At 44.5% G+C, this 62,450-nt stretch overlaps 1 protein-coding gene across 2 annotated transcripts; it reads left to right on the top strand.

Annotated features, from left to right (window-relative positions):
• Positions 1-24,407: 24,407 nt before the first annotated feature.
• Positions 24,408-27,654, top strand: LOC119294957 (cathepsin B-like protease 2). Of its 2 annotated transcripts, XM_037573272.1 has the most exons (11): positions 24,408-24,556; positions 25,075-25,119; positions 25,217-25,297; positions 25,390-25,546; positions 25,672-25,676; positions 25,774-25,848; positions 25,951-26,076; positions 26,429-26,647; positions 27,015-27,128; positions 27,214-27,249; positions 27,340-27,654. In XM_037573272.1, the coding sequence occupies exons 1-11, from the start codon at positions 24,494-24,496 to the stop codon at positions 27,448-27,450; spliced, it is 1,032 nt and encodes a 343-aa protein (XP_037429169.1). In that variant the 5' UTR covers positions 24,408-24,493; the 3' UTR covers positions 27,451-27,654. The 2 variants fall into 2 exon arrangements, with proteins under 2 accessions (XP_037429169.1, XP_037429168.1); XM_037573271.1 differs by lacking the exon at positions 24,408-24,556 and having other exon boundaries at positions 24,994-25,119.
• The last annotated feature ends 34,796 nt before the right edge of the window (positions 27,655-62,450 follow it).

The raw sequence follows: 62,450 nt of genomic DNA, 5'->3' as shown, positions 1-62,450 counted from the left end.
GGGCCAGTGCTCGTCGTGAGTGTTGGTCCAACCTGTCAACCGCCGGTGGCCACCAGGGACAACTCTAGGCTGGCCTACCAGAAGTTTGGACAATTCGGTGTGCCCTGAGAACGAGATATGTGCAGCTCCTATCAGGATTTGTTGGCACATTCGGGCGGCTTTGCTGGTCTTGTTTTACCATTGTCGAAATGTCTTGTAAACCAGGATTCCGAGTCTGATCGGGTCTTCCTGGGAGAAGGAATATCCTTCGTTGACCGCGAGAGCTTATCATGGGCTAAGTTGGGACACCCCTGCAGGGTATAAACTTTCGAAAGACGTGCCTGCGGTTATAGGTAGATGGGAATTTGTTAATGTCCGGTTGTAGATAACTTGACACCAGATACGAATTAAAACGCATCAACTGCGTGTGTAGCCGTGATGGTCTCTTTTGGGCGGAGTCCGGGAAGTGAACACGGTTTTTGGGTTATGTTTGACGTAAGTAGGAGTTCAGGATCACTTCTTGATCATTGCTAGCTTCACGACCGTTCCTGTTGCTTATCTTCTCGCTCTCATTTGCGTATGTTAGCCACCATATATGCTTAGTCGCTGCTGCTACCTCACCACTTTACCCCCTTCCTTTCCCTTTAAGCTTTGCTAGTCTTGATACCCATGGCAATGGGATTGCTGAGTCCTCGTGGCTCACAGATTACTACAACAACAGTTAAAGGTACAGGTTATGCGATGATCATGACGTGAGAGCGAGGTTTGCTTGTTTTGGAGTTCTTCTTCTGCTTCTTCTTTGATCAGGGATAGGTTCCAGGTCGGCAGCCTGAGCTAGCAGGGTGGATGTCGTTTGAGTTTCTGTTTATGTTTCATCCGTAGTCGGATGTTGATCTTATGTAAGATGATGTTGTATTCGTGTGGCATTGTATGCCTTTTGTATGTATCCCCGTCTATTATGTAATGTTGATGTAATGGTATCCACCTTGCAAAAGCGTTTCAATATGCGGTTCTATCCTTGGTGGGACCTTCGAGTCTCTTTAGGATAGTATCGCATATTGGGCGTGACAAGTTGGTAATCAGAGCCTCGACCGACCATAGGAGCCCCCTTGATTGTTGGCCATTGTTGAGTCTAGAAGAAAACTATTTTGTGTCTTAGGATTATATATATCGGAGAGTAGGATTCTTTTTACTCCTCAGTCCCTTTGTCGCTCTGGTGAGGTCTCCTGACGTAGATGTTTTGTCTTTCCTCTCCTCAAATTTCACTAAATTTTTTTTAGGATCACGCGGGTATCTTGGAATCGTTCCGGTGGTTTTGTGACGAGAACATTGTTCTTGGTGCCTCCTGTCTTTTATGTGGCAGTGACCCGGGGAGTTGAGCTCCGAGGTGTTATCGTCACAATTTTATCGTTGCAGTTCTGGAATACCTGAGTTTTGCCGACATCAAAAATCTCTTTTAGGCAGTTGTTGGTGAGATAACCTCGACGCCACCCAGTATTGGGCGGGAGTTCGGGAGTATTGCCATAGCTCGTATAACGGATGCTTTTCGAAGGTTGAGGTACACGATTTCCGAAGGTTTCTTGGTTATGTGTTGACGGATGGATACAGCTTGGATGTAGGAATTGTTAGTTTTGGGTGAGATATATTGCTTCCCCTGTATCCCCAACACCAGATTGCATAACCAGAAAGTTTCGGGAGTTTATAGGTGGAAATTCAAGTAGCTCCTAGAATATCTTTTCGACAGATGCATGATATGGGATTGGGTAAATCTCTATCATATGTATTTGTTCTGGCTTATTCTGCAAGCCAAATCCTTTGTTTTATTTTTATTTGTGGTATTCGAGTTGCTTCGAAGTCAAATGTTGAATCCATACCTTTCCTACATGGTGTTCTCATATTTCTGTGGGAGTGCTAATCCTTCTTGATCATTGAGGTTGTCATGTTAATTCTTTTTCAACCTGCGTGCTTACCTTCAAGTGGATCTGATCATTTCAACATTGCCAAGATCAATTCTAGATTTTCTCAGTGTTGTTTGTTTCAACCGTCCCAAGTTGCCTTTGTTTTCCCGCCCTCCCACCCCTTTTTCTTCAAGGACTCATATATTTTAATCAAGTATCCATTTATTCATGTGAAGTCTCTTCACTCTTTTCAATCAATGTTCTTACCCGGTGATTTCCCACGAAGATGCTCAACAGTTTCAAGTTCATCATCCTTCATTGTTGTTTCTTATCCAGTGGATCCAATTCAAGCTTTTGATATTCATCATATTCCTTTCCTCGTTTCTAATGCTTTCTCATGCCTATGCACCTCTTAATCATTCACTTCTTCCTATTCATTTGTCATGGAGTGCTGAAGATATTTCACAAGATTTGTGTTAACATTCTTAATCCGTTCAAGCTATTTCGAGATTGTTATCTCATTCAAGCCATTTAATTTAACCGGTGCAACCTCTCTTTAAAATTGTTCAACGGTGTTTTCTTTTGAGTGGGCCCTAACCCACAGGTCTTTTCCCAGGATCTTACCTGACTCTTCTAATTTATCCGGAGCGATTTTCAAAAGTCTTTCGAAGTTTGACGTAAGAATGAATTTTCATCAGTCATATCCCTTCTCCAAGATCGTTTTCAAAATATTTTGATCGTTGCTTCATCATTTCTATTCTTCTTTGATCCTAAGTGCCTTAACAGTTTTGGTGGTTCTCGTCGTCATTCTCAATATTTGAAGACCAAAGAAGAGTTTTCCTCCAAATCTTATCCGTTCTCTCAAAGATTCATGATTCTAGCTTGATGACATCCTCTCATAATTATTTTCGATAGTGAGAATTCTTTTCACCCATCCGGATCTATTCAAGAGTCTTTTCAGTTTGATTCTCCGGAGCACATCAACTCAGAATCATTCATTCCAGCCTTCAGCTCTCGTTATCCAAATCTTACCGGTGCATCGTTCAAATACCCTCTAGTCAGTTCATGATCTCTTCGTTCTCGTGTATCTAAATCGCTTCAAGTATCTTCATTCATTTTCCAATTCTTTCCGGTGAATTGTGCCCTTGCTACTCTCTTTTCCAATTTTTACGGTGGTTCGTTCAAGATTTCTCTTCCTTCGTTATCGTATCAATTCATTCGTTCTTTCGTTGTTTCAATCCCACTGGTGGTTCCATCAATATCTTCTCAAGTTTGCACTATATCTATCTTAATCATTTTTACGAGAATAAGTAGTATGCCAAATCCATTGCTTGTCATTAGTTTAATTCGATGAAGGATAAGCATACAATAAATCTTATTCTTATTTCCTCAAGGTGATTCAATTATTTTCTTCCGGAGATTGTTCATGATAAAGTAATTCTCGGTTTTAGTGTTTCATCTTTTTCTTTTCCGGAGTTCCAAGTTTTCCGCTTTATCTCGTCGCGAAGCTCCATCTAAATCATCGCAAGGCTTCACCTTGTGTTTTCAACTTCTCTTTCTTTCTATCATCCTTTCATTACCGGAGTTCTTCATGGAGGCTAAACATGGTGGTTCGTCAAGGACTCTTTTCATTCTTCAATAATTCTTCAAGATTTCTCTCGAAGCTATGATCCGCCAAGCTACACTCTAAAATAAACATGGTGCTCAACACATGTTTTGTTTTGAGGAGCTCAAGTATTCTTCATCTTGCATTCCAAAGTGCAATTCTTTCTGCCTTATCTTTTGAGGTGGTGTTATGTTACTCTTGACAATTTCCCTTCATGCTTCATGATTCACAAGTTGTCAAGAATGAGGTATTTTAAACCCATCATTTTCTTCCTTGGAGTTATCTTGGAAAAGATTTCACCTAAAGCCTTCCCTAAGGAATGTTGCTAATTATGGTGCTTATTAATGATCCAAGTTTCTCCTTCTCTTCTCGGTGAAAGAGTTTTCATCTCCGTGTTGCTCTCAAGCAATCAATTGTTTTCCATAGTGGCATGTATTCACCTCTAAGTTTTGAGTTGTTTCCATAAGCCCACAACAAGCTTATTCTTACCATTGTTATTTTTCAATCAACTCCGTTCAATCCTACTTTGTAAGGATGCTCTTTCAAATTCATTTATGGTAGGAGATGTTGGTTTCATTCTACGTTCTGTTCATTCCAACTATCTAACTATCATGCATTGTTTCCGGAGGCCTTGTGTTGTTGCTCTCTTCGCTCATCATCTCGAATTGTGAGGATCATGTTCTTTTCATGCTTATCCATTTAACCGACAATCTGTGTTATCTCTTCAAGTTCTTTTCATCTTATCAAGTCTTGCATCTCTTTTCAACCGGAGTGCTGCCCTAATTCTTTATTCTTATTCCTTCTCTATCTAGTTTTAACCGGAGTGGTTTCAATATCTATCTTATCACTAAACCTCTTGGTTCTCGTTGTATCCCTTGTCACTCTTCTCTAACGGAGCATTTTCAACTTTGCTCATCTTCGTTGTTTTCTTTCTTTCATTTTGCTGAACATCTCAAGGTTTGTGGTTTCACTCGTTTGTCAAAGAAGCAACTTAGTTTTACCTCTTCTCTTCCTCTTTCTTTTCCCTCCGGTGCCATCCTAGATCTCGGGACGAGATCCTCTTGTAGTGTGGAGTGTTGTAATGCCCCGGATACAACTTTCCATATTCGTAACTCCAACTCTTGCCTTTTCCGGCTATGTGATTTATTATTTCCTCCGTGGTTGGGTTTTTGTCTGTTGTTTTGCATTTTGTTCTTGTTATGCATCTCGTCTCATGTCATCATTCGCATTGCATCGGCATCGTTTTCATAAAACTTGCATCCGTTCGTAGTTGCTGATTCTCTCTTTGTCTCTATTGACCAATTTTCAGACCGCTTGTCTTCGTTGACCGTTCTGAGACCAACCACCCCCTTGCTCGCGATCGCCTTGTTTCTCTGCACAGCGCACAGACCCCTCGCGCGCGTCCGAAACCATCTTCCAAACCCGACCCGCACGGTCATGACCGTTGGATCCGGATCATCCCCTAACATCTACAAAACACCCCCGTTTTCTTAATTGGACTCCCTAACCTGTTTATTTTCCTGACCGTCTGATTTTAATCGGAGGGACGGATTAACCCCTGCCCTAACCCCTACCCTATTTCCCTACCTATATAAATTGTCCAACCCTAATTTTTAGGAGATCTGTCCCATCCTCCTCGTCACCGCCGCCACTCCACCTCCCACCTCGGGATCCCCTCCCGATCCAAATTCAATCCGACCACCTCCCTTGATTTTCGCTGTTGCCCAATCCACAGCCTCCACTTCCCTTCCCGAGCTTCCCTCGATCCAACTCCTCCTCACCTGCTGCCTCCACCCGTAGGCCTTCTACCACCACGCCCCATCTCCTGCTCGTTCGAGCCCCTGTCCAGGTTCTCCCGCAACGACCCAGCGCCGGCCTCCTGCGCTCAGCCTCCTCCTCGCCCATGCTTCCCCGTCGAAGGTTCCCAGCCAGCAGCGACAGTCACTAGGAACCGCCCGTTCCTCCCTCTTCCTTCGTTTTCCCCTTGGATCTCGCTCTCTCTCAGAATCTCTCATCTCTCTCGTTTTCTCTTCGCAGGAAAGAAACCATGGCCGCCCGTCATGGAGCTGCGCCGCCCTGGTACCTGCCACCTCGGGTTCCCTCTGCTTCGTCGCCGCCCAGGACCCTCACGCTCGAGGCTGTCCTCCTCGTCCCCGCGCCTCTGCTTCGCCAGAGACTGGCCTAGTCGCCGCCCAAGTCCACCGGGGCTTTAGCCATGCCCGTGCCCTCCTCCACGCGCTGCCCCGTCGGACCTCTCCTTCAGCCGAGCTCCTCTCCCTTGTGCGCCCGTCATCTTCGCTTCGGCTCTGACTCCCTCCACCTCGATCCGATCGCTGCCGTTGCGCCAAGCTCCGCCGGCAAGCCCTGCCTCCGCTGCTTGCTTCTTCGACCCAGCCGCCAAGTCCGGCCGTTGGCGTCGCCCCCTGCATCCTCTGCTTCGAGCAGGAGGACGAGCGCGCCACCCCTGCTGTGTTAACCGCGCCCTGCCTCGCCTCGATGTGCCTGCATGGCCCGCAGCCAGCGCCAGGCCCAGCCGAAGCCAAGCCTCTGCCTCCCCTTTCAACCGGCCTCCTCCTCCACTAACGGGCTGAAGCCCATGGGTGAGCGCCCAGAGCCCTCCTCTTTGTTAGCCCAGCAGTTCAACCAGATTCGGCCCTTGTCTGTTTTTTTTTCAGATCTGTGATTTTAGCATTATCAAGTGAATTACTGTTTTCAGAAAAGTCCCTAGAGTTCATGCATTTAATAACTCACAAGCGGTGCATCAGATTTAAATAAACTATATATGTAAAATGCTTAGAATTTTGCGTAGATTAATACTTTGCAACTTTCACTCATGTTAAAATTGTTTAAATGTGTTGTTTGAATTAATTTGCATAAATGCCATGTTAAAATGTTTTATTTCATAACTAAATAACCGTAGCTCGGTTTTAAATAAACTTTATATGTAAATGGGGTAGAAAAATGACTAGTTTAACATGGTGCACTCATCCTGCATGTTTAAGAACTCTAAAATATGGTTTAGGACAGAACAGTACCAAATTCATAAATTGCACATGAGGATTTTCCGGAATTGTTGTTTGTTGTTCCGGCCTCATTTAAACTTGTCTAGATAGGTAGTTTTTCATATGCTTCACCCCTTGCCATCTTTAACAACATTTAATATTGTTTGGTAGCTTATACGAGATTAAACTAACTATGTCAATGTGGTGTTTTGTCAATATGCAACTCGTTGCATATTGAGCTCCACTTAAATTGTAGTGTTGTTTGTTGCACTTTGCCATGCCATGCCTCATTAAATCGGTCATGCATCATACTTGTTTGTGCATCATGCCATGTTTATGCTTGTGCATTTACCATGTTGTTTGTTTTTTCCGGTGTTGCTTCTTAGTTCCGGTAATGTTGCGATTGTGAGGATTCGTTCGACTACTCCCGTTCGTCTTCTTCATGGACTCGTTCTTCTTGCTAGCGGGATTTCAGGCAAGATGACCGCTACCCTGGATCTCACTACTATCATTGCTATGCTAGTTGCTTCGTTCTATCGCTATGCTGCGCGTCCTATCACTTGTTCTTCAAGCCTTCCCAAATTGCCATGAACCTCTAACTTTTGACACCCTTACTAGCAAACCATTGTTTGGCTATGTTACCGCTTTGCTCAGCCCCTCTTATAGCGTTGTTAGTTGCAGGTGAAGTTAAAGATTGCTCCATGGTGGACATGATTATGTTGGGATATCACAATATCTCTTATTTAATTAATGCATTTATATACTTGGTAAAGGGTGGAAGACTCGGCCTTATGCCTGGTGTTTTGTTCCACTCTTGCCGCCCTAGTTTCCGTCATACCGGTGTTATGTTCCCAGATTTTGCATTCCTTACGCGGTTGGGTGATTTATGGGACCCCCTTGACAGTTCGCTTTGAATAAAACTCCTCCAGCAAGGCCCAACCTTGGTTTTACCATTTGCCTCACCTAGCGCTTTTTTCCCTTGGGTTTCCGGAGCCCGAGGGTCATCTTTATTTTATCCCCCCCCCCGGGCCAGTGCTCGTCGTGAGTGTCGGTCCAACCTGTCAACCGCCGGTGGCCACCAGGGGCAACTCTGTGCTGGCCTACCGGAAGTTTGGACAATCCGGTGTGCCCTGAGAACGAGATATGTGCAGCTCCTATCAGGATTTGTAGGCACATTCGGGCGGCTTTGCTGGTCTTGTTTTACCATTGTCGAAATGTCTTTTAAACCAGGATTCCGAGTCTGATCGGGTCTTCCTGGGAGAAGGAATATCCTTCGTTGACCGCGAGAGCTTATCATGGGCTAAGTTGTGACACCCCTGCAGGGTATAAACTTTCGAAAGCCGTGCCTACGGTTATAGGGCAGATTGGAATTTGTTAATGTTTGGTTGTAGATAAATTGGCACCAGATACGAATTAAACGCATCAACCGTGTGTGTAGTCGTGATGGTCTCTTTTCGGTGGAGTCCGGGAAGTGAACACGGTTTTTGGGTTATGTTTGACATAAGTAGGAGTTCATGATCACTTCTTGATCATTGCTAGCTTCACGACCGTTCCTGTTGCTTCTCTTCTCGCTCTCATTTGCGTATGTTAGCCACCATATATGCTTAGTCGCTGCTGCTACCTCACCACTTTACCCCTTCCTTTCCCTTTAAGCTTTGCTAGTCTTGATACCCATGGTAATGGGATTGCTGAGTCCTCATGGCTCACAGATTACTACAACAACAGTTGCAGGTACAGTTTATGCGATGATCATGACGTGAGAGCGAGGTTTGCTTGTTTTGGAGTTCTTCTTCTGCTTCTTCTTCGATCAGGGATAGGTTCCAGGTCGGCAGCCTAGGCTAGCAGGGTGGATGTCGTTTGAGTTTCTATTTATGTTTCATCCGTAGTCGGATGTTGATCTTATGTAAGATGATGTTGTATTCGTGTGGCATTGTATGCCTTTTGTATGTATCCCCATCTATTATGTAATGTTGATGTAATGATATCCACCTTGCAAAAGCGTTTCAATATGTGGTTCTATCCTTGGTGGGACCTTCGAGACTCTTTAGGATAGTATCGCATATTGGGCGTGACAATTTTTTTGGGTAGAAGATGAAGTGTGTGGATGCTGGCATAAGTGGAGGGGGCCCACCAGGGGCCTATGAGATAGGGAGCGCACCCTACAGGGGGGCGCCCTACACTGTCGTGGCCTAGTGCTTGCCCCTCCTACAGTGATTTCAGTGCCTAAAATCCTCAAATATTCCAAAAAAAATAATACTAAATTTGCAGGGCATTTGGAGCACTTTTATTTTCGGACTTTTTTTAATGCACGGATAATTCAGAAAATAGACAGATAATACTTTTTTTGCTTTATTTAATCTAAATAACAAAAAGTAAAAAGAGGGTACAGAAGGTTGTGCCTTCTAGTTTCATCCATCTCGTGATCATCAAAGTGAACCCACTAACAAGGTTGATCAAGTCTTGTTAACAAACTCATTCCGAATAACACGGAACCAGAGAAATTTCGAATAACACTAAGTTACCTCAACGGGGATATGAAAATCCCAAACAATAAGAATATCATACTTTTTCTTGACACTAGGGAGAGGAAATTCAAAACCTCCAAAAATAATAGTTGGAACTTTTTCAATAGAATTGATGCTATGAACTTGAGATTGTTTCCTCGGAAAGTGTACCGTATGCTCATTACCATTAACATGAAAAGTGGCATTGCCTTTGTTGCAATCAATAACAGCCCTTGCAGTATTAAGAAAAGGTCTACCAAGGATAATAGTCATACTATCGTCCTCGGGAATATCAAGAATAACAAAGTCCGTTAAGATAGTGACATTTGCAACCACAACAGGCACATCCTCACGAATACCGATAGGTATAGCAGTTGATTTATCAGCCATTTGCAAAGATATTTCAGTAGGTGTCAACTTATTCAATTCAAGTCTACGATATAAAGAGAGAGGCATAACACTAACACCGGCTCCAAGATCACATAAAGCAGTTCTAACATAATTTCTTTTAATGGAGCATGGTATAGTTGGTACACCCGGACCTCCAAGTTTCTTTGGTATTCCACCCTTAAAAGTGTAATTAGCAAGCATGGTGGAAATTTCAGCTTCCGGTATCTTTGTTTTGTTTGTAATGATATCCTTCATATACTTAGCATAAGGATTTACTTTGAGCATATCAGTTAAGCGCATACGTAAGAAAATAGGTCTAATCATTTCAGCAAAGCGCTCAAAATCCTCATCATCCTTTGACTTGGATGGTTTAGGAGGAAAGGGCATGGGTTTCTGAACCCATGGTTCTCTTTCTTTACCGTGCTTCCTAGCAACAAAATCTCTCTTATCATAACGTTGATTCTTTGATTGTGGGTTATCAAGATCAACAGCAGGTTCAATCTCTACATCATTGTTTTTGCTAGGTTGAGCATCAACATGAACATTATCATTAACATTATCACTAGGTTCATGTTCATCACCTGATTGAGTTTCAGCATCAGAAATAGAAATATCATTGGGATTCTCAGGTGTGTCTACAGTGGGTTCACTAGAAGCATGCAAAGTCCTACCGTTTTTCTTTTTCTTCTTTTTAGAAGAACTATTTGCCTCTAAATTATTTCTCTGAGAATCTTACTCGGTTCTCTTAGGGTGGCCTTCAGGATACAAAGGTTCCTGAGTCATTCTACCAGTTCTAGTAGCCACTCTAACAGCAAAGTCATTTTTATTGTTTAATTCCTCAAGCAAATCATTTTGAGCTTTAAGTACTTGCTCAGCTTGAGTAGCAACCATATAAGCATATTTGCTAACACGGTGAAGTTCATCTTTAACTCTAGCCAAATTATCACTTACACGTCCTATCTCGAAAGCATTATTCTTTAACTCTCTACCAACATAAGCATTAAAACTTTCTTCTCTAGCCATAAAGTCATCAAATTCATCTAAGCATGGGCTATGAAATTTAGTAGAGGGTATTTCAACTTTATCATATCTATAGAGAGAATTTACCTTTACTACCTGTGTCGGGTTATCAAGACAATATGGTTCTTCAACAGGTGGTATATTAAGACCATGTATTTCTTCAATAGGAGGTAAATTATTAACATCTTTAGCTTTAATACCTTTTTCTTTCATTGATTTCTTTGCCTCTTGCATATCTTCAGGACTGAGAAATAAAACACCTCTCTTCTTCGGAGTGGGTTTAGGAATAGGCTCAGGAGTTGGCTCAATTGGTTCAGGAATTGCTTCAGGAATTGGCTCAGGAAGAGTCCAATTATTTTCATTGGTCAACATATTATTCAATAATATTTCAGCTTAGTCGACTATTCTTTCCCTGAAAACACAACCAACACAACTATCCAAGTGGTCCTTGGAAGCATCGGTTAGTCCATTATAAAAGATATCAAGTATTTCATTTTTCTTAAGAGGATGGTCAGGAAAAGCATTAAGTAACTGGAGAAGCCTCCCCCAAGCTTGTGGGACACTCTCTTCTTTGATTTGCACAAAATTATATATTTCCCGCAAGGCAGCTTGTTTCTTATGAGCAGGGAAATATTTAGCAGAGAAGTAATAAATCATATCCTGGGGACTACGCACACAACCAGGAGCAAGAGAATTATACCAAGTCTTAGCATCACCCTTTAATAAGAGCGGAAATATCTTAAGGATATAAAAATAGCGAGATCTTTCATCATTAGTAAACAGGGTAGCTATATCATTCAACTTGGTAAGATGTGCCACAACAGTTTCAGATTCAAGGCCATAAAAAGGATCAGATTCAACTAAAGTAATAATTTCAGGATCTACAGAGAATTCATAGTCCTTATCAGTAACACAGATAGGTGAAGTAGCAAAAGCAGGGTCAGGTTTCATTCTAGCATTAAGAGACTGCTGCTTCCATTTAGCTAATAATTTCTTAAGATCAGATCTATCATTGCAAGCAAAGATTTCCCTAGCAGCTTCTTCATTCATAACATAACCCTTAGGAACAACAGACAATACATAATCATTGGGAAAACCTTCATCATCACTATCATCAATAATAGCATCTTCAATATTTTCATTCCCCTAACTCTAGCAAGTTGTTCATCAAGAAATTCACCTAATGGCAAATATCATGCATAGAAGTAGTTTCATCATGCATAGCAGAAGTGGCATCATCAATAACATGCGACATATCAGAATTCATAGCAGTAGCAGGTTTAGGTGTCGCAAGCCTACTAATAACGGAAGGAGAGTCTAGTGCAGAGCTAGATGGCAGTTCCTTACCTCCCCTCGTAGTTGAGGTCAAATTCTTGGTTTTGGCGTCTTTCAAGTTCTTCATAGTGATAAAAAAAAATCCCAAGTGACTCAGAGAATAGAGCTATGCTCCCCGGCAATGGTGCCAGAAATTAGTCTTGATAACCCACAAGTGTAGGGGATCGCAACAGCTTTCGAGGGTGAAGTACAACCCAAATTTATTGATTCGACACAAGGGGAGCCAAAGAATATTCTTGAGTATTAGCAGTTGAGTTGTCAATTCAACCACACCTAGATAACTTAGTATTTGCAGCAAGGTATTTAGTAGCAAAGTAGTATGATAATAATGGTAACAGTAGCAAAAGTAAAAATAAATGTTTTTGGGTTTTTGTAGTACTTGTAACAGCAGCAACGGAAAAGTAAATAAGCGAATAACAATATATGAAAAATCTCGTAGGCAATGGATCAGTGATGGATAATTATGCCGGATGCGATTCCTCATGTCATAGCTATAACATAGGGTGACACAGAACTAGCTCCAGTTCATCAATGTAATGTAGGCATGTATTCCGTAAATAGTCATACGTGCTTATGGAAAAGAACTTGCATGACATCTTTTATCCTACCCTCCCGTGGCAGCGGGGTCCTAGCGGAAACTAAGGGATATTAAGGCCTCCTTTTAATAGAGAACCGGACCAAAGCATTAACACATAGTGAATACATGAACTCCTCAAACTACGGTCATCACCGAGAAGTATCCCGATTATTGTCACTTCGGGGTTGTTAGATCATAACACATAATAGGTGACTATAGACTTGCAAGATAGGATCAAGAACACACATATATTCATGAAAACATAATAGGTTCAGATCTGAAATCATGGCACTCGGGCCCTAGTGACAAGCATTAAGCATAGCAAAGTCATAGCAACATCAATCTCAGAACATAGTGGATACTAGGGATCAAACCCTAACAAAACTAACTTGATTACATGGTAAATCTCATCCAACCCATCACCGTCCAGCAAGCCTACGATGGAATTACTCACACACGGCGGTGAGCATCATGAAATTGGTGATGGAGGATGGTTGATGATGACGACAGCGACGAATCCCCCTCTCTGGAGCCCTGAGTGGACTCCAGATCAGCCCTCCTGAGAGAGATTAGGGCTTGGCGGCGGCTCCGTGTCGTAAAACATGATGAAAATTTCTCCCTGATTTTTTTTCTCCGCGAGATGGAATATATGGAGTTGGAGTTGAGGTCGGTGGAGCTCCAGGGGGCCCACGAGATAGGGGGGCGCGCCCTACAGGGGGGGCGCGCCCCCCTGTATCGTGGACAGGCCCTTGGCCCCCTGGTGTATTTATTTAGCCTAGACATTCTTATTAATTCCAAAAAGTGCCTCCGTGGATTTTTAGGACATTCCGAGAACTTTTCTCTTCTACACATAAAACAACATCATGGCAGTTCTGCTGAAAACAGCGTCAGTCTGGGTTAGTTTCATTCAAATCATGCAAGTTAGAGTCCAAAACAAGGGCAAAAGTGTTTGGAAAAGTAGATACGTTGGAGACGTATCAATGGCTTGTGCTCATGTATTGCGTGAGGGTTGAAAAGCTGAAGCGCGTTAAAAAGTATGAACCAATTGCTCGGCTTGTCATCGGGGTTGTGCATGATGGGAGCATTTTGTGTGACAAAAATGAAGCATGGCCAAACTATATGATTTTGTAGGGATAAGCTTTCTTTGGCCTTGTTGTTTTGAAAAGACATGATTGCTTTATTAGTACGCTTGAAGTATTATCGTCTTTATGTCAAATGATAGACTATTGCTTTGAATCACTCATGTCTTAATATTCATGCCATGATTAGACATATGATCAAGATTATGCTAGGTAGCATTCCACACCAAAAATTATCCTTTTTATCATTTACCTACTCGAGGACGAGCAGGAATTAAGCTTGGGGATGCTGATATGTCTCTGTCGTATCTATATTTTTTATTGTTCCATGCCAATATTATTCAACTTTCATATACTTTTGGCAACTTTTTATACTATTTTTGGGACTAACATATTGATCCAGTGCCCAGTGTCAGTCCCTGTTTGTTGCATGTTTTATGTTTCGCAGAAACCCAATATCAAACGGAATCTAAACGGGATAAAAACGGACGGAGAATTATTTTGGAATATTTGGTATTTTCCGGAGGAAGAATCAACGTGAAACGGTGCCCGAGGTGGCCACGAGACAGGGGGCGCGCCCTCCCCCCTAGGAGCGCTTGACACTCTCGTGGGCCACCCGTAAGGCGGTTGATGCTCTTCTTTTGCCGCAAGAAAGCTAATTTTATGAGAAAAATCTGGGCGAAAGATTCACCCCAATCGGAGTTACGGATCTCCAGATATAAAAGAAACGGTGAAGGGGCAAAATCTGAGAACGCAGAAACAGAGAGAGACAGAGAGACAGATCCAATCTCGGAGGGGCTCTCGCCCCTCCCACGCCATGGGAGCCAAGGACCAAAGGGGAAACCCTTCTCCCATTTAGGGAGAAGGTCAAGGAAGAAGAAGAACAAGGGGGTCTCTCTCCCCCTTGCTTCCGGTGGCGCCGGAACGCCACCGGGGGCCATCATCATCATCGCGATCTTCACCAACAACTTCACCGCCTTCATCACCAACTCTTCCCCCCCCCCCTCTATGCAGCGGTTTAACCCCTCTCTTACCTGCTGTAATCTCTACTTAAACATGGTTCTCAACACTATATATTATTTCCCAATGATGTATGGCTATCTTATGATGTTTGAGTAGATCCGTTTTGTCCTATGGGTTAATTGATGATCGTGATTTGTTTGAGTTGCATGTTTTATTATTGGTGCTGTCCTATGGTGCTCTCCGTGTCGCGCAAGCGTGAGGGATTCCCGCTGTAGGGTTTGCAATATGTTTATGATTTGCTTATGGTGGGTGGCGTGAGTGAACAGAAGCACATACCCGAGTAAGTAGGTTGTTTGCATATGGGATAAAGGGGACTTGATGCTTTAATGCTATGGTTGGGTTTTACCTTAATGATCTTTAGTAGTTGCGGATGCTTGCTAGAGTTCCAATCATAAGTGCATATGATCCAAGAAGAGAAAGTATGTTAGCTTATGCCTCTCCCTCAAATAAAATTACAATAGTGATTACCGGTCTAGTTATCGATTGCCTTGGAAAAATAACTTTCTCGTAACAAAAAGCTCTCTACTAACAAAAAGCCCCTAGTTTATATTTGTGTGCTCTTTATTATCTTGCAAAGTTATCCAACAACACCTACAAAGTACGTCTAGTTTCATACTTATTCTAGGTAAAGCGAACGTCAAGCGTGCGTAGAGTTGTATCAGTGGTCAATAGAACTTGAGGGAATATTTATTCTACCTTTAGCTCCTCGTTGGGTTCGACACTCTTACTTATCGAAAACTGTTCCGATCCCTTACACTTGTGGGTTATCAGCCGGCTCGGAGCGCAAGAGCATGTGCTTGAGGAGGGTGCCATTTCGGCACCCGTTGACAAATTACTAGATCACTTGAACCTCGTGGACGCCCTCGCAGCTGCTCCGGAGCTCGGTCCAGCATGCGAGGTACTTGCGGATGGTCTCCGTCGGCCCCTGCACGCACATGGCGAGCTGACCGGGGCGACCGGGTCGCTTGTAGGTTCCCGTGAAGTTGCAGACGAAGGCCTTCTCGAAATCGACCCACATGTTGATGCTGCCCACCGGCAAACTGTTCAACCAGGTGCGGGCCGACCCTTGGAGCATGAGCGATGCGTAGCGTACAGCGAGTTGGTGGTTGCCGCCGGTGATGCTGATGGCGGTGGTGTAGTCGGTGAGCCAGTCCTCAGGCTTCACGTTCCGTTGTACTTTGGGGTGTCGCGGGGGAGCATGAACCCTTTCGAAAAGGGCTCCTCTCGGATGCGTGGGCCGAAGCACGCCAGCCCTATAGCGCCGCTCTCCTCCACCTCCAGGGAGAAGGCGAGCCAGTCGAGGTTGTGGCGAGCATCTGTATCGTCGATGGCGCGTGCGCCGAGTCGGCTGCCGACTGGGCCACAGGGGGGCGGGTCGGTTGGAGCTGGACGTCGACCAGGCTGGTCGGGTCCGCGTCGGTTTTCCAGGGTCGGCTCATCGCCTAAGCCGCCGATGGCCGTCGGGGCCGGGTCGCGTCGGGTCCGGGTGCGGCCGGAATGCGCCTCGCCGGGTGGTGAGGACGCCGTGTGCTGATGATCACCGGGTCCGGCAACGTGGGTGGAGCTGGATCCGGATGGCTTCGCGAGCTGGTTGAGGCGGTCTTGCTGCGTGTTGGGCGCGTCGAGGAGGTCGTTCATCCGCTTGATGCGCTCCTTCAACTCCTCGCCTGTGAGCTGGTCCAGGCCGATCGCAGCCACCTGGGCAGCGTGCATGTTCTTCGCGGGAGTCTCATAAACGGTTGGGATGGCACCGAGGGCGCGGCGGATCGCGCCGCCCCGGGCTCGCACGTCGACGACCCGGCTCGGCTTGGCCGCGGAAGGCGTGATGCCGTAAGCGGCGTTGCGCTCCAGCTGAGCGCAATCCAGGTGACGCTGCATGGCGGCGAGCATCTCGGTCAGGTCCAGCAGGTGCTGGCGTCTCTCCTCAAGCTGGGCCCGGGGACGTCGAGGCTCTGCATCACAGTGCGCAACGGGTTGGACGAGGCAGCCCGCTCTGCTGCGGCCTTGGCTTCGGCGGCCTTCCTCGTCGCGCTCGACGAGTAGGAGGCGTCGGTACCGGTGACAAAGACCTCCACGTGGACATCCATTGCCCCTCCAGGAATGCTGCCGCCGAGGGAGAGGGGAGAGTCAGAGAAGTTAAGTACCTCGCTGGGGTACTCATCGGCCATAGGCGCATCGGAGATGCATAGTGCGGCGAAGGAGGCGGCGAGCGCGTCGATGACGTCGTCCGCCAGCGTGACGGGCTCGTCGAGTCGGAGAAGAGCCCCGTCTGAAGCATGCTTCCGGCCAGGACCTCGAGCTACCCCAAGGTGGGCGCCAACTATCATGGTGGGAACACGGCAGATGCCATGGGATGGCTAAAGAGAGGAGGATGCTCGAGGGCATTGGTGGGCTCCAGAGGCAAGGTTGGCATGAGCGAGCACGGGACGCAAGACATATCCATGTTCGGGGCTTTCCGGAGAGATAATACCCCTAGTCCTGCCGAGTGTGGTTGATATGCAACAGTACAGAGTTGCTCCTGGAGCTGTGTGGAGGAAGAAGGGATACTGGCCAAGGTTTAGGCTGCTCCTTCTCCCTGGGTGTGTTCTACTAATCAGTTGGCTATTTCCCTATGCGCTTACTGCCTGCCCGTGTGCGTGAGGGCTCCTGGGGGTTTTATAGGCCAAGCCCCCAGGGGTACAATGGTAATGCTACAAGGCCGTAGGGCCGGGTCGTCAGCGTCTGGGGACCCGAGGCCACCGGGTGCTTGCGGTTCACCGGGTTCCCCTAGGTGTGGGCCCCGCGTGCCTAAGGGAACTGTTCGTCGTTTTATCAATCGTCAGGGAGTGGCCGAGTCGAGTCGGGTACAGTGGCGCTCCATCAGGTCGCCGCTTGCTGGCGTCAGTGATGACGAAGGGGGCATTGTTGCCACGCCGTCCCTGGTCAGCGGGTAGGTGAGGGGCACTATTGCCACGCTCCGGCTGACTAGAGGCATGGGCGGGGCACTGTTGCCTCGGTCATAGGTGGATGAAGACTCGTCCCATTGTACGGCCTGGATGGGACAGGAGCTGACCTGTGGCTAGGTTGAGGAACACGCCAGGGGTGGAGCTGGCTTGTTGGGGAAGTCTTGGTGTGCCGGGTTCGGCTGCCTTGTGGTGGTTGTCGAGGCTGAGTCGAGGAGCTTGGCCGAGTCGAGGGGCTTGGTCGGGTTGTGCGACCCGGCCAAGCGCGGGCCGGCTGGAGGGGCGATGCTGGCCCCGTTGTTTTTGAAAAGGATCCAGGTTCCGTTGCCTGCCCGGGGTTCATCCCCCCGACAATATATGAGAGGAAGGAGAGGGGCAACACACAACACGATTCCCTAGCCGTGGGCGGCGCCCCTCTCCCTCTAGTTCATCATCGGTCATATTTTTGTAGTGCTTGGCGAAGCCCTACGGAGATAGTTGCATCACCATCATCACCACGCCGTCGTGCTGCCGGAACTCATCCACTACTTCGTCGTCTTGCTGGATCAAGAAGGCGAGGACGTCACCGAGTTGAACATGTGCTGAACGCGGAGGTGACGTACATTCAGTACTTAATAGGTTGGATCATGAAGAAGTTTGACTACATCAACCACGTTACTAAATGCTTCCGCTTACGATCTACAAGGGTATGCAGATGTTCTCCCCCTCTCATAGCTATGCATCTCCATGGAGAGATCTTGCGTATGCGTAGATTTTTTTTTTCATGCAAAGTTCCCCAACATGTCATTCACGAGAAAGTGGCTGGTATTTGGGATGCCCGGTCCTATGATCAAAATCAAAATATAATAATAAAATAAAACCCCCCTAAATTGTTGTTGGTATGGAGGGCACCCGAGGATTCGGCTAGCCATGGCTTGTGTTTGTTGGTGGAGGGGGAGTAAAAAATTACCTTTCTATTTGGGAACCTCCTATAATTTGTCTAGCATGGAAGAAGTTGAAAACTCTTGGTTGCTACGTTGACAATGGAAGCATACATCCCAAAATATTATTCATCCCTGTTTATAAAACTTTGAGCTCTAGCACCTCTGCAAATCCATGCTTCCCTCTGCGAAGGGGCTATCATCTTTTACTTTTATTTTTGTTGAGTCAATTTCTTATAACCTATTCTTTAGTTGGGAAACATCATGTGGTGGGAAAGATCTAAGCATATATAGCCATTCAAATATATCTCATCATGAATTATTATTGTTGGCAATTATCTATATGATAAGTGAGTTGGGAGGCGGAGCATTAAGCCCCTATCATTCTCTGTGTTCGATGGATGATATTTGTTCTAAAAATATGCTTTGAGTGGTAGCAATCATGGAAGACTATATGATAGTTGAGTATGTGGAATTAGCTAAATCAAAGCTCTTACATAGACCCTTCCTGAAAATAAGATGAATTGCAATTGTTTGATGACTGAGAACACAGTTTGTTAGTTTTCATGAAAGTTTATGGTCTATGCTTTAACATGTGAATAGCTTGCTACTTGATCATGAGAAGTTTTATGAGATGAGCTACTGTTTATGATATATAATGATGCTAGAAAAAGTGATTGAAATTATCATTGATCAAACTTGTGCACTTGCTAGCATTCAACTTCATAAATTATTTCTTTTATCATTTACCTACTCGAGGATGAGCAAGAATTAAGCTTGGGGATGCTGATACGTCTCCAACGTATCTATAATTTATGAACTATTCATGCCATGTTTACAACAATTTTATATGGTTTTGGTATGATTTGATTAGAACTAACCCGGATTAACGCTGTTTTCAGCACAACTACTGTGGTATCGTTTTTTGTGCAGAAATAAAAGTTCTTGGAATGGGCTGAAAATTTATGGTGATTTTTATGGACCAAAAGAGACCTCCGAAGCACCAGAGCTAGGCTAGGAAGTGACCGAGGAGGCCACAAGCCTAAGGGCACGCCCACGCCCCTAGGGCGCCCCGGCTTGTGGGCCCCTCGGGCACCCCCTGACGTGAGACCGACGCCAAAAGTTCTCATAAATACCAAAACCCCCCAAAAGAACCCTAGACGAGAAGTTCCGCCACCACAAGCCTATGTAGCCACAAAAAACCAATCGAGACCCCGTTCCGGCACCTTACCGGAGGGGGAAATCATCACCGGAGGCCATTTTCATCATCCTGGCGGTCTTCATGACGAGGAGGGAGTAGTTCACCCTCGTGGCTGAGGGTATGTAACAGTAGCTATGTGTTTGATCTCTCTCTCTCTCTCTCACTCGTGTTCTTGATTTGGCACGATCTTTATGTACCGTGAGCTTTGTTACTATAGTTGGATCATATGATGTTTCTCCCCCTCTATCTCGTTGTGATGAATTGAGTTTTACCTTTGAGGTTTCACTATTATCGGATTGGATACTTTTATGGATTTGAGAACACTTGATGTACTTCTTGCGTGGGATACCCGTGGTGACAATGGGGTGTTCTATTGATTCACTTGATGTATGTTTTGGTACTCAAGTCGTGAATCCCCGAGGTGACATTGGGGTAATCTATGCATAGGGGTTGATGCACGTTTTCGTCCTTGTTTCTTCGGTAGAAATCTTGAGGCACTCTTTGAAGTTCTTTGTGTTGGATCGAATATTATGAATTTGAAGTTGTTTGATGCATATCGTATAATTGACCCACAGATACTTGTGGTGACATTGGAGTATGTGTAGGTGACATTAGGGTTGATTGATGTGCATAATATGGTGTTATTTTACTACGAATTCTAGGGCTGTTTGTGACACTTATAGGAATATCTCAATGGATTTATCGGAAATAATAACTTTGAGGTGGTTTCGTACCCTACAAGAAATTTCATCTTATTTTCTCTATGATAGGAGTGACTCTTTGTCGCACGTTGAGGGATTGCCATATGATTTAATTATGTTATCATTGTTGAGAGACTTTGCACTAGTGAAAGTATGAACCCTAGGCCTTATTTTCAAGCATTGCAATACTGTTTTTGCTCACTTTTGTCACTTGCTACCTTGCTGTTTTTATATTTTCAGATTACAAAAACCTATATCTACTATCCATATTACATTTGTATCACCATATCTTCGCCGAACTAGTGCACCTATACAATTTACCATTGTATTGGGTGTGTTGAGGAAACAAGAGACTCTTTGTTATTTGGTTGCAGGGTTGTTCGAGAGAGACCATCTTCATCCTACGCCTCCCACGGATTGATAAACCTTAGTTCATCCACTTGAGGGAAATTTTTTACTGTCCTACAAAACTCTGCGCTTGGAGGCCCAACACGAGTCTACAAGAACAAGTTGAGTAGTAGACATCAACAAACATAGGCTACTATGTCACAGGGATGCCGGAACGGTTCAACGAGAAAGAAGAACAAAACCGGTAACGAGGACAACGATATAATGAGCATGTGTATGACTCAAGAGGATACCGATACATCTCACTTTAGGCTTTATAAAGTATCACGAAGCAAAGGGAATAGCACATGATAACTAAATGTTCACTTGAATGTCATTCATGTACTCATAGGATCGATATGGACGTCCACAATTCTGCTATCAGTCATTGAACAGAGAGTTTTGTTCATGTCTATGTTTTTCTGAACCTACAAAGTCACAATCTTAAGATAATCATGATCTACTGAGTGTTAGTAAGACGAGAGTGATGAGGATTTATTTGTGAAATAGTTTTGTCAATATTCGAAATAGTTTCAAGAGGAACCAGAAGCATTTCGGGGTCACCGAAAGGGTTTCAGAGTTTATCGGGCAATACCAGGTATTACCGATAAATGATATATAGGTGGAAAATGTTTCCAGAGATGTTAAATCAATAATAAAAGGCTCTAGTATTTGTTGGAAGACTTTTATAATTAATTAAATATCAACGGGTCTTAAAAGGCCAAGAGGTGGAAGGCAACTTGGGCCACAAGGGCCCAAAAGGGTTGTGCCCCCCGTTTCCTATAGGGGAGGCTGAATTGGACTAGGGGGAGGACTCATCCTACCTCTCTTGGATGGCGCAAGGGGGGAACCCTTTCCCCCTTGTGTGGTGCCCCTCCTCTCCCCTCCAACCTATATACACTAGAGGCTTTTGCACCTTTGAGATACACAAGTTTTGGAGCCTCCTCTGGTTCTATAGCTCTAGTTCTAGTTGGTCCTAGTTGACCAATCAGAGCTTGGCCTAGATCCTATAATCCTCATAATTAGAAGCCCAGTCTGGTTCTAATGTCCTCCCTCTAATTCTTCGGCGACAATTAGCTCTAGACAGCGAATCACTGCTGGATCGTGAAGACCGTGCGCTTGCAACTCATAAAGAGGTCATGTTTTAGTCTTTCGTTTAAGGGACTGTTCATGAGCGGTTGATGGGATCGTTCATCTACGGTTCGAGGGACTCGATCTACACCGACCTGTCTTCTTCCGCTGCAACTCGGAGTCAGTAACGATCAAATCCAAACCGTAATGCATCTTCATATTGTTCCTGGGTGATCGTAGGGTGATTTTTTGTTTGTTTTCTTCTACGTTCCCCAACAATATCACCATTTCCAACAAGCCTGCTAGCAACTGAAGTTGACATCACACTTGCAACAATAAACACATGCAAACGCCTTTGATACAACCATTGCCCTGATACCAATTGTGGAGACAATAGCCATAATAAGCTAGAGCCCACCAAACATACAACATTAGTGGCAACAATTATACATGTCACATGTGAGCCTAAATTAATGGGGTAGCGGAAGCATACAATGTGAAAATATACCAAACTCTAAGTTTAATCCTTGTAGACATTCCATCAAACACCTTTTGTGTATACACTAACAAGAAAACATAACTTGACATCTACACACATGACAACCACCAAGCATTTTGTTGCATTATACTTGCAAGAACATAGACCACAAGATCAATTCCCCGGGATTGTCAACATATCAAATAACACTAGCATTCTCCTATGCAAGACATCAACATACACCATGACACAAGTAGCAAGCAAGGTGACCAGATAATGGAAAGCATAGCAAAATAATACAAATAGAAGGGGTTGGCACCAAGATCTACATGGAAACCTTTATGGAAAAACCCCGAGAGGCAGCACGAGCAATCATTTACCATGGAGAAGAAAAATATAAGATGGGAGCCAACAAATAAAGGAGGAACCCCAAATAGCCTCTCAGAAATGAGCACAAAGCACTCACTTATGGATAGATCTGGTGAGGAAACACATAACTCTCACTCTATCAAACTCTCCCCAAGCCACTCAAGTGGGAAAGAAGGGAGAGGAAATCCCAATCTCGCGCACGATGGACTAACAACCTCAATCCTCATGTGAAAGTATCCAAATTCCCCAAGTCATTACCACATAAATTGGCCTTCGTTTGGCAACATGGTTGCACCAAATTCCAAATAACTCCAAAACTAGATTTTTTTTCCAAGGAAAATTGGGTTAAATTAGAGCCATATATCACACTTCGACTGCTGTTTGGCGCCAAGCCTATAACCATTAGCGATTAAAGTTAATAGCAGAATTAAGGGGCAAGAGTGTGGTTGGATTGGAATGGATGGCTATTATTGACAACTAGAACACATATACATTGGGAAGACGAGTGTAGAGGAGCCGAGCCCGTGTTGTGCATATGTCTATGTGTGTTGTGTGTGCGTTTGAGCATGTGTGTGTATGCACATGTGTGCATGTGCCCATATGCACGGCAATGTAAGATTTATTAAACACACATTTTTACCGTATTGTTTAGGCTTGCTAGAAACTATATATCTAAGAGAGAAGAAGGGATTACCATGCTTACCGGGTTTTTTTGTCTTTTAAAACTCGTGTCTCGTTGCTCTTTGTTGCGAAGATGAGAGGATAGAAGCAGGGGAGGAAAATTTCATACTCAAGAAAAAATTATTGGGATTGTACTTTGACACTGCAGCTCCCAGGGTGCAACCACCCAACATCACTGGCATGGGGATGATGCCAGAGATGTCAAATCCATCGACATGAGGCGCTTGAGAATGATATTCTTTGCTACTCTTTGCCATAGATATGAGACTCGGCGAAACCTCATGTACGAGAATCCGACTCTATTAAACAAGTATACTTCTTATTATATCCGCAATTCAGATTGTATCATTTTGAATTCTTGCGTATTCTTTAATTGCATGCGTGGATTGATCTTCATGATTAAGCTGACTGTGTTTCCAACACCGTCAGTGACCATACCGGAGGGAGTAATTATCAAAATATGCAACTCTCTGTCCACATTGGATATCTTCTATTAATTGCCACCCTCCTCCCACCCAAAAATAATAATCTTTAAATGTTTCCAGGGCCTCTTGGCAAGTTGGCATATCCGGCCTTAAACCGTGAGGTCGGGGTAGTTGAAAGATTGTAGAGTGGCGGGTTGTAACATTCAAAAACAATAAATAACCTCATATATCTACATAGTCATATTTGATATCCTCTAACAAATGCCCGTTTCAAAAAATAAATATGCAGGCAACCCATCAATGGAGCACAAAATCTCCAAAAAGATTCTCGCAAGAAGAAACATTGAAGCAATGGCAACCCATGGACGAATCAAGACGATATGCAACCCTCTATTTGCATTCGATATCTTCTACTAATACTTGCATATCCTATGAAAAAATGCACCCCTCACAAAAAATCCGCAAACCGCCGCGCTTATAAATGTCTTGCGTTACAATAATGGAGTAGGAGTACAAATTTTTCCGCAAAAGGATTCTCGCAAGGAGAAACATTGAAGCAACGGCAACGCATGGGCGAGCGAAGCCGATATGGATACATACGTTTGAATTAAAAACGGGTTGTTGATTCTGGCGTGGCAGCACGCGCGCCGTTGCGTGACGCTACGCTGCGCAGCGGGATTGGCCAGGAACGGAAAGCGAGCGCGCGCGTCACTCCCAAGACTGGGAAAAAAATCGGCGGTCTCCATCGTACCGCGCTCAGACAGTCGTAGCGTCTGCGTCTACCCCCTCGGAACCAATTATAAAAGGGCGGCGTGGGGTAGGAGGAGAAGCAAGGCAATCAGTAGCAGGCTTGCAGCTACCCTCCTCTGCTTCCTCCCTCCCCCCGTCGCCGATCGAGGACGAAGATGGGGAGCCTACTCCCGCTGGCGCTGCTCGTCGTCCTCTCCGCCGCCGCGGCCGCCCCCCAGGTTCGGCTCTTCTCGTCCGAACTCCGATGGAGTCGAGATCCCATCGCCACCTCTGCTCTTTGCTCACAGTTCACAGCTGCTTTGAGAAGTCAAACCAAAAAAAATCTCGCGTATCCGAATTTGGTAGTTGGTACCAGTAGCAGCTTCCGTTATCTTTAGAAATAATCCAATTTGGCAAGCTGCGGAGATTGATTAGTAGTACTGTAGTTCTGCGAATCCCGGAAGTACTGTAACCCGTCCTCGGCGAAGCGCGAATCCACCCCCGACCAAGGGGTTGCGACAGAGCCGCGACCCGCGGCGGAGGGGCCTCCGGCGACGTGCTGGAGCTCGATGAGGAGCCAGCGGAGGGGCCTTCCTCTGATGCTAAACTTGATGCCGTAACACTGAAAATCGAACAGCTCTGAACCAAAGTTCGATCCCTTTCTTTCTATGGGGGGCAAGAATCAATACTGATGCTATGCAATTGGCTGAATCACATCTATGTCTGTTTAACATGTGTTTGTGCAACGTACTTGCAGCTCTTCGGTGCAGCAAGGAGAGACCATTCCCTAGGAATCATCCAGGTTGCTTTTTTATCCCCATCAGACTGACATCATCTTCTATTGTTTGTACTACTTTGGATTACAGAGTACTAATCATCATTGTATTGTACTGTTGCAGAAAGATATCATACAAACGGTCAACAACCACCCCAACGCCGGATGGACGGCTGGACACAACCCCTACCTCGCGAATTACACTGTACATATAACACCCTCCTAATCTTGTTGTCATAGAAGAACCATTTTGTTCTCCTCTGTTTGCTGATCTCAAAATCATCCTCTTCCGTGCAGATTGAGCAATTTAAGCATATGCTGGGAGTGAAGCCAACGCCTCCAGGTTTACGGGCTGCTGTTCGCACCAAAACTCATTCAAGATCGGAGCAGCTCCCAAAGGTGTTCGACGCCAGGTCGAAATGGTCCGGTTGCAGCACAATTGGGAAAATACTTGGTAAGTTTCAACTAGATAACTCAATGATCATCAACCGGTTCTACGTTGTTTTAATTGCACTGACCAACTTCATTTGCTCTTTGTTTTCCTCCAATACCTTGGAAAACGCTGATTTTCATGAGCAGATCAAGTAAGTCTATGCACACTACCTTAGATTGTTAGCTGCACGAGTGCTTACTGAACAACTGAAGATGCTCAAGCTAGTCTGTATTGGTTACCAATGGCAGGGTCACTGTGGTTCCTGCTGGGCTTTTGGTGCCGTGGAGTGCCTGCAAGATCGTTTCTGCATCCATCACAACATGGTGAGTGCATATGCACGATCTGTCTACTATCTGGTCTATTTTTTAAACAGGAATGTTTGGTCCTTTCTTACATAAGCAGCCTGCTGTTTCTATTCCTTGCAGAACATTACACTTTCTGCCAATGACCTAGTGGCTTGCTGTGGGTTTATGTGTGGCGATGGTTGTGATGGAGGATATCCTATCAGTGCGTGGCAATACTTCGTCCAGAATGGTGTTGTTACTGACGAGGTATAGCTAACTCCCTACTTACTACCACTTCAATATCATGATCCTCCCAGAGCAATCCTATTATTATTATTATTATCATTTTGATTTGATAATATTATTATGAATCACTTCTCTGTATTCTAACTGCAACAATGGGTATTACTGAATCTGTCATATACAAATATAATGTAAATTGACTGCTACATTAACTATTAATAATAATGCACTCTATAAATGAAATTGATTGGTTTGTTAATACATTTTTTAACAGCTCAGGTAGTGCTTGTATCATTTGGCTCTCCCCTAATTTTTCTTGTAAAAAAACCTCAAGCTCAGCATACCACTAACCCTTGTAAATATTACTATCTTGCAGTGCGATCCATACTTTGATCAGGTTGGCTGCAAGCATCCTGGATGTGAACCTGCTTATCCTACACCTGTGTGTGAAAAGAAATGCAAGGTGCAGAACCAAGTTTGGGAGGAAAAGAAACATTTCAGCATCAATGCATACCAAGTAAACTCTGATCCACATGACATCATGGCAGAGGTCTACAATAATGGCCCTGTAGAAGTTGCTTTCACAGTTTATGAGGTAACTTTGATTCGCCTTTCATGTTTGACGTGTGTTTTCCCAAGGCTGTCAAAATGTTGGTGGAGTATGGACCAAAATTTCTGCTAATTACTTCTAAATGACAAAGATAACATCAACAATATTTTGAAAAGCTGTAAAACGGAATAAAACCATAGAAAGAACATGACAGTAGAAGAAAGAGAAACAAAACATACATGCTCTAGTTAGCATACTGTAGTACGAAATACTGTTATTATCTTTCGAGCTCTGAATTTGCTCAACAGCTCATATGCTTTGTGATTATATATAAGACTAAGATTCTACCATCAAAGGTGAATGGAAATATTTGTTACTCGCTGTGCTGATTTCACTCTGCAATTTCCTCCAGGACTTCGCACACTACAAGTCAGGAGTGTACAAGCACATCACCGGTGGAGTCATGGGAGGTCACGCCGTCAAGTTGATTGGTTGGGGAACTAGTGATGCTGGCGAGGATTACTGGGTATCTTGTTAATTCTCTATATTGCACTATTTATTAACCAAGTGATCAAGTCCTGACATGTTTTATTTTGTCTTCTGATTTTCAGCTTCTTGCAAATCAGTGGAACAGAGGCTGGGGCGATGTGAGTGACAAATACCCTGTATTGTTGACTTGCAAGAGTGAATGCATTCGTTGGGCTAATTAATAAGTTTTGGTTTGTGATGCATTGTAGGACGGGTACTTCAAGATCATAAGGGGCAAGAATGAATGTGGCATCGAAGAAGATGTTACTGCCGGTATGCCCTCGACAAAGAACATCGCCGGTAGCGCCTTCGCAATTTAAAGTTTGAGCTGCCCCTTCTCCTCTGATGCTGTTGGAATTAGCTATTTGCCTTTCAAGTTTAAGCGGGCAGATTAGCATTGATGGTACCAGGAATCTGTATTCTGTGCACTAGCTATTAATGTGTCCGTTAATGGTAATAAAACAATTATTATCAAGGCATCTATGAGTGACAAACAATTATCCATTTCAATTGGCAAAAATGAAGCTGAGCTGTGTTCATTCACGAAATACGACGCGTGCAGAGTTCTCATGCTTGAGGGAGGTGAGAAAAACAACCCCTCATATGCGGAGCTCAACACCCCCTCCGCTCCCACGTGGGACTAAATATTGCGCCTATGTCATGCAATACTAATGGACCTTTGAGATTTTCAGAATTTAAATGTTTAATGTGCCGAGAGCCCCATAAACTTCAACAGAACCCTATGCATTGACATAGGGGGTGTGAACTACACTAGCAACATGAACCATGACAACAATACCATTAGCAATATGTTAGAGCATCTTCAATAGCATACCAATATGTTAAAATTGCATTAGGTATAGGAGAATTTTGCTCATCTTTGATAGCTTACATGAAACTACTTATACCATCTTCTAATTGCCTATATCTCTCAATTGTGCACATTTCAAGCAAATAAAGGAATTCATCATGATATAATTCCAAGAAATATGAAAACGTTGCTCACATACTCCATACATTTCAAAGTCACAAATTTTGGGATTCAAGTTTATCCAAAAGATAGGTCTCTCACAAGACAAGATCCAACAAAACCAACAAGCATAGTTCATACATCATGCACTCCCACCGCTACTCATGGCACCTGAGCTTCCACCATGGTCACCATGCTCACCACCATGCCCACCACGGTCACCACCATGGCAACCAAAACCACCCATGAATCCCATGTATGTGCCCTTGGATGTCAAAACTTGATCACACATAAACTCGAAATAGGCTCTTCCCTTAGGATTGAGGCCTTCTAGATTCATGAATGTAAGCTTTTTCTCTTGCTTATCATGCTTGTTCATCAACATCTTCTCCTCAATGGCAGTTCAGAATTCCACCATGCCCACCCTTCACTTCTGGAAGGCAATCTAGCGTTCATCTAATTCTTTGAGATCAGTCCATCTTTTCACCTTCTCTCTTGTCCTCTATACAACAACCTTTCATGTGGTTACCATTGTTGAGGGACGTTTCACCGATCCTAACAGAGGCTGGCACAAGGGGAGTACGTGGAATTTGTAGTCGATGGGATGTCGTGCCAGGAGACCAGGGGGTCCTAGACACAAACCACAAGCACATGCAATTTTACCCAGGTTCGGGCTCCCGATGTGGGTAAAATTCCTACTTCCTGCCTTGATCTTTTGTTATATACATGTGAGGAGTACCGAATATTACAATGTAGGGGGAGGATCTCGACGAGATATGATGGTGGAGATTCGTGTGTTAAGCGCCAAATCCCTGTAGGTGGTCTAATCTAAAAGATGGTGTGGGAGAAGGAACCCCTAGAGGGTGCCCCCGGTGCCCCTTCTATACCACAACTTATGGAAGGCTTTCATGTCGCTGCGCAGGGCATGCAGGGTTTGGAGTCGGTCATGGTGTCATTTCTTAACACGTTTAGGGTCTTTCCATATTCGTAGAGTGTTTCCTATTACCGATATGTAGTGTGGCAGTAAGCCTCCTCCTGACACAGTGGTAAACTTCTAGTTTCTCCGAGGTGTCTAGGATTTTGGGGCCCCGTCTTGGGTGAAGAGAGGTAAGCTGAGAAGTGATTTGACTTATCATCAACAACCATGATCTCAAGTGTGGCCAAGTATGCACTATCTTCCCTTTTCTTCAACCTCTTTTCTTCACTCTTCCTCCCCAGTGGCCTCTTTTTGATGGTGCATCCATTCTAGGAGTGGGACTCCTCTTTACCAACCATCATCATTGGACTTACTATCTTCGGAATCATCCATGATATTGGGAGAGTTGTAGTTAATTGGAGCCTTGCCTTTCTTATTGGGCACCTCATTGATCTTTATTTCCACTTGTCATCGTACTGAAGCAACACCCAATAATGCATCAAGACAAAGAACTTTGCTCTCAGCTCGCTCCCTTTCTTCATGTTCAAGTTCTTGTAAAATAGTTGAGCAATGATATCCTACTTAATGCAAAGAGTTGAGCAAATAATTGAGTAAGCAAACAATTCATCACATTATCACTATTAGCGGTCCCATTAGGGTAAAGAAGCTTCACTTGCTCCACACACGCCCGAAAGTGCAATCATGCCCTTGATTCTATTTTGATGTTGATGAAAATATACATATAGGGGATTGATCATGTTTGTTAAGTATATCATAGGTTTTAGTCCTCGTGGAAACATGTGTGTGTGTGTGTGTGTGTGTGTGTGTGTGTGGATCATGGACCCACTCGATGTGAAAGTGCTCAAGAACGAAGAAACAAAGATATGAAGCATATGCTTTTTGATTTGTTCTTGAGTATAGAGATCCCACACTATTAAGAGGGACCACCGGGGTACGTGATAGATTTTCTCAAGATCACATCTCCTTGCAAATATTCTCCACTCACATCATCGCCATCATAACATACATTGCTCTCATCATACTCATGTGATCCAAATTTGCACCTACAAAAAGCCCTAGGATAAATGTTTGTATCATACACCATAGGGTTTCGTGTAGGAATGAAGTATGTCGACCAGGGGGTGAATGGGAGATTTAAATTTTATTTTGGAAAACTTCAAATCTCTCAGAACACAGCAGTGGAAAAGAACTAAACTTATGCGAGACTACGATAGAAAACTACCGAAGCAAATTAAGTACAAGTACCTAAGAGAAATCACATGACTGAAACTTAACCGGGGATAAACGGCCGAGGGTAATCAGGATTAAGATGAAACCAGTGATGCTCGATGGCGACAAGGGATTTGGTAGACCAGTTCACTCTTCTACAAAAGATATATGTCTCCTTGGAGGGACTTGTGATTTAACACAGAAGATAAACTTTCTTCGTCCTGTTCTCGTCGATAACAAGTTTGTCAACTTGTGTCGATCTCCATAACCTTCACAGACTTTGTCTTCGCGAACCACAATTACTCTTGGTTACTGAAGAACTTGACACCTGATATGTCTCCGTCGTATCTGTATCTATAATTTTCATATACTTTTGTCAACATTTTATATTATTTATGGGACTAACATATTGATCTAGTGCGCAGTGTCAGTTCCTACTTGTTGCATGTTTTTTGTTTCACAAAATATCCATATCAAACAAAGTCCAATGCAGTAAAAAAAGATTTTTTTTGAAATATATGTGATTTTAGGGAAGAAGAATCAGCACGAGAAGTGGTCCACAGGCCCCACAAGCTCATACGGCGTGCCCCTAGGGCTTGTGGCCACATGGTAAGGCGGTTGGTGCCTTCTTTCGCAGCAAGAAATATAATATCTTGAAGAATATTTGAAAGTGCAACTATCCCTGGGTGGTTTTGGTAATTCCTAACAACATATAGCTCATTAAGCTAATGCTATTTCAAGATAAATATTTTAGGAAAGCTCAATGATTGGCATGGCATGGATGAGAAAAGTGGACCCCTCAAAATACTAAGGACAAAAGGATTGGCTCAAGCTCAAAGCACAAGACTCTACATTTTCCATTTTAGTGGTCCAAGATCACATTGAGTCTATGGGAAAAGCCAATACTATCAAGGAGGGATGAGGTGTTGCTTAATGAGGTTCTTGCTCAAAATGCTTAGTGATATGCTCCAAAGCCCTCAACTACTTTCTCACATCCACATATGACCCAAACCAAAATTCAAACTCGGCCCCACCAATTATTTATATCCGGCGCCACCGAGTTCAGATGTCATAGCCACTGCCACAAACCCTAGTCTTTTCGGTCTCACCGATAGGGATCTCGGTCTCACCGAGATGGGATTGTAATCTCTCTGTTTCCCTTTGTAACGTTTTGGTCCAACCGAGATGAGCGATCGGTCCCACCGAGATTGCAATGCAAACTCTCTGTTTCCCTTCGTAACATTTCAGTCTAACCGAGAGCGAATCGGTCCTACCAAGTTTGCCTGACCAACTCTCTGGTTAGCTTATTACAAAAATCGATCCCACCGAGTTTGTGTAATCGGTCTCACCGAGATTACGTTATGCTCTAACCCTAATCACATCGGTCCCACCGAGTTGACATGTCGGTCCCACCGAAAATCCTAAAGGTCACATTATTTGCTACATCGGTCCGACCGAGTTTCAGGATTCGGTCCAAGTGAGATTGGTAAGTTGTGTGTAATGGTTAGATTTTGTGTGGAGGCTATATATACCCCTCCACCCACTCTTCATTCTTTGAGAGAGCCATCAGAACATGCCTACACTTCCAACTTACATTTTCTGAAATAGAACCACCTACACTTGTGTTGAGGTCAAGATATTCCATTCCTACCATATGAATCTTGATCTCTAGCCTTCCCCAAGTTGCTTTCCACTCAAATCTTCTTTCCACCAAATCCAAATTCTGTGAGAGAGAGTTGAGTGTTGGGGAGACTATCATTTGAAGCACAAGAGCAAGGAGTTCATAATCAACACACCATTTGTTACTTCTTGGAGAGTGGTGTCTCCTAGATTGGCTAGGTGTCACTTGGGAGCCGCCAACAAGATAGTGGAGTTGAACCAAGGAGTTTGTAAGGCCAAGGAGATCGCCTACTTTGTGAAGATCTACCCTAGTGAGGCAAGTCCTTCGTGGGCGACGGCCATGGTGGGATAGACAAGGTTACTTCTTCGTGGACCCTTCGTGGATGGAGCCCTCCGTGGACTCGCGTAGCCGTTACCCTTCGTGGGTTGAAGTCTCCATCAACGTGGATGTACGATAGCACCACCTATCGGAACCACGGCTCAAAAATCTCCGTGTCTCCAATTGCGTTTGCCTCCTCTAACTCCTCCCCTTTACCTTTATATGCAATTGCTTTACATTCCGCTGCTATACTCTTAGAATTGCATGTGTAGGTTGATTGCTTGACTTGTACTAAGTTGCTAAAATCTACCAAGAATTAAAACTGGGAAAAGGCTAGATTTTTATTTTGTCAAGTAGTCTAATCACCCCCCCCCCTCTAGACATACTTTTGATCCTAGAAGTGGTATCAGAGCTTTGATCTCCATTTTCTTTGATATCCATAGCTTTTGGTAGTCATAGCCTTGGTTTCACAACCTAGGAGAGTATGGCGTCTAGCGAGGGAAATTACCACCGTAGAGGTCCTTACTTTGATGGTACTAATTTTGCTAGTTGGAAGCATAAGATGAAAATGCATATTCTTGGACATAACCCCGCCGTCTGGGCTATTGTGTGTATTGGCTCGCAAGGTGAATTCTTTGATGGGAGAGAACCGAACCGTGAAGCTATCGCGGAAGAGTTGAAGATGCTGCAATACAATGCTCAAGCTTGTGATATCCTCTTCAACGGATTGTGCCCTGAAGAATTCAACAAAATCAGCCATCTTGAGAATGCAAAGGAAATTTGGGATACTTTGATTGACATGCACGAAGGTACCAACTCCGTCAAGGAATCCAAATTGGATGTGCTTCAAAGTCAACTTGACAAGTTCAAAATGAAGGATGGTGAAGGTGTCGCTGAAATGTACTCTAGGCTTGCTCTCATCACAAATGAGATTGTCGTCTTAGGAAGTGAAGAGATGACCGACAAATTCATCATCAAGAAGATCCTAAGAGCCTTGGATGGAAAATATGATATTGTGTGCACATTGATCCAAATGATGCCCAATTACAAAGACCTCAAGCCAACGGAAGTCATTGGAAGAATTGTTGCTCATGAGATGTCACTCAAGGATAAGGAAGAGCTCCACAACAAGTCAAGTGGTGCTTACAAAGCCTCATGTGAAGCTCCCACATCTTCAAGTGAGAAACAAACCTTCAATGAAGAATTGAGCCTAATGGTGAAGAACTTCAACAAGTTCTACAAGAGTAGAAGCAAGGAAAGAAGTTCCAAGTCAAGGTCCTACAATGACAAAAGATCTTCTAGTCGAGAGCGTAATTGCTACAATTGTGGAAGACCCGGACACTATTCCAATGAGTGTACGGCTCCCTACAAAAGAAGATAAGAATCTCCAAAGAGAAGAAGTAGAAGAGAAGAATCACCACCAAGAGAGAGAAGGAGTAGAGATGATCATTATGAACGAAGAACATCCCGGAGAAGCAAGGATTCGGAAAGGAAGGACAAGTCATCAAGGAGCTACACAAAACGAAGACATCAAGCTCATGTTGGTGAATGGGTATCCGGCTCCGACTCCGACCATCAGTCCGAGAGAAGCTATCACTCCGACTCAGACCATACTCAAGATGAAGGTGTTGGCGGTCTAGCACTTGTGTCAACCAATTCCTACGACATATTTGACTCACCAAATGAAGGACTTGGAAGATGCTTCATGGCTAAAGTCCCAAAGGTATTACACCCCGAGTATGTTGATTTCAATAGTGATGAAGATGACTTGCTAGGTGATGATGATTTACTCGTTGACAATTCTAGTGATGAATACTATGATGAAACGTCAAATAATCATGCTAATAAAGATAAAACGAATGACAATGATAAGGAGAAGATTGAGCTCCTATCTAAAGAACTAAACACTCTTAAGTTAGCTCATGAAACTATCTTAGGAGATCATCGAGAACTTTTAAGGACTCATGATAAGTTATGCTTTGAAAAGCTCAACCTTGAGCAAGAACATGAGTTTTTAAAGGCTGTCAATGATGATCTTTGCAAGAAAAGTTCTTCTTACATTGCCAAGTGTTTACTCTTATCTACTTACATGCCTCAAGTCAAGTGTAGTAACAAGAACAAGAAAGATTATTCCTCTAGTAGTAACAACAATCATCATGCTAAATCCAACGTCGTTACCTCTAGTAGTTCTCTTGATTCCACTAATGATGCTCTTAGCCAAGTTGCTCTTGAGCAAGAAAATAGCCTTTTGAAGGGATTTATAGAGAAAGGTGTTTACAAGAGCCTTGCCAGGAGTAAGCAATTCGAGGAAATTGTACGCAAGCAAGGAAGGCACCGGAAGAACCAAGGTGTTGGTTTTGAATGAAATTTCAATGCCAATGGAGTTGAGTGGGAAGAAGATCAATACCCCAAGACAAAGTTTGTTCCTCGACAAGAGAAGTACTCCCTCCTTCCCAAAATATAAGGCGCGATTGACTTTTTACGGTCTTTGATGCACAACTTTGACCACTAATATATATCAAAGTATATGGATTGAACATGTATAAATGACATCGTTGTATTTGTCTTCCAAAGCAATTTTATTTCATATGTATGTATAATAATTTTATAGACATATAATACATAAAAAATATAGTCAAAGTTGTGCAACGAAGACCAGAAAAGTCAAACCGTGCCTTATATTTTGGGAAGGAGGGAGTATGATCCTAGTTCTTTCAAAGGGACACAAGCTCAAGATGATCTTCCACCACAAGACCACAAGCAGAAAGGCAAGGACAAGCTTCAAGAGGAGATAGATGCATTTGAAGAAGCTCCTAAGGCCTTGGTCAAGTGGGTTCCCAAGACTACATCAAGTTCTACTTCATCAAGTACGACTACAACCCCAAGGATTCCCATCAAGATGATGTGGATCCCGAAGAATAAGAACTAGAGAGTTCTTGAGGGTGACTCCGCCAACATACTTCACTCTTATCATTTTGGCGAGGACAAGTGCAACCAACTTCCACATCTTGCACTAGTTCATGGAGTCACAAACCCTCTTGTTGGTAAGACAAGGGACAAGGTAACCTAATGCTTTCATAGACATCATCTTGTGTGTGTGTGTGTGTATCACTCTATGTCTATGGATATCCTTGTTTGTTCCTTGTGGGACTAACCCGTGTAGGTATTGAAAGTGCAACTCACTCCAATGGATTGCTCCAAATGATCTACAACAACATTGAGCATCCACATCTTCAACACCTACACGAAGTCATCATCGACAAAACCGAAGGTTAGTTCATCCCTCTTAGGGGGGATTTCACATCTAGGGGGAGCTTTACTCTAAGAATTGAGCTAAAGCAACTCTAATGGTGTGAACACAACAATGCTTTATGTAAAAGTGGCAACCCCACTTGTGCTTAAATGATGAGTATGACCCATGATCAAATGTTCTCATTTGACTCCTAAGTCAACATACTCATATTTAGATGACCTAGTCATCGCCAATTGCTTCATAGATGCTAGAATAGTGTGTGCATGCTTTGTCACATATTTCATTTGCCATTTTATTGTGTGAGCATGTTGGATGCATATTTTACTCATTCGAGGACATCCACTTGTAGTTTTGATTGTTTTGTTCCTTTTCTTTTGCCAAGTGGATGGACAAGAATGCCTAAGAACCTTCTCTAGCTAACTATGATTTTCTTGTATCAAACTCTATTCATGCTACATCACAAATTTGATCAAGTCAGATTCGAACCTCTCAGTGTGAGGAGCACTCGGAGTTCCTGATTCGTCATAGACTTAAACTTCCAAAACCTCTTTGTGCATTTCGGTCTGACCGATTCATCCATTTTGGTAATACCGAGATCACTAAGTTGATCTAGGTTTTCAATCTCGGTGCAACCGATTTGAACTTTTTGGTCACACCGAGTTGCAGCAACTGCTTGCAGTTTTGCATCTCGGTGCCACCGAGTTGTTCCACTCGGTCACACCGACAGGGTCAGGCTATATATACTCACGGGTCAAATTTTTGGAAATTCTTTCAAAACTCTTCGCCCACGCACAGCCTACTCTGCCTCATCGGGTCTCCGGATCATCCTCCTCGTCGCCAGCAACCTCCCGCCGCTGGTCTCTGCTGCCGTCAACGGGATTCGACTCCGCTGTTGCCACTGTAGAAAATCCATCGCCGCATTAGGGTATGGATTTGAATCTTTGTGCTATTCTTAACTCCGATTCCTAGCACATTGCATTGCCATGAATCTTGCCATGTTTGAAATCTTCCTATCCAGCAAAAATACTCCGTAGATTAATCTTGGATTGAAAATTTAGGGTTAGGTTTCCGCTGAATTCATCTCAGACTGACCGAGTTGTAGAAATCGGTATCACCAATTTGGCTTAGTCCATTGCACATGTTATTCTCGGTCCGACTGAGAATTGCAAATATGTGTGACCGAGATCAATTCTCTGTGAAACCCTAGCAGTCTCGGTGCCACCGAACTGTGACTCGGTCTTACCGAGTTCACCAGTTTAGGTTCCAAAAGTTGCTTTGGTATCACCGAGTTTACAAATCGGTAGCTCCGAAATGCTTTCTGTGGAAAACTAAAACCAAGTTTTTGACTCAATGTTTTGCAAAATCAGCTGTGCTTTGTGATGCTCATTTACTCTACTTCATCTACATCTATTCACAGGGTCTGCTGTCAGAGTTTGCATCATGTCAGATCAGAGTGACAGTCAGAACAAGTCTGAGGAGCAAGTTCAGATGAGTGAGAGCACTAGTCCCTCCAGTACCTCAGATGAGAGTAGCAAGAGCACACCTAGTAACTTGCCCAAGGCAGCTACTAGGACAAGGAAAAAGAGAACCTCAGAATCTGAAGATGAGGACTATGTGGCTGTTGATGATGAGGCCACATCTAAGAAGAAGGTGTTGAAGAAGGAATATGGCACATATGCTGCCACTAAGCCTGGTATGAAGACCAAAGCACCTGCAAGAAGAGTTCCCATGTCTAAAGCCGGAGCCTCTACTCAAGTAACTTTGGAATCTGAACACAAAGAGGCTGCTCCAGAAGGGAAGAAAAGGAAAGAAAGGGTCAAGAAGACAATAGCCAGAGTTGTTGGAAAGCCCTCAATGCTGGAAGAAGAGGAAGAGGTTCTGCACTAGCACTTAAAGCTCAGAAGCTGATGGGAGATGCAATCAGATCAGGGGCTGCTCCATCTAAGCCCAAAGATGCTCCCAAAGCTGCTGCTCCTAAGCCCAAGTCTGCACCTAAGAGGAACACTAGGAGCATTCCAGCTGAAGAAAAGAACAAGGCCCCAGTGCCTGAGGCTGCTAATGATGAAGAAGATGAAGATTCACTTGTCTTGAGAAAGTTGAATCCCAAGATCCCTGGTCATAATGATGCTCATCCAGTTGCCGAGGATATGAAGCTCAGGAAGGATGCATGATTGAGACTGTGGAGACAGACTGATCCCTATGCTGTCAGAAGAAGAAATTCAGTGGACTACAGGTTCCACACTAAGGAACAACAGGATTTCTATGAGACAGTTTTGCTTGGCAAGAAGCCCATAGTACGTGACATGATATGGGTTGACTGGGAGTACATCAGGAAGAATGAAGAGCATTATCCAGGAGTGTATGACAGTTTCAATGCTTGTGGAGTAGATGACTTTGTTGGCCAGAAGCTCACCAAGTGGAATGATGAGCTCATCATGCAGTTTTACTCCACAGCTCATTTCTACCCAGATGGGAAAATTGTCTGGATGTCTGAGGGTACAAGGTACCAATCCACAGTTGAGGAATGGTCTGAATTGATAAATGCTCCAAAAGAGAATAAGGATGACTTGGATTTCTATTCCAAGAATAAGAAAGACCACAACTCTATGGCTCACATGTACAGAGAGATCCCAGATGCTGCTCTAGAGACACATAAGTTTGGATCTGTACATTACCTGTTGTCAGGATTGCCTACTATCAACTGGATCTTAAGGCACACTCTGTTGCCCAACTCAGGAGATCAGAAGATGATCAGAGGCCATGCAATCAACTTGCTGCATATATTTGACGTGCCTCAGAAATTCAAAGTCATGAGTCTGATTGTGGAAACAATCAAAAGGACTGCTGCTGATCAGAAAAGATCTTGTGGGTATGCCCCACACATTCAGGAGCTCATAAACTCCAAGATGGGCACTGGCACACATCTTTTGGAAAAAGAGCACTTGCCCATCTACCATGATTTTGAGGACAACACCATTGTGATGGATGAAAATGAACCATCATCTGTGCAAGCACAAGAGAAGAAAGAGAAAGCAAGGGCTGAGAAAGCTGCTAAGATGCCAATTGCTGAAGAGGCATCTCAAGTGTTCCTGAAGAGAAAGCAAGATCAGCTTGGATACTTGATTGCCTCCACCTTGAGGATTGAGAAGGGCTTGGCCATCCTGACTCAAAACCAGGAGAGCTTGGAGAGAATCATAGAGCAGAAATTCTATGATCTTGATGTCAAGGTCACTGAGATCCAGTTAGTTGTTGAGCAACTTCAGGAGGAAGTGGAGGAGAAGAAGGGCAAGTCTATGACAGATACATTTGCTAGAGTGCCTAGAGGACGCAGATCTGTTGTAGTGCCTGTTCCAGACACCAGAGCTACATCATCTGCACCAGCTACAACTTCAGTGCATCCGGCTCCAGCACCCACTCCACCAACTCCAGCTACATCGACTGATGCTTTCGTCCTCGGAGTCATCTCTACACCACCTCATCAAGACCAAGCCTGAGAATCATTTAGCACTATGCATTTTTTATGAACTTTTTGGTAACTTGTTGCCAAAGGGGAAAAATGTATAGATCATAGGCTTCGAGAGAGAGTGTTGCTTTTGTTCTCTCTTGTTTTTTTTTGGTGGTTGAACTTCGTTTTTGTGTGTTTGCGTGTTTGCTTGATACATTATGCCTTTTGTGAGATACTTGGATGATCATGTGTTTGATCATATGTTATGCTACATTAATGCTTGTTGGATGATATTATCTCTTATATTCTCATATGATCATTCACATTGCTTGGTGATGAGTGCATGAGTTCAATCTTTATCATTTTGAGCGCTCCACGAAGATGTATGTGACATGTAAGAGTAACCCATGATCCTAACTCATTGTGCATTTGCAGTCCAAAGCAAATCTTAAATAATGCACAAATTTAGGGGGTGCTCTTGCTTTTCACATACTTCTCAAAGCGACTATGTCTTTCAATCTTATTATCATTTGTCGAAGCTTTGATCTATATGTTGTCATCAATTACCAAAAAGGGGGAGATTGAAAGTGCAACTATCCCTGGGTGGTTTTGGTAATTCCTAACAACATATAGCTCATTGAGCTAATGCTATTTCAAGATAAATATTTTAGGAAATCTCAATGATTGGCATGGCATGGATGATAAAAGTGGACCCCTCAAAATACTAAGGACAAAAGGATTGGCTCAAGCTCAAAGCACAAGACTCTACATTTTCCATTTTAGTGATCCAAGATCACATTGAGTCTATAGGAAAAGCCAATACTATCAAGGAGGGATGAGGTGTTGCTTAATGAGGTTCTTGCTCAAAATGCTTAGTGATATGCTCCAAAGCCCTCAACTACTTTCTCACATCCACATATGACCCAAACCAAAATTCAAACTCGGCCCCACCGATTCTTTCTATCTGGCGCCACCGAGTTCATATGTCATAGCCACTGCCACAAACCCTAGTATTTTCGGTCTCACCGATAGGGATCTCGGTCTCACCGAGATGGGATTGTAATCTATCTATTTCCCTTCATAGCGTTTTGGTCCAACTGAGATGAGCGATCGATCCCACCGAGATCGCAATGCAAACTCTCTGTTTCCCTTTGTAACGTTTCGGTCTAACTGAGATGAACGGATCGGTCCCACCGAGTTTGCCTGACCAACTCTCTGGTTAGCTTATTACAAAAATCGATCCCACCGAGTTTGTGTAATCGGTCTCACCGAGATTACGTTATGCTCTAACCATAATCACATCGGTCCCACCGAGTTGACATGTCGGTCCCACTGAAAATTCTAACGGTCACATTATTTGCTAAATCAGTCCGACCAAGTTTCAGGATTCGGTCCCACCGAGATTGGTAAGTTGTGTGTAACGGTTAGATTTTGTGTGGAGGCTACATATACCCCTCCACCCACTCTTCATTCGTGGAGAGAGCCATCAGAACATGCCTACACTTCCAACTTACATTTTCTGAGAGAGAACCACCTACACTTGTGTTGAGGTCAAGATATTCCATTCCTACCATATGAATCTTGATCTCTAGCCTTCCTCAAGTTGCTTTCCACTCAAATCTTCTTTCCACCAAATCCAAATCATGTGAGAGAGAGTTGAGTGTTTGGGAGACTATCATTTGAAGCACAAGAGCAGGGAGTTCTTCATCAACACACCATTTGTTACTTCTTGGAGAGTGGCGTCTCCTAGATTGGCTAGGTGTCACTTGGGAGCCTCCGACAAGATTGTGGAGTTGAACCAAGGAGTTTGTAAGGGCAAGGAGATCGCCTACTTCGTGAAGATCTACCCTAGTGAGGCAAGTCCTTCGTGGGCGACGGCCATGGTGGGATAGACAAGGTTGCTTCTTCGTGGACCCTTCATGGGTGGAGCCCTCCGTGGACTCGCGCAGTCGTTACCCTTCGTGGGTTGAAGTCTCCATCAACGTGGATGTACGATAGCACCACCTATCGGAACCACGGCTCAAAAATCTCCGTGTCTCCAATTGCATTTGCCTCCTCTAACTCCTCCCCTTTACCTTCATATGCAATTGCTTTACATTCCGCTGCTATACTCTTAGAATTGCATGTGTAGGTTGATTGCTTGACTTGTACTAAGTTGCTAAAATCTGCCAAGAATTAAAACTTGGAAAAGTCTAGATTTTTATTTGGTCAAGTAGTCTAATCACCCCCCTCTAGACATACTTTCGATCCTACAATATTCTCTCAAAATTTCAGCTCAATTGTAGTTATGGATCTCCGGCAATTTAAGAAACAGTGAAGGGCCACAAAACAGGAACACGAAACAGAAGAGAAACAGAGAGAGAGCGAGAGCGAGAGAGAGAGAGAGAGAGAGAGAGAGAGATCCAATCTAGGAGGGGCTCCCGCTCCTCTGCCGCCATGGAGGCCATGGACCAGAGGGGAACCCGTCCTTCCATCTAGGGGGAGGCCAAGGAAGAAGAAGAAGGAGGGGGGCTCTCTCCCCTCTCTCCCGGTGGCACCAGAGTGTCGCCGGGGCAAGGATCATGACAGTGATCTACACCAACAACCTCGCTACCGTGAACACCAAATTTGTCCCCCTCTATGCAGCAGTGTAACACCTCTTCTCCCCGCTATAATCTCTACTTAAACATGGTGCTTAATGCTACATATTATTATCCAATGATGTGTTTCCATCCTATGATGTTTGAGTAGATTCGTTTTGTCATATGGGTTGATTTATGATCGTGATTGGTTTGAGTTCTATGTTTTATTATTGGTGTTGTTCTATGGTGCACTCCATGTCGCGCAAGCGTGAGGGATCCCTGTTATAGGGTGTTGCAATACGTTCATGATTCGTTTATGGTGGGTGGCTAGAGTGACAGAAGCTTACACCCGAGTAAGGTGGTTGTTGAGTATGGGAGTATAGAAGACTTGACACTTAATGCTATGGTTGGGTTTCACCTTAATGATCTTTAGTAGTTGCGGATGCTTGTTAGAGTTACAATCATAAGTGCATATGATCCAAGTAGAGAAAGTATGTTAGCTCAGGCCTTCCCCTCATATAAAATTGCCATAATAATTACCGGTCTAGTTATCGATTGCCTAGGGATAAATAACTTTCTTGTGACAAAAAATCTCTCTACTAAACAACTAACTTTATTATCTTGCAAATTACTCATAGTTTTATTCTTGCTAAGTACTTATAGCTTTATTTTGCAAACCAATCCTATCACACCTACAAAGTACTTATAGTTTCATACTTGTTCTAGGTAAACCGAACGTTAAGTGCACGTAGAGTTGTATCGGTGGTCGATAGAACTTGAGAGAATATAAATTCTACCTTCAGCTCCTCGTTGGGTTTGACACTCTTACTTATTGAGAAAGGCTATAATTGATCCACTATACTTGTGGGTTATCAAGACCTAACTATCTTGATATTTGGAAGCTCTCAAGAGTAATAGGTGGGGCGTACTAAACTTAGATCTTTGTGATGCTAAACCACTCTCTAGTTTTACGGCTATGGATTTTCTCTCAGTGGATTTTAAACTAAAATCTTTCAGAGAGTGGGCGCTCAGATAAACTTGTCAAAATCACACGGAGCAGCCAAAGATTCATATTGGAGTGGGGTGGCTATTTATAGTTGCGGCCTTTCCGAGGGGGGAAGACCATTTTAGACATGACAACTAACCAATGACCAATTGTAAGTGAGCCTAGTTTACCCCTTACTGGTTTTGGTGTATTCAAGACAAACTTGGTTAAGGGACTAATGTGTTTGTGAGTGTACATAGGATAACACAGATAGAAGTCCTAGGAGATTTGATTTAACCATTGAAGACGACCCCTAAAAATATCTGAAGACATTTAAGATAATGATGGAACATGAAGACTTTCGCTTAAAGACAATTGAGCGTGCAAACATAGTCTGTTGGTAGTTTCATTTTCTTATTTCTTGAGTCAAGGGAACCACCGCACTGCTAAGTGGGGTCAAGGTGATATGAAGTCAGAAACGGACATGATGCTCAATCCAAAATCCTATGTCGTCTGAAGACTTTGAGTGAAAATCTCTTCCGACTTGGTTGAGTCAGCTTTGCTTATAGCCCAAGCAATGATGTCACATGTGTTTGAAATCTGACCATTGGTACACGTGTCGCTTGGTCATTGACCAAGGGTTATTTCAATCATATCATGTCTGGTTGCCCCCTCCACCATAAGTTGGTGGTTGCTTAGAGTTATTGCATGACTTTTGTCATTTTAGATCAACCTAATACGTCTCAAATGTATCTAAATTTTTTATTGTTAAATGCTATTATATTATCACTTTTGTATGTTTTCTATATCATATTATATTATTTTTCTGGACTAACTTCTTAATTCTGTGCCCATTGTTAGTTCCTTTTTTGCTTGATTTTGGTTTTCGCAGAAAAACCCTATCTAAGAAGGTCTAAATACAATGCCAATCTTTGGCAATTTTTTTGGAGTATAAGAGACCCTACAAGCTTTGGTAGACCACAAGAGGACCCACCATCTAGCCACAAGGGCAAGTGGCATGGACAGGGGCTGGTCGCGCTACCTGGGCTTGTGGGCCCTTGGTTGCTCCATTTGACCTAATCCATCCGCCTATAAATTCCATAACTCACAAAACCCTGAGAGAATTTTATCGCCATGGCAAGCCTTTGTTCTCAAGTGATCCCATCTATAGCCCTGTTGCGGTGCTCTGCCGGAGGGGGGAGCCACCATGGGAGGCCTCTTCATCAACCTTGCTACCTCCATGATGATGTGTGAGTAGTTCCTTTTGTTGGAAATATGCCCTAGAGGCAATAATAAAAGGATTATTATTATATTTCCTTGTTCATGATAATTGTCTTTTATTCATGCTATAACTGTATTATCCGGAAGTCGTAATACACGTGTGAATAGATAGACCATAACATGTCCCTAGTGAGCCTCTAGTTGACTAGCTCGTTGGTCAACAGATAGTCATGGTTTCCTGACTATGGACATTAGATGTCATTGACAACGGGATCACATCATTAGGAGAATGATGTGATGGACAAGACCCAATCCTAAGCATAGCACAAGATCGTGTAGTTCGTTTTGCTAGAGCTTTTCCAATGTCAAGTATCTCTTCCTTAGACCATGAGATCGTGTAACTCCCGGATACCGTAGGAGTGCTTTGGGTGTACCAAACGTCACAACGTAACTGGGTGACTATAAAGGTGCACTACAGGTATCTCCGAAAGTGTCTGTTGGGTTGACACGGATCGAGACTGGGATTTGTCACTCCGTATGACGGAGAGGTATCACTGGGCCCACTCGGTAGTGCATCATCATAATGAGATCAAAGTGACCAAGTGTTTGGTCACGGGATCATGCATTACGGTACGAGTAAAGTGACTTGCCGGTAACGAGACTAACGAGGTATTGGGATACCGACGATCGAGTCTCGGGCAAGTAACATACCGTCTGACAAAGGGAATTGCATACGGGGTTGATTGAATCCTCGACATCGTGGTTCATCCGATGACATCATCGAGGAGCATGTGGGAGCCAACATGGGTATCCAGATCCCGCTGTTGGTTATTGACCGGAGAGCCGTCTCGGTCATGTCTGCATGTGTCCCGAACCCGTAGGGTCTACACACTTAAGGTTCGGCGACACTAGGGTTATTAGGAAGACTTGTATGTGATTACCGAAAGTTTTTCGGAGTCCCGGATGGGATCCCGGACGTCACGAGGAGTTCCGGAATGGTCCAGAGGTAAAGATTTATATATGGGAAGTTGTCATACGGACACCGGAAGGTTTCGGGGGCATATCGCTATTGTACCGGGGCCACCGGAAGGGTTCCGGGGGTCCACCGGGAGGGGCCACCCCTCCCGGGGGGCCACATGGGCTGCGTGGGGCAGGAGCCAGCCCCTGGAGGGCTGGGCGCCCCCCCTTGGGCCCATGCGCCTAGGGTTGGGGGGGACCCTAGAGGGGGCGCCCCCCCTTGCTTGGGGGGACAGTCCCCCCTCCCTGGCCGCCGCCCCCCTCTAGATCCCATCTAGAGGGGCCGGCCCCCCTTGCCCCTTCCCCTATAAATAGAGGGGTGAGGGGAGGGCTGAACACCCAAGTCAAGGCGCAGCCCCTCCCCTCCCCAACACCTCTCCTCCTCCGTTGTGTGCTTGGCGAAGCCCTGTCGGAGTACTGCCTCTCCACCATCATCACGCCGTCGTGCTGCTGCTGGAGCCTTCTTCCTCAACCTCTCCTTCCCCTTTACTGGATCAAGAAGGAGGAGACGTCACCTGTACCATACGTGTGTTGAACGCGGAGGTGCTGTCCGTTCAGCACTTGGTCATCGGTGATCTGAATCACGGCGAGTACGACTCCATCATCACCGTTCCCTCGAACGCTTCCGTACGCAATGTACAAGTGGTATGTAGATGCAAACTCACTCCCTTGACTCGTTGCTTAGATGAACTCATAGATGGATCTTGGTGAAACCGTAGGAAAATTTTTAATCTTCTGCAATGTTCCCCAACACCTTTAGGACCTACGACTCCATAGTAGTAGCTAGATGGCTTCTTCTCTCTCTCTCGTTTGGATCTTCAATACAATGATCACCTCTGAGATCAATCTGATGTAATTCTTATGGCGTGTTTGTTGGGATCCGGTGATTTGTGGATTTGTGATCATATTGTTAATTGAATATAATTGAATCTTTTGAAGTTTGTTTGTTGCATGATTAACTAGCTATGTATGCTTTCCGAGTTATTTGTCTTCTATGGCAAAGATTGATGGGTAGTTCTTCACAAGGAGTGGTGCATAGTAGTGGGCTCAACCTCACAGTCATCTATATCTTAGTAACAGAATAGGGAGAAGGCACGTGATGTGTTGTTGCTACTAAAGATAAAACGACGGGGATCGATCTTATTGCTAGGTTTCTTTCGGTCTACATCATGCCATCTTGCTTATCACGTTACTCTATTTTTCATTAAACTTAATACCTTGAGATGCATGCTAGATAGTGGTTTCTAGGTGGAGTAATAGTAGTAGATGTAGTTGGATTTTGGTCTACTTGTCACGGACATGATGCCTATACAAGATTATGCCATGAATGATCATAGTTATGAATATTGATTTTCTGTCAATTACCCAACAATAATTTGTTTGCCATGTCATTACCTGCTTGCGAGAGAGAACACACTAGTGAACCTATGGCCCGATCATGGGTCCATTCTCTATTAATACTTGTGTTGCTTTATTGCTATTTTACTATTTTTGTCATTTTCCATATCATTATCTATCACTATTTTCTTTTAACCTTGAAACTAGCAAGACGAGGGGATTGACAACACCCTTTCCAAGTTGAGTGCAAGAATTTTTTGTATGTGTAGGTGTTGCTTATATTGCTAGCTCCTACTAGTTAAACCTTGGTTCTTAATTGAGGGAAATACTTTCTACTGTTGTGCTACATTGCACTTCCTCTTCGGGGAAATCCAAAAATCCCATGGGAGTAGCACAACCCACCTCCGAAGCTTTTGAGATAGATTTCTTGGGAGGAAAAACCTAAACACCCTGAGCCCAAAGTGATTGAGCATCACCAAAGCCATTCTATTCTGAGTGAACTAAAAATTTGTTACACTTGAAGACTATGATCTTCCAAACAGTTAGGCATCATGTTCTCAGCATCCAAGAGCATTGCGGATGGTCGGTGCATGAGTTTGTGAAGGTTTTGGAAGTCTACCTTGAAGACTTACTAGAACGACCCGACGAGGTCTAAGTGATCTTAGCTCAGGGAGAATAAGGTGAAGACATAGGCTTCTGAGTTAAATCTCAGTCTCTCCAACCAGACGTACAATTTTCACAACAACTGGAACAGGTCAAACAAATCATTTGTCTTCATCAAGCAATTGGTTCTATCGCTTCACTACTTTATTTTCTGTTATGTATTGTGAAGCCTTTGCTTGCTCCTCTCTTTGTGAAGACATTGCTTCAATACATTGTTCATGATACTCTTTTCGGTCCTCCAGTTTGTATTACTTAAGGTTGTTTCCTTATATGTTCGCATGTTCTACATTTACTACTACCTAGTTTGCATGTTATCTTTAGGTCTAATGCCATTAGCTTCTCATTGATTTCTTGCTAGTCCCACTTTCATATTCTGCACATTAGCCGCAAATTGCTAATAAAAATAATTGAAATTTGTATTTGGACCATTCACGCCCTTTAGGTCCATCTTGATCCTGCAACATAAGAACTGGGCCAGCTACTGCATCGACCGATGACATAGTGGCAGCGGTGCACACCGACATAGCAGACACCATTAAGCCGAGGTGGAAGCACACTTTCTTCTTTGGTGGAATCGACTCCTCAATGGCAATGTAGGAGATGCAAGAAGAGGTGGAGGTGTTTGCTCCATCGGCGGGAAGGTTGTAAGGTAAAAATATCGAGCGGTATATGGGAGATTTAAAAAATTCTTCAAATAAAATGAACTAACCGAAGACAATCTAGGACAACTAATAGAGGAGACTATTGTACTGAATATAAACTACATAGACAATAAAGGACTAAGAGAAAATATGAAGTAACATGTCAAAGACAGAAGCAGAAACATGATATAAGTAAATGCAACAAAAACAAACTAAACATATCACATGCAACATAAAGAAATGGATGTGTCAAAGTCTTCACGATACGAAACATAGAGGGAGCAGGTTCTTTGCAACACAAAGTATAATCATTACTCCTATAAAGGATGCTGGAGTACCCACCTATTGGGGGCTTTGCCTCGCAAGAGTGCCTTCTACATCGTCCGTTTCACCCATGCCTCATGCTGATGGCTCCCTGGCGTGCTCCTGACCATCTGACTTGCATGGCTGCGCCACACTTGATCGGTTTTCCTCGGGGGTCCATGACATGTGGGCGGCAGGCGCAGCTAGGGCACCTTCATGTGGTGTTTTTGGTCGCGCCCTCTTGAACGTTGCCCCATGCATTATTGGTGAGCCCTGATCGGCCTGTCAGCGTTGTTGGACACCCTATCGGGTTGCTTCGCTCGCATGCGGGGCTTTCTTGGCTGTGTGTGTGCATGCGCATGCGAAATGGCTTGGAGCGTGTGTGTTTGTCGGACGGCTCAGAGTGAGACAGAAGAGCTAAGTGATGAGAGAGCACACTGGGGTTGCTGGCTAGCATATAGGCATGCAGAGGCTCATGTGATGCAAAGAGAAAGAGAGGTGAGTGTAGGCATTGACCATGATGGCCATTTGAGCTCAGGCAGGGGGGCTGGGGCAGAGAGAAGAGAGGGTATTTATCTAGCAGCTATGAACGAAATATGCCCTAGAGGCAATAATAAAGTTATTATTTATTTCCTTATATCATGATAAATGTTTATTATTCATGCTAGAATTGAATTAACCGGAAACTTAGTACATGTGTGAATACATAGACAAAACTTAGTGTCCCTAGTATGCCTCTACTTGACTAGCTCGTTAATCAAAGATGGTTAAGTTTCCTAAACCATAGACATGTGTTGTCATTTGATGAACGGGATCACATCATTAGAGAATGATGTGATGGACAAGACCCATCTGTTAGCTTAGCATTATGATCATTTAGTTTTATTGTTATTGCTTCCTTCATGACTTATACACGTTCCTCTGACTATGAGATTATACAACTCCCGAATACCGGAGGAACACTTTGTGTGCTATCAAACGTCAAAACGTAACTAGGTGATTATAAAGATGCTCTACAGGTGTCTCCAATGGTGTTTGTTGAGTTGGTATAGATCAAGATTAGGATTTGTCACTCTGTGTATCGGAGAGGTATCTCTCGGCCCTCTCGGTAATGCACATCACTATAAGCTTTGCAAGCAATGTGAATAATGAGTTAGTTATAGGATGATGCACTACAGAATGAGTAAAGAGACTTGTCGGTGATGAGATTAAACTGGGTATGAAGATACCACGATCGAATCTCAGGCAAGTAACATACCGATGACAAAGGGAATAACGTATGTTGTTATGCGGTTTGACCGATAAAGATCTTCGTAGAATATGTAGGAGCCAATATGAGCATCCAGGTTCCGCTATTGGTTATTGACCGGGTATGTGTCTCAGTCATGTCTACATAGTTCTCGAACCCATAGGGTCCGCACGCTTAAATGTTTGATGACGATTTGTATTATGAGTTATGTGTTTTGGTGACCGAAGTTTGTTTGGAGTCCTGGATGAGATCACGGACATGACGAGGAGTCTCGAAATGGTCGAGAGGTAAAGATTGATATATTGTACGAAGGTATTCGGACACCGGAATGGTTTCTGGATGTTTGGATATTTATCGGGGAACCGAGGGGTTACCGGAACCCCCCCCCCCCGGGGAAATTATGGGCCTTAATGGACCATAAGGGAGTAGGAGAGGGCAGCCAGCAGGGTGCCCCCCAAGGGAGTCCGAATTGGACAAGGGGGAGGGGGCGCGGCCCCCTCTTTCCCTCTCCCTCTCCCTCTTCTTCCCTCTTTCCCCTTCTTGGAATAGGAAAGGGAGACCAACTAGGATTGGGAATCCTAGTTGGACTCCCCCTTGGCGCCCCCCCTCTAGGCCGCCAGCCTCCTCCCTCTCCTCCTTTATATACGTGGGCAGGAGCACCCCAAAGGCACATAATTGTTTCTTATCCGTGTGCGGTGCCCCCCTCCACAGTTTACCACCTCGGTCATATTGTCGTAGTGCTTAGGCGAAGCCCTACGCGGATCACATCACCAACACCATCGCAACGCCGTCGTGCTGACGGAACTCTCCCTCGACTCTCTACTGGATCAAGAGCTCGAGGAACGTCATGAAGCTGAACGTGTGGAGAACTCAGAGGCGTCGTACGTTTGACGCTTGATCGGTTGGATCATGAAGATGTTCGAGTACATCAACCGCGTTAACCTAAGCTTCCGCTTTCGGTCTACGAGGATACATGGACACACTCTCTCGTCTCATTGCTATGCATCTCCTAGATAGATCTGCGTGATCGTAGGATTTTTTTTGAATTACTACGTTCCCCAATAGTGGCATCTGAGCCAGGTCTATGAGTAGATGATATATGCACGAATAGAACACAATGAGTTGTGGGCAATAATAGTCATACTGCTTACCACCAACATCTTACTTTGATTCGGCGGTATTGTTGGATGAAGTGGCCCGGACTGACATTACATGACCGCGTTCATGAGACTAGTTCTACCGACGTGCTTCACACACAGGTGGCTATTGGGTGTCTATTTCTCCAACTTTAGTTGAATCGAGTTTGACTACGACCGGTCCTTGTTGAAGGTTAAAACAACACACTTGACGAAAAATCGTTGTGGTTTTGATGCGTAGGTAAGAACGGTTCTTGCTAGAAGCCCGTAGCAGCCACGTAAAACTTGCAACAACAAAGTAGAGGACGTCTAACTTGTTTTTGCAGGGCATGTTGTGATGTGATATGGTCAAGACGTGATGAGATATAAATTGTTGTACGAGATGATCATGTTCTATAAAAGTTATCGGCAACTGGCAGGAGCCTTATGGTTGTCGCTTTATTGTATGAAATGCAATCACCATGTAATTGCTTTACTTTATCACTAAGCGGTAGCAATAGTCATAGAAGCAATAGTTGGCGAGACGACCACGACGCTACGATGGAGATCAAGGTGTAAAGCCGGTGACAATGGAGATCATGACGGTGCTTTGTAGATGGAGATCAAAGGCACAAGATGATGATGGCCATATCATGTCACATATTTTGATTGCATGTAATGTTTATCTTTTATGCATCTTATTTTGCTTAGTACTGCGGTAGCATTATAAGATGATCCCTCACTAAATTTCAAGGTATAAATGTTCTCCCTGAGTATGCACCGTTGCTACAGTTCGTCGTGCCGAGACACCACGTGATGATCTGGTGTGATAAGATCTACGTTCACATACAACGGGTGCACGCCAGTTTTGCACGTGTAGAATACTCAGGTTAAACTTGACGAGCCTAGCATATGCGGATATGGCCTTGGAACACTGAGACCGAAAGGTCAAACGTGAATCACATAGTAGATATGATCAACATATATATGTTCACCATTGAAAACTACTCCATCTCACGTGATGATCGGACATGGTTTAGTTGATATGGATCACGTGATCATTTAGATGACTAGAGGGATGTCTATCTAAGTGAGAGTTCTTAAGTAATATGATTAATTGAACTTTAATTTATCATGAACTTAGTACCTGATAGTTTTTGCATATCTATGTTGTTGTAGATCAATGGCCAGTGCTACCGTTCCCATGCGTTCCTAGATAAAGCTAAGTTGAAAGATGATGATAGCAACTACACGGATTGGGTCCGTAACTTGAGGATTATCCTCATTGCTGCACAGAAGAATTACGTCCTGGAAGCACCGCTAGGTGCAAGACCCGCTACAAGAGCAACTCCAGATGTTGTGAACGTCTGGCAAAGCAAAGTTGATGACTACTCGATAGTTCAATGTGCCATGTTTTACGGCTTAGAATTGGGACATCAAAGACGTTTTGAATGTCATGGAGCATATGAGATGTTCCAAGAGTTGAAGTTAATATTTTAAGCAAATGCCCGAGTTGAGAGATATGAAGTCTCCAACAAGTTGTATAGCTACAAGATGGAGGAGAATAGTTCTGTTAGTGAACATATACTTAGAATGTCTGGGTACAATAACCACTTGATTCAACTGGGAGTTAATCTTCCAGATGAAAGTGTCATTGGCAGGATTCCTCAATCACTGCCACCAAGCTATAAAGGCTTTGTGATGAACTATAATATGCAAGGGATGAACAAGACGATTCCTGAGCTCTTCGCAATGCTAAAGGCTGCGGAGGTAGAAATCAAGAAGGAGCATAAAGTGTTGATGTTTAACAAGACCACTAGTTTCAAGAAAAAGGGCAAAGGGAAGAAGGGGAACTTCAAGAAGAACAGCAAGCAAGTTGCTGCTCCTGGGAAGAAGCCCAAGTCTGGACCTAAGCCTAAAACTGAGTGCTTCTACTGCAAAGGGACTGGCCGCTGGTAGCGGAGCTGTCCCAAGTATTTGGCGGATAAGAAGGATGGCAAAGTGAACAAAGGTATATGTGATATACATGTTATTTATGTGTACCTTACTAATGCTCGTATTAGCGCCTAGGTATTTGATACTGGTTCTGTTGCTCATCTTTGCAACTCGAAACAGTGGCTACGGATTAAACAAAGATTGGCTAAGGACGAGGTGACGATGCGTGTCGGAAACGGTTCCAAGGTTAATGTGATTGCCGTCGACCCGCTACCTCTACATCTATCGTCGGGATTAGTTTTATACCTGAATAATTGTTATTTGGTGCTAGCATTGAGCATGAACATTATATCTGGATCTTCTTTGATGCGAGACGGTTATTCATTTAAATCTAAGAATAATGGTTGTTCTATTTATATGAGTAATATCTTTTATGGTCATGCACCCTTGATGAGTGGTCTATTTCTATTGAATCTCGATTGTAGTGATACACATATTCATAATATTGAAGCCAAAAGATGATAAGTTAATAATGATAGTGCAACTTATTTGTGGCACTGCCGTTTAGGTCATATTGGTGTAAAGCGCATGAAGAAACTTCATGCGGATGGGCTTTTGGAATCACTTGATGCTTGCGAACCATGCCTCATGGGCAAGGTGACTAAGACTCCACTCTCCAGAACAATGGAGCGAGCCACTGAGTTATTGGAAATAATACATACTGATGTATGCGGTCCAATGAGTGTTGAGGCTCGCGGCGGGTAGCCTTATTTTCTGACCTTCACAGATGATTTAAGAAGATATGGGTATATCTACTTAATGAAACATAAATTAAAACATTAGAAAAGTTCAAAGAATTTCAGAGTGAAGTGGAAAATCAATGTAACAAGAAAATAAAGTTTCTATGATCTGGTCATGGAGGTGAATATTTGAGTTATGAGTTTGGTCTTCATTTGAAACAATGTGGAATAATTTCACAACTCACGCCACCTAGAACTCCACAGCGTAATGGTGTGTCCGAACATCGTAACCGTACATTTTTAGATATGGTGCGATCTATGATGTCTGTTACTGAGTTACCACTATCATTTTGGGGTTATGCTTTAGTGACGGATGCATTCATGTTAAATAGGACACCATCTAAATCCGTTGAGAAGACACCATATGAACTGTGGTTTAGCAAGAAACCTAAGTTGTCATTTCTTAAAGATTGGGGTTGCAGCTGCATGACAGAAAGTGGGCTTTTCGTCCTGGGCGGGCCGGAGACGCAGCTACATGACATTCTTTGGGCCATCCATGACGGAAAAAACCGTGGTAGAAGCAAGGGCGAGGAAAATTTCGGGGAGTTCCCGGTTACGGTGGGTGGTCGGGGGCCGAGCAATCCGCGTTTCTCTCATACACATACGCGCGTGTGTGCGAGGTGTTGGCTCTAACTGAACCCGAGCGAGGCGTTGGGCTCTAACTGAACCCGAGCGATTGCACTGTAGGCTACGAGTTACTGAATCCGAGCGATCGATCGATGGCTGTTAACTAAACCCGATCGAGCGATTCCTTCGCTACTGCTGCTAACTGAAGCCGATCGATTGGATTGAACAGTGAGTGTTGCGGGGGGGTTTGGATGAACAGTGAGCGGTGGTGTTGCCTCTGGATGAACAGGACCCCGTGGTGTGGAGGGCTGGATGAACAGTAGACGGTGGAGGGGGGGCCCGTGGAGGGGTGGTTGAACAGGACCCCGTGCTGTGGTGGAGGGCTGGATGAACAGTAGACGATGGAGGGGTGCCCGTGGAGGGGTGGTTGAACAGTAGCCGGTGGAGTAGTGCACGGTGGAGGCTGGATGAACAGGAGCCCGTGGAGGCTGGAGGAGGTCAACGGTAGCCCGTGGAGGCTAGAGGAGGTCGACGGTGGAGATGAACAGTATCCCGTGGAGTCCCGTTTTGCGGTACGCCACACCCCTCCCGATGAACAGGACCCCCGTTTCGACCGTAGTGCTCTAACACAAGTCCGTTTCGTCCGTTTTGCGGTACGCCACACCCCTCCCAATCAACAGGACCCCCACTTCGACCGTAGGAGGTCCATTTCGTCCATTTTGCGGTACGCCACACCCCTCCCGATCAACAGGACCCCCGTTTCAACCGTAGGAGGTCCGTTTCCTCCGTTTTGCGGTACGCCACACCCTCCCGATCAACAGGACCCCCGTTTCGACCATAGGAGGTCCGTTTCCTCCGTTTTGCGGTACGCCACACCCCTCCCGATCAACAGGACCGCGTTCCGAACGTAGGAGGTTTGTTTCCTCTGTTCTGCGGTACGCCAGGCCTCGTTTCCATCGCCTGTTCCGTCCAAGCCCTCCCGATGAACACGACCACGCATTCCGTTCCGACCCAGCCGGTTGTCTCCCCATGAACACGACGACGACGTTGTTTCTCCGTTCCGACCCAGCCAATGTACACGAGCCCTGGCCGTACGTATATATGCGCGAGTAGGCGTTCGAGACCCCGCCCATAAGTACATATATGTGGCCGTATTTTCTTTCTTGCACCCTGGCCGCTGTATGTATGTGTGCATGCTAGGTGCGCGCCTCTACTACGACATGTGTGCGCCTCTACATCCACCAGTATGTACGTACACGTTCGTGACCAGAATGACAATGCTACGTACGCTTCGACCACGTGGGTCCCGACTGTCAGGCAATTCCTTGCGTGCGAAGATGTAGCTGGTGGGTCCTAGCAGTCAGGGGGGCGAATCGTTTTGTTTTTTTGCCCGGACGCACTTCCTTGCGTGCGAAGGTGTAGCTGGTGGGTCCCAGCAGTCAGCTGGCGAATCATTTTTTTACCCGGACGCACTTCCTTGCGTGCTAAGGTGTAGCTGGTAGGTCCCAGCAGTTTAGGGGGAAACATTTTTTCACGAAATACGGTGGCCCGTCTGGTGGGTCCCCGCTGTTAGGTGGAGGAGTAATTATTTTGCATGTAATAAGGAGGCACTTCCTTGCGGCCATCATGGACCCAGCTGTCAGCCTCTCCATGTACAGTACTCTTCCGATGGAAGTCAGTCGTTGACCACATTGACCACGCCACACCGAGAGCACCAAGGCGGTGGACGACGGCGAGGCCTAGGAAGGGGACGACGCGGAGCCGAGGAAGACGCGGTAGTGGATGCCCACGCGGAGAGGAGTACAACTGTACGAGGGTTTACTGGTTCGTCTGCCGTCGCCGGAGAATAACAGCAGGTGTGGGTCAGTAGAGGGATGGATAGGCCAGCGATGGGAGTACGATGGGGCGGTGAGGCATGCGCGGCAGCACAGCCGGCCGCAGGGAGGAGGGAGCAGGCAGTCCTGCCGACGCTTGTTTAAGCGGCTAGAGCATGAAGAGTAAAGATTGAAGAAGCATGACAGCCGTTGGATGGACATCCAACAGTCACTGCTCTCGTGTGTTGACTAAGTTGGCAGGGCGTTGCGTGTGCGTCAACCTTTTTTTATGAAAGCATACGCCTCAACCTGTAGTAGGCACACAAGTCAACCTCAAATCTGTGGAAAACAGCAGATAGCCCATCTGCCATTATTTCTAATAATGTACAGCCCATTTGCTAATTCTTAAGAATTTTTTTGGAGCCCATCTTCTTTTTGTTAGCATTACACCCCATATTGTGGCCACGGTTAAAAAGTATACGAAATTTTGCATATTTCGGTGCGGTCAATTGTTTTTAATCCAGAAATATCAATTCACATTCAAAATATTTTGAAAAATAGTTTATATAAATATAAAATCCAAATAATTGTCCACGCATAAAAATCAATGGAATTTAAAATCTTGTAATGAAAAAAATTGAAACTAATTCCCGGTTTGATGTGTTTTAAAAATGTACATCCCATTTTTGGGCAAACCGAATGAAACTCTCCTCGTCTTGAAAGATTTGCAGCCCAGCAGGGCCGATAAAGCAAGTAGGCCTTGTTTGGGTATTTCTTTAAAAAAATAGAACTGGGCTAGCCATTTTCAGCAAGAAAAAAACACAACTGGGCTCATGATGTGGTAAACATAAATAAAACCCTGGCTAGACGGGCCACGGCCCCCGCACAACCCCATTGTTACCCTGATCCGTCGCTAAAACTAGTATAAATAACAACTGCTTGTTCCTAAAAAAACTGTGGGACCTGCTCGGTCCCTGGTGTCAGCCGCTCGTAGTGTAATTCTCTTGTTTATTGACTACGTTAACAATGGCGTGAGCCCCAGATGTCCAACCATTAGTAGGAACCATATTTTTGGGCTTTTAATATAGAGGCACTTGCCTGCGTACTGTCATGACGCTGGTGGGTCCCTACTGTCATCCTCTCCACGTACAGTCATCTCCTTGTTCCTCTCGGTTGTTGACGACATTGACAACGCAAGAGGGCGGTGCACCACGCACGGCGAGCGAACCAAGGCCGCAACATGGAGGACAACGATGAGGCCTCGGATGGAACGAACAGGAGCTGTGGAAGATGCGTCGGTCCAGTCGCGGGCGGAGGGTAGTACGAGGGTTGACTGGTTCGGGTGCGGGTGCGTGTTGGGTCTGACATCGCCAGAGAATAACAGGACGTGTGGGCGAATAGAGGGAGGGACTGGCCAACGTTGGAGGGTACGTATGGTAGGGCGGCGGAGGTGCAGCAGGCCATGGGATGCGGGACCAGGCGGAGCCGACGGGGTGGTTCGGTTTGGGCGGCTGGAGGAAGAAGACAAGAGATAGAAGATACACGACAGATGTTGGATGTCAATCCAACGGCTGGTAGGCAGAATCATTTGTTAACTGGCTAGGCTATTTCCTCGCGGGTCCCAAATGTCAGAATCCAAATCTGTCACGGTCATGCAGCCTTTCCTATGAAAATTTACAGCCCATTTGATGTGATAGTTCGAAATAAGTTTGTGGGTGCTGGTGGGGGCTAATCACTTGGCTTCTGTAATGCACGGTGAGCTCAAGCAGCCGGCGAGAGTGATGTTATGTCCCTTGGTTGGGATTTGTTACAATATTTCACTCTAAATTAAACGAATGGCAAGCCATGCCTTGTTTCAAAGAAAATATGACAGTCACAGCCGAGTTGAAAAGGGCAGGAACATCTAACTCCAGCTTACAAACTGTACAAAAGCACGAGGGTTAATTGTTCATCAGGTTTACAAAAAAACCCAGGTTGAAAAGGGCAACAACATCTAACTCCAGCACTGTTTTTGGTAGTCATAGTCAAATGGATCGGTCAGGTCCATAGAATGAACATCCTGGGTCGTAAAATTTACTGGATTATGACCATAATATGTTGTAAATAGAAGCCCGGCACGTTCAGATGCTCTTTTGCCCACCTGAAACTCCTTTTTTTGCTCTTCGACATACCCATCCGTCAAAACCATGCTGCTGATAAACTTAAGCCTGATGGACAATAGTAACCTCGCATTCAGCAGGAAGAATGTGACAAATCTAGTGTTTGCACGGTTGGCTACGTATCATTCTAGCATTATTGTCTTCAATCGAATCTCATGAGAAGTGAGAAAATCCCGATGCTTACGAATCCACCGATTGGTTATAACTTTCTTACCCCGTCATGTTGCCTAAATAGACATGAAGATTGAAAACAATTAAGGTCTAAAAAAGAGTGTCGAAAGAGCAATAGCTGAACGGTTAATTCTAGTACACTATATGCGGGCTTCCAATGTGCGTGTGAAATTATCACCTTTATATACAACTTCTCCAGACATGGAAAGCATTGCAGCAAGCCAATAATCTTGTTCAAATCAAAACTAATCATTTGGATATATAAGATCTTGACAGAATCCAACACCATTGATAGGCCATCCATGGAGAAACTCTTCATTGAGCATAGAACATAATATTAGTACAAAATGTGTACTCCAAGATGATATATAACTTATGGGCAGAAATTTAAAATGCAGCTTATGGTTACAAGTGTAGATGACAATATAAAGTACCTGAAGAACTGTGGAGCCAAACACCATATTGAAATGAGCACAGAGATCATGTATTACACCCAAGGTCTCCAGTTTAGGCGCAGAGAGGACGGTTATTTGCAATGGTGAATAACTAGAATCAAGGATCAACCTTTCAGGTGAAGGGGCATCTTGGATGATGAGTTGCTTTCCGTCAAAGAAATTCCAATTCTTAGAAGGTTTGGTGACTTTATTTGGAGACAACTGATTCTAACTGTGAAAACAAGCACCAAGCACTCCAGGGCAGGGCAACTGGAGTGGATGATGTTGTGCAATGAGGCTTCCGATATACGAACCCGCACAAGTGAAAGTTTCTTGAGAAATGGGAGTCGAAGGTTTAGTACCAGATTGTCTGGTAGGTAGCACAGCGCAAAGGTGGCGGTGTGGAGAGAGGAGGAAAACCACGAGATGGACATCGGTGCTGAGGGCACAAGTTCATGGCGTTCGGTATGTGGTATGTGATTTCCAGGGAATAGTAGAACTCAAGCAGTTGTAGTTCTGTGAATTCAAGGGATTTCAGCCAGGTGTCCACCATGCAGGGCATGGTATGCTTGCTCAGGTAGCATGACAGGATGCAGAGGCTTTGAACGGAGCCCTAGTGGGAGGAGATGATGGCTCTGGGGATTTAAAAATCATTGAAGAGAGATAGCTGACGATAGTCGAGATTAAGGGGCACGGCGTGCCATAGAGGGCGCCACCGAATTGAGAGGACTTGGGTGCAGCAGCAATCCTTGGTGGGGAGAAGCGAGATGATCTCCCCAAGGATGGCGTCTGGGAGATCGCTGATGCGGTCCACCCAAGATTCTACGGGTTCCTGGGATCCGGTGGGGGCTGGGTCGCCACTTCTCCCCGTGCTGCCGGGTGCGGGATCTACAACAGGCGTCGCTGCTGGCGGGAGCCTCATTTTCTTGGCGCTGGGGTCAGCCGACTCCATTTTCCTCGAGGGCGTCGCGTCACGCTCATGGATTTGAGCAAACTAACGAATGAAGAGCCTAGTTGTAGTGCGAGTGAAGAAGAATGGGAGCTGAGGTTTTTTCTGTAGTAGTGAGGAAGAAGGGGAGTTGGGGTTTTCTGTAGGAGTGAGGTGAGGAATTTGGGGGTACGAGTGGAGCGAGCTGACGTGAGGTGGGTGGGAGCAAGGAGGAAGAAGAGCGCCCAGGTTTTTTGGGGGGGCGGTGTGCTGGGTGTGGGTAGCGCCTGTCATTCAGTAAATATAGGGCTTTTGAATTGATTTTACTATTTACTAGTGTGGATGGGCTGTTTTGTATTGGGCCCAGAGAAACAATTACTACTAGTACAGTGGAGACACTCTACAGCTACCCAGAAAAACAATTACTACTAGTACAGTGGAGACACTCTACCACTTCTGGCTCCTCCTAGGTCATTGAAACGTCTCCCTCTACTGAATGTCGTTATACTTTTGTTCACCGACATGCGGGCCATGTAGTGCATGGGCCCAAATGCCATCCACCAAATTAGAAGGCAGTATGCAGGCGGAGAGTCACCCCGGTCGTAGCGCGGCAGTAACGAGCCATCGTATCACAAAACCCCACCCCCCACAGTCTAGGTTTGACGGACGAAGCAACCATCATTTCACTCTTCGCTGAGTCCCCTTCTCCCTCACCGTCTTCAAGAAAGGCAACACTCACATCTGCCACTGTTCTTCTCTCCCAACGAAGGGAAGGTAAGTGGATCCGTGATGTTGGTATTTTTGTTCAGATAAAAAAAGAACTTTTGCAAAGCAGTAACCGATCCTCACTCTCTTTTTTGTTTCATTGTCATTGCGATTGTGTTTTCCTTTTAGTGTTCTCCTAGTATTCGTCAGTTTCATGATGGACCAAGGAGAACCAGGCAAAGATCTGCCGATATTGGAGCAGACGCGGGAGGCTGATCCCCACGAGACACAGAGCTCCAAGAAGATGGAGGCAGCCACCGAGCTGACCCCAGATACGCTCACGGACACTACTGAGATGGTCAACGCCCCGCTTGAGGTTACAGCCCCCGTGGCACTGCAGGAGCAGTTTTTCCCCTTCGAGGATGTGTCCCCCCCCCCCACTGAGCTACCTAAGGTGATTTTCTTCTTTGCCGATCTCGATTGTGGTTTTTCATCTAAGTATGTGGTGATTAATAATGCAAAATTTTATTATCTTCGATGCCATGCTATACATAGTGGTTTAAATAACTTGTGTTTCTTATACTGAAAAGTAATTCAGAATTTGTTTCTGTTTCAATTAGAACCTTGATGCAGACAAGGATTGTGTGGTTGTACATGTCACTCTCTATGAGGCGGATGACCTGAATATACGCACTGGGAAAACAGAGTTCTTAGGCTATTGGATCCTGGAAGCCATTTGCGGTTATACCAATGAAGAGTTGTATTCCAGCCTCACAGTTGTCAGGCGTGTTGTCCAGGGTGTACTGAAGCACAAGAAGTTCAAAGCTACTCCTTCGTTTGTGAGGCATACTGTTCTTGTCAAGCTTACGCAGGAAGATGACGTGGCATACCTCTACAAACAAGTTTATCAGTGGCAAGGCCACAAGGTTGTCTTCATGAAGGTTCACAGGATTGAGCTGTTGCGGGACGTCCTCGATGATGTTCATGGCAAGGTCCGTCTTGTGTCCAGCCCAAATTAGATCGAGGCATGAAATAGTTACCCCAGCTAGTGTTTAATAGTAGTTTGGATTGTGTCTAATTATCCGAACCTTGCCTGTTATCGACCCCTCTGGGGCTAGTACTCTGTTTGAATCCGTCTATGGGAACTGCTACTACTTTTGTGTGCCCGTGAATCATGTGACAACCATCGTAATTGTTGCCGAAATAGATGCGTCCTCACTAGTTTTTTCATGAATATGGCATGGTAAGACATAAGTTGTCACGGTTTATCATACGAGCAGTGTGTGTTTTGATGAAATAGAGCACTCATTCGAGAACTGTGCGCCGACGTATACATAAATACTTGTAAACACTGTTGGTGCTACCCCACTTGTAAGCAGTTGTGCAAAACACGGCACATTGGCTCAGCTCGCTTCAACACTAGGCTATCGACCAGCTAACAATCAACAATCTGTTGTCTGACATATAAGCAACTATGTATCTTGTTACAGTGGTTCATGCAGTTAATTGAGGCCACAATGTAATAAATTCCAAATGTTCACACGCTAGTCCAGCGCTCATGTGGAACACTCACATTAAACTCGTCTTCATAAAAAACTTGAAAAACATAAGTTAAGCAATTTTATACATCTCAATGATTCATAGAACATAACAAACATATACTAGTTCACAGTAAAAGACAAAGTTGTGAGAAGGTTTACAAATCATGAAAAAACAAGCAAGGCTTCTCTGAGCAAAGGGCCTCCCGGCAGGCTTAAATTTCCTGGAGTTCACTCTAGTTTTTTCTTGTTGCCACCATCCAGGGTTAGGTTCTCTCATTCCAGAATAACCAATTATAATTGTGGTCTCAGCTGGAATACTGAACTGAACCATGCAGTGTACTAACCAGTTGAAATGCTTGTGCATTCCACTAAATTTAAGCACCGTTATTTGCAAAAATAAGCAGACCACAATGCCTCTTGTCCGTGCACCTGTCCAAAAAACCGTCGTGCAGCCGTGCCAGCTAGTCCTCGGTCTGTGGATGAACTGGTAGAAAGTGAATTCCAGACTAGGATGCAGTTGTTTTTGCTGGTCCCTGCACTACAATCAGGAAGTAAAACATAAGAATCAGCTTCTTTTAGATTGCGTTGGTCATTCTACCTTAGTTACTACCAATGTAGGAATACCTTGAAGACTGGAGGTTAGACGACGGCAACGAGGGATAGCCATCTCATTTTGCGCAGTTGTACTAAAACTGAGGTGTGTGCTTTTGAATGCGCGGATAGAAACGATACGGAGACAGACATCCCGAAATGATATGGAGACAGACATCCCTGTTTGCACAAATATGAAATACGGTTATTTATACAGTGACAGATATTTGCAGTGGCGTATGATTAACAGCACATCTATTGTGTTATAATTGGCACTAGATTGACTGTATGAAGAGTCTATAAGTAAGTAGCATCACATCACATCAACAATGCCACTAGATTAACATGCAGAATAATAGCATTAGTATTACTGTCATGAGAGTAGCACATGGTCAGTAAATGTGCAATCAAATTTGTGCAGTTCCACTGGGATGAAGCAATGTTAGTGGTGTGAGAGTTAAGTGTAACTGCAAAAACAAAATTCATGGGAAATAAAGCAAGACGGAAGCACTTCATAAAATGGTGGTGGCATTGCTTCAATTTATCAACGGCACTAGACCATTACTTATAGTGACATTAGGTGGCATTGCTTAATGCTTCATGTGATTTTACATTAACGGTAGCGATATGGGCGTATGGACAGCAGGGGCATAAAGTGGTGAGGCAGATGTGGCTGCCGAGAGCGACAAACACTCAGGCAGCATGTTTGCATTTGTCCCATTTTTTATCTCCTCGGCGACATTTTCCTATGTGAGCACAGGAAATCTAGACCTGCTCATTCTCATTTGCATTGTCCCCCAACACCCGTCACTTTCTTTCCTTTTCAACC

The sequence above is a fragment of the Triticum dicoccoides genome, chromosome 4B, assembly GCF_002162155.2.
Source record: "Triticum dicoccoides isolate Atlit2015 ecotype Zavitan chromosome 4B, WEW_v2.0, whole genome shotgun sequence".
In the NCBI taxonomy this organism is placed as follows: domain Eukaryota; kingdom Viridiplantae; phylum Streptophyta; class Magnoliopsida; order Poales; family Poaceae; genus Triticum; species Triticum dicoccoides.
The sequence above is the reverse complement of the archived record's forward strand: the minus strand, read 5'-3'. Positions and strand labels throughout refer to the sequence as shown.

What these genes read in the sequence shown, in the direction of transcription:
- LOC119294957 (XM_037573271.1), top strand. Translation starts at nt 25,009, where the DNA reads ATGCTATGCAATTGGCTGAATCACATCTATGTCTGTTTAACATGTGTT. An exon ending in TCTGCATCCATCACAACATG is followed by an intron (nt 25,849 to 25,950) that starts GTGAGTGCATAT and finishes TATTCCTTGCAG; the next exon opens with AACATTACACTTTCTGCCAA. An exon ending in TTGCTTTCACAGTTTATGAG is followed by an intron (nt 26,648 to 27,014) that starts GTAACTTTGATT and finishes AATTTCCTCCAG; the next exon opens with GACTTCGCACACTACAAGTC.